General features: G+C 35.8%; 1 long non-coding RNA gene across 1 annotated transcript; it reads right to left on the bottom strand.

Annotated features, from left to right (window-relative positions):
• Nucleotides 1–35,501: 35,501 nt before the first annotated feature.
• LOC118143696 (uncharacterized) lies at nt 35,502–62,174 on the bottom strand. Its single transcript, XR_004728031.3, has 4 exons — nt 61,908–62,174; nt 52,639–52,898; nt 38,207–38,281; nt 35,502–37,757 (listed from the first exon to the last, which is right to left on the bottom strand). It is a non-coding gene; the product is annotated as an uncharacterized LOC118143696 (long non-coding RNA).
• Between the last annotated feature and the right edge of the window lie 9,915 nt (nt 62,175–72,089).

Genomic DNA, 72,089 nt, shown 5'->3' with positions numbered 1-72,089 from the left:
GTCCAGCCTGGGTGACAGAGAGAGACTCCATCTCAAAAAAAAAAAAAAAAGGTCAGATGAATGATCTCATTAAGAGGCACTGGAGTGGGCAGAAAAGACAGTTTTAAACCACCTACAACACCCCTCCGCTACTCCCTGACAGCAGCCACATAGTGCAGAGCGAATCTGTGCTCCTGGTAAAGGGAGAGTGCAGTGACTGTGGGACCTTGCATTAGAACTCAGTGGTGCTCTGTCATAGCAGAGAAACAACATGGGGCAGAGCTCAGCTGGCACCCATGAAGAGCATTTATGCCACCCCTAACCAGAGGCAAATTTTCCTTCCCAGCTGTGAAAACCTGAGTTCTAGCTAGCCCCGTGCTGGTGGTTAAAGCACTGTGGGGTCCTAAATAAACCTGACAGGCATTCCAGGCCACAAGGACTGTAGTTTCTAGACAAGTCCCCATGCTGTCCTGGGCTCAGAGATAGGGAGTTTGGGGCATATGATTTAGTGAGATACCAGCCATGGTGGCCAAGTGTGTGTTTGTATCACCCTGCCTCCAACCCCAGAAAGTACAGCTCACAGTTCCAGTTCCAGGAGAGATTATTTCCCTCTGCTTGAGGATAAGAGAGGGGAAGAGTGAAGAGGACTTTATCTTAAACCTGGATACCAGCTCAGCCTCAGTCACTGTAGAATAAGGCACCAGAGTTCCTAAGAGTCCTAAGGCTTCCATTCCAGGCCCTAGCTACTGGACGACATTTCCAAACACACTATGGGCAAGAAAGAACCTGCTGCCTTGAAGGGAAGGACCTAGTCCTGGCAGAGCTAATAACTGCTGACTAAAGAGCCCTTGGGCCCTGAATAATCAGCAGTGGCACTCGGGTACTGCTTGCTGTGGGCCATCGATGAGACTCAGAGCCATACTGGCTTCAGGTAAGACCCGGAACATTGCCAGCTGTGGTGACTATTGAGAGAGACTCCTTTCTGTTTGAGGGAAGAAGAGGGAAGAGAAAAAGGAACATTGTCTTGCAGCTTGGGTACCAGCTTGACCACAGTGGGGCAGAGCACCAAGCAGGCTCCTGAGGTCCCTGATTCTATGCCTTGGCTCCTGGATGGAATTTCCGGACCTCCTCTGGGCCAGAAGTGAGCCCACAGCCCTGAAGAGAGAAACTCAGAACTAGTAACATTGACCACGAGCTAACTGAAGAGCCTTTGGGCCTTGAGTGTACATCAGCAGTGTCCAGGCAGTACTTGCCCTGGGCCTGGGATGGTGGTGGTTACTAAAATAAGACTCCTCTACTTGAGAATAGAGGAGGGAGGAGTAAGGAAGACTTTGTCTTGCAGCTTTGGTACCAGCTTAGCCACAGTAGAATAGAGCACCAGGTACATCCCTAAGGCTTCTGACTCCAGGCCCTGTTTTCCAGATGCATCTCTGGACACATCTGGGGCCAATGGGAACTCATTGCCCTGAAAGGAAGGATGCGAGTCGGGCTGCATTTGCCACTTGCTGATTGTAGAGCTCTTGGGCTACAAGGAACCATAGGTGGCAGGCACACAGTGGTCACGGCAGGCCTTGGGAGAAACCAGTGTTGTGCAGGCTTCAAGTCTGACCCAGTGAAGTTCCAGTGCTGGTGGCCATGGGCATGCTTGTGTGGGGGGAAAGTAAGGGAAGATAACAATAGTTTCTGCCTGGTAATTCAGGGAATTCTCCGTGATCTTAGCCAAGACCACCAAAGCAGTATTTCTATGAGTCTGCAAGAACCACACAGTGTTACTGGGCTTGGGTTACCCTCTAAAGCAGATATGGCTGCAGCAACCACAAACTTAGATCACAACATACAAGTCTCTTAAAATACCTAGAAAGCCCTCCCAAAAAAGATAGATACATACAAGCCCAGATCATGAAGACTATAATAAATACCTCACTCTTCAGTGTCCAGACACTGATGAACATCCACAAGCATCAAGACCATCCAGGAAAACATAACCTCACCAAACAAACTAAATAAGGCACCAGCGATCATTCCTGAAGAGACAGAGACATGCCACCTTTCAGACACAGAATTCAAAAGAGCTGTTTTGAGGAAGAAACATCAGACTTAAGCTGCACTATAGACCAAATGGATCTAATAGATATTTACAGAACACTTCATCCAGTGGCTGCAGAATACACATTTTTCTCCACAGCACATGGTTAATCAAGTATAGACCATATGTTAGATGACAAAACAAATCTCAAAACATTAAAAAAAATTGAAATAAGCGTCTTCTCTGACCACAATGGAATAAAACTACAAAGCAATAGCAAGAGGAATTTTGGAAACTATATAAACACATTGAAATTAAACAATGTGCTACTGAATGACCAATGGGTCTATGAAGAAATTAAGGAAATTAAAATACTTCGTGAAGCAAGTGAAAATGGAAACACAACATATCAAAACCTTTAGAATACAGAGAAAGCAGCAATAAAAAAAACTTGGCAATATGTGCCTACATCAAAAAAGTAGAATAACTTCAAATAAAGAAACTAATGATGCGTCGTAAAAAACTAGAAAAGCAAGAGCAAACCAAACTCACAATTAGTAGGAGAAAAGAAATAATAAAAGTCATAGCAGAAATACACAAACTTGAACTGAAAAACAAAAAAATCAACAAAATGAAAAGCTGATGTTTTGAAAAGTAAATAAAATCAACACAACTTTAGCCACACTAACTGGGTAACAAAGAGAGAAGAACCCAAATAAATAAAATCAGAGATGAAAAATGATACTTCATAACTATTACTATGGAAATGTAAAGGAGCACTAGCAGCCAGGCATGGTGGCTCATGCCTGTAATTTCAGCATTTTGGGAGGTGGAGTCAGGTGAATCATTTGAGGTCAGGGGTTTGAGACAAGTCTGGCCAACATGATGAAATCCCGTCTCTACTAAAAATTCAAAGAAACTAGCAGGTGTGGTGGCAGGCTGTAATCCCAGCTATTCAGGAGGCTGAGGCAGGAAAATCGCTGAACCCAGGAGGCGGAGGTTGCAGTGAGCAGAGATCGTGCCACTGCACTCCAGCCAGAGAATGAGATTGCACTACTGCACTCCACCCTGACAGGCCCCAGTGTGTGACATTCCCCTCCCTGTGTCCATGTGATCTCATTGTGCAACTCCCACTTATAAGTGAGAACACCCAGTGTTTGGTTTTCTGTTCCTGTGTTAGTTTGCTGAGGATGATGGTTTCCAGCTTCATGCATGTCAGCCTGGGCAACTGAGACTCTGTCTCAAAAAAAAAAAAAGTCACTAGAAGCTACTATGAGCAACTGTATGCCAATAAATTGGAAAATCTAGAAGAAATAGCTAAATTCCCAGCCACATACAACCTACCAAGATTGAACCATGAGGAAATTCAAAACCTGAACAGACCAATAGCAGATAATGAAATGTAAGCCACAATGAAAATTCTTCCAGCAAAGAAAAGCCCTGTAACCAATGTCTTCACTGCTTTTATCAAACATTTAAAGAAGAACTAATACCAAGCCTACTCAAACTATCCTGAAAAAATAGAGAAGGAAGGGATACTATCAAATCCATTCTATAAGGCCAGTATTACCCTGATGTCAAAACCAAAGCTACATCAAAAAAAGAAAACTATAGGCCAATATACCTGATAAATACAGATGCAAAAGTCCTCAACAAAACACTAGCACATTCAATTCAACAACACATTCAAATGATCATTTATTATGACCAGTGGGATTTTAAGGATGCAAGGATAGCTTAAGATATGCAAATCAATCACAGTAATACATCATATTGATGGAATGAAGGATAAAAACCATATTATCATTTCAATTGATGCTGAAAAAGCATTTGATAAAATCTAACCATCTTCATGATAAAACTAAAAATACCTGGGTATAGAAGCAAAAACCGCACCAATCAACCTGTCATCTAGGTTTTAAGTCCTGCATGCATTAGGTATTTGTCCTAATGCTCTTTCTTCCTTTTCCCCAACCCTGACAGGCTCCAGTGTGTGACGTTCCCCTCCCTGTGTCCATGTGTTCTCATTGTGCAACTCCCACTTATAAGTGAGAACACCCAGTGTTTGGTTTTCTGTTCCTGTGTTAGTTTGCTGAGGATGATGGTTTCCAGCTTCATCCATGTCCCTGCAAAGGACATGAACTCATCCTTTTGTATGTGTATAGTATCCCATGGTGTATATACGCCACATTTTCTTTATTCAGTTCTATCATTGATGGGCATTTGAGTTGCTTCCAATTCTTTACTATTGTAAATAATGCTGCAATAAGCATACTTTTGCATGTGTCTTTATAGTAGAATGATTTATAATACTTTGGGTATACATCCGGTAATGAGATTACTGGGTCAAATGGTATTTCTGGTTCTTGATCCTTGAGGAATCATCACACTGTCTTTCACATGGTTGACTAATTTACATTCCCACCAACAGTGTAAAAGCATTCCTATTTCTCCACATCATCTCCAGCATCTGTTGTTTCCTGACTTTTTAGTGATAGCCATTCTAACTGGCATGAGATGGAATTTCATTGTGGTTTTGATTTCCATTTCTCTAATGACCAGTGATGATGAGCTTTTTTCATATGTTTGTTGGCCACATAAACATATTCTTTTGAGAAGTGTCTGTTCACATGCTTCACCCACTTTTTGATGGGGTTTTTTTTTTTTTTTTTGGAAATTTGTTTAAGTTCCTTGTGGATTCTGGGTTTTAGACCTTTGTCAGATGGATAGATTGCAAACATTTTCTCCCATTCTGTAGGTTGCCTGTTTACTCTGATGATATTTTCTCTTGCTGTGCAGAAGCTCTTTAGTTTAGTTAGATTCCATTTGTCAACTTTGGCTTCTGTTGCCATTGCTTTGTCTTCTGCATATTCAGCACATGTAACCCAGAATTTAAAGTAAAAATTTTTAAATATGCCTCACCATTAAAAACTAAAAAAAGTTATGAAAAAGTCAGGATATCAATTACTTTTGGAAAGGAGAGAAGGGTCGTGGCTGGGAAACACCATATAGAGAGACTCTTGAGGTGATTATTCAAAGTTTTACTTCTAGACTGGCATGATGTAAGGGTGTTCACCTAATGATAATTAATAAACTTTACCTTTATTTTGTGAAAAAAGGAAGGAACATACCTCCACACAATAAAAACCATAAATGACAAATCCACAGGTAATATCATTCTGAATGAGGAAAATCTGAAAGTCTCTCCTCTAAGAGCTGGAATAAGTCAAGGATGTCCACCTTTACCACTGTTACTCAACATATTACTGGAAGGCCTAGTTGGAGCAGTAAGACAAGAAGAAGAAATGGAGGGCATTGAATTGGAAAGGAAGAAGTCAAATTATTCTTGTTTGCAGATGCTGTGATGCTATATTTGAAAAAATCTGAAGACTTCACCAAAAAACTATTGGAACTAATAAGCAAACTCAGTAAAGTTGCTGCATACAAAATCAACATAGAAAATCAGTAGCATTTCTATATGCCAACAGTGAACAATCTGAAAAAGAAACCAAGAAAATTATCCCATTTAAAATAGCTAAAAATAAAATTAAATACTTAGGAATCAACTTAACCAAAAACATGAAAGATCTTTACAATGAAAATTATAAAATATTGATGTAAGGAATTGAAAAGGACTCAGAAGAAATGGAAAGATACTTGATGTTCATGGTTGGAAAAATCAACATTGTTAAAATGTACATGCTTAACCAAGTCAATCTAGAGGTTCATTGCATTCACTATTAAAATACCTATGAAATTCATCATAGAAGTAGAAAAAAATCTTAAAATTTATATGGAACCACAAAAGACCTATAATATCCAAAGTTATTCTAAGCAAAAAGGAAAAAACTGGAGGAATCACATTACCTGACTTCCAATTATACTGCTGAGTTATGGTAACCCAAACAGCATAGTACTGGCATAGAAAGAGAAAGAAAGGCAAAAAGAACAGAATAGAGAACTCAGAAATAAATCCATATATCTACAATGTACCCATTTTTTTTTTTTTTTTTTGAGATGGAGTTTTGCTCTTGTTACCCAGGCTGGAGTGCAATGGCATGATCTCAGCTCACCACAACTTCCGCCTCCTGGGTTCAGGCAATTCTCCTGCCTCAGCCTCCTGAGTAGCTGGGATTACAGGCACGCACCACTGTGCCCAGCTAGTTTTTTGTATTTTTAGTAGAGACGGGGTTTCACCATGTTGACCTGGATGGTCTTGATCTCTTGACCTCGTGATCCACCCACCTCGGCCTCCCAAAGTGCTGGGATTACAGGCTTGAGCCACTGAATATACTCATTTTTGACAAAGGTGATAAGAACGTGCATTGAGAAAAAGATGGTCTTGTCAATAAATGGTGAGGGGAAAACTAGATATGTCTATGTAGAAGAATAAAATGAGATGCTTTTCTTTTACCATATACAAAAATCAAACCAAAATGGATTAAAGATTTAAATTTAAGACCTTAAACTATGAAATTACTAAAAGAAAATATTGGCAAAATCTCTCCAGGACATTGCAGAGTTTTTCTTGAGAAATACCCATAAAGACAGTCAACCAAAGCAAAAATGAACAAATAGGATTACATCAAATTAAAAAGCTTCTGCGTATCAAGGAACACAATCAACAAAGGAAAGACACAACCCACAGAATGAGAGAAAATATTTGCACACTATCCATCTGACAAGGAATTAGTGACCATAATCTATAAGGAGCTCAAACAACTTAACAGGAAAACAAATCTAATAATCTGATTTATAAATGGGCAGAAGATTTGAATTTCTCAAAAGAAGATATACAGATGGCAAACCAATATATAAAAGAGTGTTCAACATCATTGATCAGCAGAGAAATGCAAATCTAAACTACAATGAGATATCATCTTACCCCAGTTGAAATGGCTTTCATGCAAAAGACAGGCAATAGCAAACACTGGCAAAGACATGGAGAAAATGAACCCCTCAAGCATTCCCATCAATGCACTGTTGGTGGGAAATTAGTGCACCCACTATGGAGAATATTTTGTAGCTTCCTCAAAAAAACTAAAAATGTGACTACCATATGATCCAGGAATTTTCTTGCTAGGTTTATATCCACCCCGAAAAAAAAAGAGAAATCAGCATATTGAAGAGATATCTGTACTCTTGTGTTTATTGCAGCACTCTATAATATCCAAGATCTGGAAAATGCCTAAGTGTATAATATCCAAGATCTGGAAAATGCAATAGATGAAGGGATAAAGTGGTGCATATACACTAATGAAACAGTATTCTGCCATAAAAAAGAATGAGACTCTGTCATTTATAATAACATTGATGGAACTTCAGGTCATTAAGTGAAACAAGTGAGGCACAGAAAGACAAATGTTGCATGTTCTTACTTATTTGTGGGAGGCAAAATAATAATAAAAATTAACTCATGGGGATAGAGAGTAGAATGATGTTACCAGAGGCTGGGAAGGGTAGTTGGAGGGAGATAGTTAATGGACACAAAATATAGTTAGATAAAATGAATAAGACCTGATATTTGATAGCATAATAGGGTGACTACAGTCAATGATATTTTATTGTACATTTAAAAATAACTAGAAGAGTATGTTTGGATTGTTTGTAATACAAAGAAAGGATAAATGCTTGAGATGATGAATACCTCACTTACTCTGATGTGATTATTATACATTGTATGCCTGTATCAATATATCTCATGTACCTCGTAAATGTATATACAATGTAAATATATACCTATTGTGTACTTAAAAATTTTTTAAAGAATTCTAGTATATGGGGGGCAAGGTATCTAATGTAATTTATGTAAGTACTTCCAATCAATCTCCTTTCCTCTAGATATTTTATACATTAACACACAAATACATATACACATGCTCAGAGATAGTTACATTTCCTTTTACATGTTGTTATTAACGAACAATGAGGAATGCTTTATTACAGTGATTAGAGTGCAGAAAGGGCTTTATAAACAACACACATTCTACTCTTAAAATACTGATATGTTTCTTTGCCTTCCATTCTCCAGTTACCACAATCATGAGCCAAGGTATATGTCACATTGCAATTTTGACACAGGTACTTTTATGCAACATAAAAACAGTTGAATGTCAAACTTAAAGTTACTAAGTAGGGTATGAGGTAGATTTCCTCAGTCATTTCCTTAATCATACATTGTCTCTAATCCTAAGTGAAAAATGACTATTTCTTGGGATCACAGATAGGCTGAGGCTCAGGTGATCTGGGTTAGAAGCCAGGGATAAGGGATGCCAGAATGAAGGTCAATGCAATGAAACGAGCTAATGCCATGGATGTCCACTCATATGTTTTGACATTATTGAATAATTTAAAAATCAATGATTTTATATTGATCCATATTAATCAGACCAAAACAACTGTATCAAATAGGCCTCAACAAAAAGTCTTATTTAGTTGTTATTAATGAGAATAATTATGTTCCATAGGTGTATTGGGTTCAAAATAAAAAGATTTCTCTACTAAAATATTAGACTAATATACAATATTTTGGATATGTTTTAAAATGTATCATGATTACAAATGAGGATTAGAATCATGTTATCCTGAGGATTGCTAATGCAATTAAGCAAAAAGTTATTCATTTCGATGAGGAGAAATCACATGTGGTTAGTTAAGCAGAAAAAAGCATTATTGAAGAGATAACTGGTACCTTCCCAAATCAGCAGGAAGTCAATAGAGCTGGGCTGGGCTGAAAAAAATAGTAGGATGTAAAGGAGGCCAGGCAGCCAAGAACCTAGCCACCAGCTCATCGTGTGCTCAGGCTGGTTAGAAAATTGTCCCTGGTGGCAGGACCACTGGATGTGCCCTGCTGAGCTGTTCAAATTCAATACAGCTGCCAATGTGGTCAGTGAACTCTAGCTATTTTTGTTGCCACCACAGTGTTCCAAAGGATTTGTAAACTATCTGACAGTGCAGAAGTGCAGGCTTGTGCAGGGGAATCTGACTGGCAGAGCAGAGGTCCCAAGCCTAAGCTGAGTCACATGCCTGCATCTGAGCTGCCAAGGGCTTGTGAGAAGACTTATCTGACCCTTTCTGTTTCAGAGAAAGACTTTTCATCAGGCCACTAAAAGAGTCAGACTGCCCAGTCATAGGGAGAGTATTTTGACGCTAATCAGCCAAAAAGCAGAGAATAGCCATCTGACTGTTCTTGTTGTTTTTGATTTTTTTCCTCTCTCAATATTTTTAATTTAAATGATTAAACTCTTCTGAACAGCTATCTAGACTCCTTTCTGAGTTTCTTAGGGATTGGCAATATTCTTTACTACTAATAATTTTGTTTTCCATAACTGTTCTTGCTAAACATTTCAATGTTTCATTTCTGTATCTTATTTAGCTTTGGCTCATGATCAATAATGAAGAATTGAATTGCACCAAGGTAATGCTTTCATGATAAGATGACCTCAACAGCTGGATTTAGCTAAACATGAGGTTATGCAGATGGAAAAACTGATCTAGTATCCAATTATTAAGCAGCCTCCTTTCTATTAGGTATTAGGTATGCTATTTAGTCGTTACTAGTGAATCTTGACAAAGAATGTACTGTTGGTACATAAACAGCAGAAAATTCCCATTTGTTCTAAGAACTTGTTTGCTCTCTCCACAGTATTAGCACTAGCATATCAGTGAATGTAACACACCCTTGTTAGCTTCCTTGATGTATTTCTTAGACAACTGTCTCTTCACATCTAAATGCGTTTGTTCAGCTTTTAGTACAAGCATGCAAGACATATGCCCTTGAGCACACACGCACACACACACACACACACACACACACACAGGCACACATGCAAACACACACTAATCTACTCTTTCTGCTCCCCATCTGTTGGTTACAAATGGAGCTATATGCAGGAAAATTATAAGCAGCAATAGGGATGAGCTCACCTTTTCACAAAAAACAGAGAAAAATTTTATGGATATGTCTATTCAAATAATATGCATTATGTCTATAAATGTTAACCCTTAAAATAAAGTCTTCTGTCTCCTATGTGGCATATAAATCAAGGTAATTACATTTATTATACAAACACCCTGAATCATTATCTTAAGAGCTAAAAGCATTGTGAATTACTGAGATAAAAGCTGCTCAGATCATACAACCAGGTCTTTGCTGCATCAATAATATTTCTGTTTTTTTTCTTTTTTGCATCAATATTATTTCTATCTAAATAGACTCATTCAGCTCTATTTGTTGATTAAGATATCCATTAGTAGAAAAGTATATCTATCGACTATACAAAAGAAGTTGGATTTTTGACACTTTGGAAAGTAGCAACCAAGAGAAGTAAAAATAAATGTACGTTAAAAAAATTGGAAAGGGAAAGGAGAGGAGAGTAGCATGAGCAAATTAAGTCAATTTAAATTCATTAAAGAGTCTTATCTAATACAGATTAAATTTAATAAATCATAATATCATAAGAAAAACCTACCATTTAGAGCTATACCATTTATCTGAAGAATTGTGAATGGAAATATTCAAATATACTTACCTCTTAAAACAGATTTTGGACTGATGTTTTATATATGTGCAGAGAGAGAAAAGAGGTGGCAGACATATAAATGGTGATTAATTTTTATTTTGTAACTTTATGATTTTATTTTATCTACATGTGTACACATTTGTATAAAATTAAAATATGCTAAATAAAATATAAAAATATGCTAGACAAAACCCACAATAAAAAAGCAAAGCCAATCTTAAGGAAATAATTTTAAAGAACAAAAATATTCACAGATAACAAGGTGCACTCATCAAACTTTGGACTGAAATAGAAGAAAAGGAGAACAAAACAAGGGAGTACAATAACGAGGTTAGCTAAGGAAATAATGGTATTAATATATGATTTACTTCTTTGCCATTATGAAAAATAAAGTTATTTGTTTTATTTTTTGAGACGGAGTTTCACTCTTGTTGTCCAGGCTGGAGTGCAATAGGGTGATCTTTGCTCACTGCACCCTCTGCCTCCTGGGTTCAAAGGATTCTCCTGCCATAGCCGTCCAAGCAGCTGGGATTATAGGCACTCACCACCACGCCCAGCTAATTTTTTGTATTTTTAGTAGAGACAGGTTTTCACCATGTTGGCCAGGCTGGAATTGAATTCCTGACCTCAGGTGGTGCACCTGCTTTGGTGTTCCCAAATTGCTGGAATTACAGGCATGAGCCACTGCATCTGGCTGAAAAATGAAGTTTTAAGTGTAGGTTTTATTGACTGCATATCAATTAGACCTAGGATTGGACCATATCACAGAAAATTCCCCAAAGAAGTGATTTAACTAAAGAAGTTTAATTTCCTCAGGCATAAACCAAGTCTGGGAGGGGTGCATAGGACAGGACTAATATGGAGGTCAGTTTCCTCTCCTCTTGCTGTCATTCTGAAAACATGAGTGCATCCTCAAAACGTTGGATGATGGTCTATTTTTTTTGTTTGTTTTTGAGATGGAGTTTCACTCTTGTTGCCCAGGTTAGTGAGCAATAGCATGATCTCGGCTCACTGCAACCTCCACCTCCCAGGTTCAAGCAATTCTCCTGCCTCAGTCTACCGAGTAGCTTGGATTACCGGTATATGCCACCACGTCCGGCTAATTTCTTCATTTTTAGTAGAGACGGGGTTTCTCCATGTTGGTCAGGCTGGTCTTGAACTCCGACCTCAGATGATCCGGCCACCTTGGCCTTTCAAAGTGCTGGGATTATAGGCATGAGCCACCGCACCCAGTATGGTCTATCTTTTAAAGAACATTTTTCTAGTAAGCAGCTTTGCAAGGAAGAAACAGTGTCTGTTATACACAAAGAGTGCACATGTCTACTGACCATCATAAAAGTTTTAGGGTGTGTGTCTCATCCTCTTCTGGCCCTATGGGAATCGGCATTCAGAAAACTAGGACAAGAAAATGCTGATAATTTGACTACTGCTACTACTGTGAGAAATAAAGCCCTTTATTTCTGATCTAGGAATCACACATCATCTGCTACCTTTCTGTGAAAGAGTTTATTTTTTTGCTTGCAAGTAGTGCAAAATCTTAGAAACTTTTTAGTTCTTTACATTCTAATACAACATTTCTATTAATATCATTTTGTCCAGAATTTAGATAAATAACCATATGTCCCAAGGGAGGCTGCAAAATGTTATCTTTCAATTTAGCACAAAAATTAGAGCATTGTTACTAGAAGGAAGGAAAAGTGGACTTCAGGGTAGGGCAGAAGACTTCACTGTTGCAGACTAAAAAATTAGTCCACAATTGGGGAACGATCCAAGATCGCTGATTGCTAACATCTTGGGATTACAGCTCCCCAGTGAAAGCGCAGAGAACGAGAGGACACCACACTTTCAGACAAATTTTGGTTGCTCACGGAGCAGAAGATTCCCAGTGGAGGAGCCACATGGGTCGCCAGCGCGACTCTTGTGGCCGGCGCAGCGGTTTTGCCGGCACCTCGGCGTGGCAGCTCTTGGTGCAGAGTAAATGGGACTGGATCCCCTTCTGACCGAGGTTTGGAGCTCCGGGAAGGCAGAGTCGCCTATTATGGACTCAAGAAGGAAGCCAGATGGGAGATTCCTGGGCAGAAAAGCACCATCAGTCTTAACGCTGCTGTTTTGGCCTGCGCAGTGGGTTTGCTCTTATTTCGGCCCTGGGAATTAACAACTTGGACGTCCACTCAGAGACCTAATTTGAAAGTTGGTAATTACAAAGTCAACAGGTGTATAAATTTACAATGATGGGAAGAAACCAGAGTAAAAAGGCTGAGAATACTCGAAATCAGAACGCCTCTCCCTCTAAAGAGGATCACAGTTCCTCGTCAACAAGGGAACAAGGCTTGATGGAGAATGAGTGCATTCCATTAACAGAATCAGGTTTCAGATGATGGATAATAAGAAACTTCTGTGAGTTAAAAGAACATGTTGTAGCCCAATGTAAAGAAACTAAGAACTTTGAAAAAAGGTTTGATGAAATCCTAATGAGAATAGACAACTTAGAGAGGAATATAAGTGAATTAATGGAAATGAAGAATACAATACAGGAACTCTGAGACGTATACACAGGTTTAAACACTCGAATTGTTCAAGCAGAAGAAAGGATATCAGAGGTCAGAGTCCAACTTAATGAAATAAAACGAGAAGACAAGATTAAAGAAAAAAGGATAAAAAGGAATGAGCAAAGTCTCCAAGAAATGTGGGACTATGTGAAAAGACCAAATTTACGTTTGATAGGTGTACCTGAATGCGATGGAGAGAATGAATCCAAGCTGGAAAATGTTCTTCAGGATATTATCCAGGAAAATTTTCCAAAACTAGCAAAGCAGGACAATATTCAACCCCAGGTAATTCAGAGAACACCACAAAGATATTCCTCAAGAAGAGCAACCCCAAGGCACATAATTGTTAGATTCACCAGGGTTGAAACGAAGGAGAAAATACTAAGGTCAGCCAGAGAGAAAGGTCAGGTTACCCACAAAGGCAAGCCTATCGGACTTACAGCAGATCTCTCAGCAGAAACTATAAGCCAGAAGAGAGTGGGGGCCAATATTCAACATCCTTAAGGAACAGAACTTTCAGCCCAGAATTTCATATCCAGCCAAACTAAGCTTCACAACTGAAGGAAAAATAAAATCTTTTATGAACAAGCAAGTACTCAGAGATTTTATTACCCTAGGCCTGCTTTACAAGAACTTCTGAAAGAAGCATTACACATAGAAAGAAACAACCAGTATTAGCCTTTCTAAAAATATACCAAAAAGTAAAGAGCATCAACATAAATAAGAATTTACATCAACGAATGGATAAAACAGCCAGTTAACATCAAATGGCAGTAACCCTAAATTTAAATCAACTAAATCCCCCAATCAAAAGATACAGCCAAAACCCAACAGTATGTTATATCAAGACCCATTTCACATGCAAGGATACACAAGGACTCAAAACAAAGGGATGGAGAAAGATTTACCAACCAAATGGAGAGCAAAAATAACTAAATAAATAAAAAGCAGGAGTTGCAATTCTCATATCTGATAAAATAGATTTTAAAGCAACAAAGATATAGTGGTAAAAGGATCAATGCAACAACAAGAGCTAATGATCCTAACACCCAGATACATAGAGACTTAGACTCAATGAGACAGAAAATTAATAAGGATATCAAGAACTCGAACTCAGATCTGGAACAAGAAAACTTAATAAATATTTATAGAGCTCTCCACTTTAAATACACAAAATACACATTCTTGTCAATAACACATCACACCTACTCATAGGTTTAAATGAAATATTGATTGGCCATTATTAATACCCATTTTTTTTAGAATAAAGCAACATTTCCATTCTCTCTCCCTCTTTTTCTTCCTCTTTCTTCCTCTCCTTCACTCCCTTTTTTCTTTCCTTCTCTCAAAAAAAGAAAAAAAAAAAGAAATCAACTTGTAGACCTCTAGATCCAGGTCGGCAATGTCTCTCTCGTTGCCTGATTTCCTTCCTTCCATCCTCTCCCTCCCTCCCTCCCTCCCTCCTTTCCTTCCTTCCTGCCTTCCTCTCTTTCTCCCTTCCTACAAAAAAAAAAAATTTGTTCACAATTTAGTGTTATGTGAAAAATAAACTAAAACGTGAATAAATAAACAAACACAGATTTAAAAATGTATAATAAGTGTTTGCTGAGATTATCTCTGGGTGATGAAGGTGCATTAATTTGCTGGGTGCTGCTGTAGCGAAGTACCGTAACCTGGGTGCCTTTTTTTCTTTTTTTTTTAAATAGAGTTTCACTCTTGTTACCCAGGCTGGAGTGCAATGGCGCTATCTCGGCTCACCGCAACCTCCTCCTCCTGGGTTCAAGCAATTCTCCTGCCTCAGCCTCACGAGTATCTGGGACTACAGGCATGCACCACCATGCCCAGCTAATTTTTTTGTATTTTTAGTAGAGATGGGGTTTCACCATGTTGACCAGTATGGTCTCGATCTCTTGACCTTGTGATCAACCCGCCTCGGTTGTCTCACAGCTCTGAAGCTTAGAAGTCTTAGATCAAGATGTTGGCACCATTGGCTCCTTCTGAGAGCTGAGAGAAAAATCTGTTCCAGGCTTCTTCTCTTGACTTGTATGTAGATGGCCATCTTCTTCCTGTGTCTTGTGAAATGATAATAAATCTCAGGACCCCAAAATCACTAAGCCATAGGGAAAAGTCAAGTTGGAAACTGCCTCACACAAACCTACCTTCGATTTTGTTCCTAAATAAGACAGCTACAAAAATAAAAAATGCTCCATACCTCCCTCACAATTTGCCCGCTAGGAAATTCCTTGTGGGCCCCATGGCCCTTACCCTAAAACAGTTCTGTTGAATTTCACCCTGACAATGTAAATTGATAGCTTATCTTCAAAGGTATGGGACAAAGGACAGAACTCAAAGTCATCCCTCTGCTCCCCTGAGACAAATGCATATCTGATTGCTTCTTCTGTCCTATGTTTTTTTTTTATCTTATGTAAAAATACAGATTCACTGAGCTAGAAGAATGTGTAAGTGACTATTCCTCTATCCCAAGAATGCAACCATTTGTTCCTTATCTAACCATACCTTTAAAAAAATGTCTTTGTCTTTCCTTAGTATCCACCTTTTCCCCATTAAATATTGAAGCCCTAAAAATCAGCTTTGGAGAAGGCACATTTTGCCATACATCCTGAACCTTGGCAAAATAAACTTCTAAATTTATTGAGATGTACCTCATATACTTTTTGGTTTACAGTCTCTTAACATAAAATTCTCTTTGGGTACATGCCTCTGTGTCCCAATTTTCCTTTTTCACAAGGACACCAGAAAGCCCATCCTAATAACCTCATCTTACCTTAACTAATTATATCAGTTATTAATCTAGTTTTCAAATAAGGTTACCTTTACAGGTACTAGGGGTTAGGATTTCAACAGATGGATTTTGAGGGACACAAAGCCATAACAGAAGGTATGGATAATTTTTTAATTCAAATTTTTATTTTTTCCAAATGGCGTTGTATTGGTTTTAGGTAATTTTGGTAATTTAAAAAAAAGATAGCCTGGCCCAGTGGCTCATTCCTGGTAATCCTAGACTTTGGGAGGCCGAGGCGGGCAGATCACAAGGTCAAGAGATTGACACCATCCTGGCCAACATAGTGAAACCCCATCTCTACTAAAAATACAAAAATTAGCTGGGCATGGTGGTGCGCACCTGTAGTTCCGGTTACTCGGGAAGCTGAGGCGGAAGACTCCCTTGAACCAGGGAGGCAGGCAGGCGGTGGTTGCAGTGAGCCGGGATCTCGCCACTGTACTCCAGCCTGGCAACAACAGAGCTAGCCTCCGTCTCAAAAAAAAGATGTAAGTTTTAAAAACAAAAGTTCAAATGTCTGATTTACTCATTATGCTTATTAATCCTAATAGCAACCTCAAACTGTGCTTTAATGTCGCCCACATATTTGTTAGTCTTTAGTAAACAATGCTGTTTTGTAGTTGGATCATTAGATTTGTCACAACAGGTTACTACACCTCTCTTCCAGACATTTTTATGATGCATTTTGTTTTGTTTTGCCTGTTCGCTTAAATCTTTAGGGGTCTACATGTTCTGAAAATTACTGCACATACATTCAGCCCATGCATGGGCTTTTATCCTTCAATAGAAGGAGCTTCCAGTCTGGGACTTGTTAACCATTCATTATATTTCTGTCTTCAATGCTGAATTGGTGGGAAATTATATCCACTAGGCTTCATTCCCGATGACACAGAGACACTGAGTGGGAGTTTGTGAGTGATGACTTTTCCAGTAGAATGTGAAGGTAATTGTAACAGTTTGACATAGAAGAACAGAGTGACTGCTTCAGGCATGAGGACATAGGGTACAAACCAAGATAAAAGGAAGACTAGGAAACAAAGGCTACATTCTGAACCAGTTCTTTCCAAGTACTTTACACTAGAGGAGAACTTGTTAATGAATAACCACTATTGAATAGCTGCCATGAAAGCAAACAGAGAGCTATTTTACTATTAGTTACATTTTCATGCAAACATTACTCATTTGTTCCCTAAAAACTAAATATTCCCTATCACCCCTGAAGTGTAGGATAGAAAGGAATACTTAGGTACAACATGAAGAACCAAAAGAAGAGGCAGAAGATATGAAGAAAGCTGACCACAGACGAGGCAGTGAACTCCAAGAAAAAAAGAAAGAAAGAAAAGGAAGAGAAGCCCACATTTGAGGTAAAGAGATGTGTAGTTCATTGAACTAAACCCCAGAATAGAATGTAAGAGTTAGCACGTTAATCAATGTCAGGGAAATAGGAATCCTTATATTAGAAGCACAATTCCCACATAACAATATTTGTTTTAAATCCTGGTTACCCTAAAAGGTTAGAGCTTTATATAAATGTTCCTATTCTTTGTTTATCATCAGCAATATGACGAGAATCTTAAACATTTAAGATTTGAAATCCCAGTTTAACAACTTAATACTGTATGCATTGTTCTATTTCAAGTTTTATTTAGAAACAAATGCTAATTCCTTATTTCTCGGTAGAGCATCTATCATAATTCCAATTTATTTTCTTATCCTTCTATCAGTCTCTAGTTTTGTTTTATTTTTTAATTTCCTGCCACATGTTCTAATCATAGCCTCACACCTAACTTATGAGAGATCACTTGGAAAATCACAGAATTCCACGGGACATGCCATTTTAGTTAATAATACATTAGATACATAAATTCCAATTAACAGTCACATTTATTAAGTTGATATTTTTAACTAGTTTTCAATTATTGAATTTTACCATAATAAATAATTGAGTTTCAGTTTCCTAATGACTCCTCTCAAATTTCAAAGAAGAGTCAAAAAATCAAATAGAACTTTCAGTTTTAGGGGTCCCTGTATGGAATTACACAGTGCTATCTATATTTAAGATGTAGAGCAAGTTGGATGCTTTATATAAACAAGTTTTTCATTCTATTGGCTTCCAAGAGGCATAGCTCACATGAAATCTGAATGCTGTCCTTTATAGTCTAGTCAAGTGTCAATTTGAAGACATGATTCAACGTTAATAACTCAAACCAGGAGGAATTCATTATGTTCCAAGTTTAAAACAAGTATATCTGAGAAACTGGAACATTTTAATCTGAACTCATGAGTAATAATTTTAGTCCAAATGAGATGTTTTAATCTTGAAAAGAGGAGTATAAAGAAGCAACAATTTAAAAAGAAATGCTAATGAAATGGAAATGTTCTGACATGATAGAATCTGTTAGGTAGCATTTCACCTCTCCATTTCTCACCCCGACTTCTTTCCTTTTGATTTAAACCTTGGCATACCTAGCATATCTATTGCCCTGAGCAGATTATTTTTTAACATCCTTCATATTTCTATAACATATTTCTATATTATTTTTAATATCCTTCATATTTCTATTACTATATGCAGTAATAATCTTGCAACAATCACTAATAACCATTTTTAAATTCCTGTTTAATTAAAATCAAACCATTTAAAAGAGAAAAGAATCCCAGCTTTAAAGATATTATTCAGATATTTACTCTGTCATTAAATATGTACTTCCTCCCACAAAAAAGAAAACAAAAAAACATGACAGCTTCATATTTAGTCTGTCACAGTTGTAAATATAATTAAAAGCTCTAACCAGTCACATAAAATGACAGATAGTTATTCATGTTTCTTCACTTTTGCCCTCACTGTGTCTTCATCGTTTATTTAAAATCTGCTGTTTAAATACAAGACTGTAATACTATAGAAGATGAAGACAAGATGTGTACCAGAATGAATCTGAAAATGCTGAACCGTTAAGAGCTTAGTCTGGAAACAAACACAATCACTTCTCTGCCATTCGGCTAGATCAAGTATAGAAAAGAACACATATGGCTAAGTCCATGTTTATATGTATGTGTATGTTGGAAGGTGTAAATATAAAAGAAGGGGAAACTTCAGGAAGATTCCAAAAGGTAATTTCCCAATGAACATTATTTATGTGTTCATATAATGCAAGACATTTATATTTAAAGAGACCACTCGGTTTCCTAGGACTTAAAAATATTTTTTCAGATCAATATTAAAAACACAGACATATTTTTATTTTCAACCCCGAAAAAAAATGATCTGCTGAATTTGTATTAGTTTAGTTGTCAAAATAGATCAGAGGATGCTAATTGATGAGAAACGTATCTCCTCCTCTCTTTTTTCCCTTCCTTTAAAACCAAGAGATGCATATAATTTAACCATGCTTGCTTTGGATAACAAACAGCATGGGGTTGAAATGCATTGAGTGTGCTTTCTAAGGAAGTACAATACTTCACATTTTCAATGCATCACTGAACAGAGGTCAAGTAGGGTAGTACCAGCATAATATAGCACATCAAACTACCCACAGTAAAGTAACTCAATATACTCTGTGTATATTTCTCCCACATTAACAAGTAGGTCGTTAATCTCTTAGTTAACTTAAGCCCAGTTGTAAATTTACAGTATTTTGCTTCCCAACATGTTTCTGCTCGGTTTTCATGATTTTCCCTAATATATGATCACTTGGTAAATAAAAAGGGAAAAGATTTTTTTTTAATTTCCAGATTAACTAAAAGTTATTGTTATACCCCATTGAGAATTCTGAGAAGCTACATAAACTCTATCAAAAATAGTATTTATCTAACAAAAGAATGATTATCCATCTGTCTTCCTCTTAACTTTTTTATAGCTATTTAAATAAAACTAGCAGCTGAGACCATCACCTCGAGGAGAAACAATGATTGTCAGATAATAGAATCTACAACATTCTCAAAATTTACAAAAGTTTGTGAAATTCTTAAAAATTAATAACTTTACAAGAACAAATAGAGATAAATTCTTTAACTGTTAAAATAGCCATTTCATTTAATGTAGGTGATGAATAACCTAACTCCCTCAAGTTTATATATTTTCCTTGCTGTTTAGTACTTCTTATGGAAGCTTTGATGTGTATCTCATTTTAAGTAACATAGAGCAACAGTGACATCACATTTCAATTACAAGTGAGGAAAATGGAAGGAAGACTGTGGCTTATTTGAACTCTTTCATTATTTGGTTATACCATCGTATTTTGACACGAAGGTTGAAGGTTTATGTTTAGAAAACTTTTATTCTATCCCCCTTTAAGCATTTCACACTTGCACATGTATTTGTTTTTCTAAAAATACTTCTAGTAGGCATTTATTTCGTAAACATTTGAGCATTATACATATTTTGGGAGACAGGAAATTAGTAAGATAAGGTTCCTAGTTTTGAAAAGCTTATAGTCTACTGGAGAAATATATATATTGAAGGAGAGGGTGTTTCGTTTTTGATCTTAGATAACACAATTTGGAAGCACTGTGAAAAGTCATATTCTGAACCAATGATATGTAGTTCAAATTGTTTTGATGTATGTTTATCTGTTTTAAGGGTTCACAGAGTAGCCTGACCTGTGACTCTGCAAATAATGAAAGTGATGCTATCTCCAAGAAATAGGAGTCCATTTTCAGAGCAGGTAACTCATCTTCCATGGCTGCTGAGGCTGGGACCTGGGAACCAAAGACGAATGAACAGAGTACACCAGAGATCCTTTCCTAAGATAAATTAATAATTCATTCTTCGGCAAGAATAGAACTGGGACACACTGCTTTGTTTATTCAGAATGCATGCATACATACATACTTCTTGGAAATATAAATTTGTTTTCTCAAAATTTATGTTTTCTCATAATATTTTTAAAGGCAGATTTACTTTCAGTTCATGGGAATTCTTGCTAAGGATATTCAATATCTAGCAACCACAAAATGATAGTAATTGTTTTTTAAAATAAATGTTGATTAAAAAGTCTTCAAGAAGAAATAGAAAAAAGTTCCATCCTAATGATAAAATGAATTCTATACAGTTAAAAAATGGCTTTTCAGAACTGTAAATTACCTAAATGTTTTATCAGCTAAATAAACTATATAACATCTATATAAAAAACAGGCCATTTCAAAGTATATTTCTGAGACAAACTTATTGAAAGTGAAAAAACCTTAATGTATAATAAATAAGTGAAAGATGCAGATTTAAATCAGCGTTACATTAATGGATTTCATGAAAAGTCTATCAACATAAAAATAAACACACAAAAAGATAGAAGAAATAATATATTTAATAATATCCAGGTAGCCTTTTCTTTGTAAAATCTGAGAAAACATTTTAAAAGAAATTTGAATAACATTATTAATTTATTATACATGACCCTTAAAGTCTTCCAGTTTAAACAACAATTAAAATAAAAATACATTTATATAAATATTGTCATTTATAATGAAAATTAGGTAATTTTCATAGTGTATCCATCAGGCAATATTTTAAGTGTGTTATTATATCTTAAATCAATCCGTACAATAAACCTATGAGGTGAAAATTATTATTACCCCCACTCTATATTTAGAGATGTTAATTGTCCAGTGTCACAGGGCTAATAAGTGGCAGAGCTGCATTCTGAATCCAGTTATCACCTCTCCAGAGTCTCTTAAAAAACACAAGATCTCATTAAGAGGTGTGATCATTTAAAAATTAACAGAATTTCTGCTTGGTTGTCAATTTTAAAAATTTGTACTTCTAAAATCATTTTCTTTTTTTTGTTTTCTGAGACGGCGTTTCGCTGTTGTTACCCAGGCTGGAGTGCAATGGCGCGATCTCGGCTCACCGCAACCTCCACCGCCTGGATTCAGGCAATTCTCCTGCCTCAGCCTCCTGAGTAGCTGGGATTACAGGCACGTGCCACCATGCCCAGCTAATTTTTTGTATTTTTAGTAGAGACGGGGTTTCACCATGTTGACCAGGATGGTCTAGATCTCTTGACCTGGTGATCTACCCGCCTCGGCCTCCCAAAGTGCGGGATTACAGGCGTGAGCCACCACTCCCGGCCCTCTAAAATCATTTTCTAAAAAATTACATAAATTTCGTTTTTTCATTGTGCAGCCCTATGGGTTTTAACATATTCATAGATTTGTGGAACCAACATAAAAAATGAGATATGGACAATTCTGTTACTCCCTAAATTCCTTCATGCTGCCTCTTTGTAGTCAATCACTTCTCCCATTCATACCCCTAGCAACTACTGATTTGTTTTTTCTACTTCTATAGTGTGTTCTTTAAAACAGGGGTCCCCAGTCTCCATGCTGCAGATCAACACTGGTCCATGGCCAGTGATGGCTGAGCCACAGAACAGGAGGTGAGTGGCAAGTGAGTGAGCATTACTGACTTACTGACTGAGCTCTGCCTTCTGTCTGATCAGCCATGACATTAGATTTTCATAGGAGTGTGAACCTATTGTGAACTGCGCATGTGATGAATCTAGGTTGCATGCCTCTTAGAGACTCCAATGTCTGATAATCTGAGGTAGAATGGTTTCATCCCAATATAATCCCCCAATCCCTTTGCCCAGTTCCAGGGAAAATCAGTTCCTGCTGCCAAAAAAGTTGGGGACTGCTGCTTTAAGAGGATATCACATAAATGGCATCATACATTATGTAATATTTGAGACTGGCACCTTTCATTTTGCATAAGGTATCTGAGATTTATCCATGTCATTTCATGTATCAATAGTTCATTCCCTTTTATTGCAAGGCTGTATCCTATTATATGGATGTGCAACACTTTGTTTATTCTTTCACCAGTTGAAGAATATTTGGATTGTTTCCTTTCTGGAACAATGATAAATAACATTGTTATTTTTGTGTGATTTTTACTTTTTTTGTGAACAGACCTTTTCACCCATCTAGGATAAGGTTTTTCAGGCTTAGTACTATTGGTGCTTTATACTTGGTAACTATTGTGGGGGCTGTCCTGGGCGTTGTAAGATGTTTCAAAGCATGTCTGGCCTCTATCAACCACATGGCAGAAGCATCCTCAGTTGTGACAACTAAAAATGTCTCAAGATTTTGCCAAATGTCCCCTGGGAGCAAAATTATCCAAAGATATATATTTTTCTAGGATAAATACCTAAAAGTAATATTGCTAGATCACATGCATAGATCTTTAACTTTATTAAAATATACAAAAACTATATTCAAGGGTGGCTGTATCATTTTGCATTCCCATCAGCAAAATGCATCCTCGGCAGCATATCATCGTAATTTTTAGGGTCTTGGGTCTTTGTTTTTGTTTCTGTTTTTTTTTTTTTTTAAACATTAGCCATTCTAAAGGAGTGTAGCCGTACCTCATTACATTTTAAAATTTGCATTTCTCTGATAACTTATGTTGTTGGGCTTCTTTTCATGTACTTGCTTGCTGTCTGTATATATTCTTTATGAAGAGTCTGTTCAGGTCTTTCACTCATTTTATATTTTAATTAATTTTTAAAACTTTATTGATACAAAATAGATGTACTTATTTTAGGGGTACATGTCATATAATGTGTAAGGATCATACCAGGGTAATTGATATTTTCATTATCTTAAATATTTATCTTTTCTTAGTACTAAGAACATTAGAATTATTACCTTCTAGCTATTTGAAAGGTATACTATATTACTGTTAACTATGGTCACCCCTCTGATCTATCAAACACAAAATCTTATTTCTTCTATCTAACTGTATATTTATAATCATTAGTGAAACTTTCTTCATCCCTGCCTTACCCCTTCCATTCCCAGCCTCTAGTATCCACCAGGATTCTATCTTCATGAGAACTACTTTTAAGCTCCCACATAAGAGTGAGAACATGTAATATTGTTCTTTCCATGCTTGGCTTATTTCACTTAGCATAATGATCTCTAGTTCTATCCATGTTCCTGCCAGTGACAGAATTTCATTCTTTTTTATGGCTCAATAGTACTCCATTGGTTACATACAACACATTTTCTTTACCCATTCATCCACTGATGGGCACCTAGGTTGACTCCATATTTTGACTATTGTGAATAGTGCTGCAATAAATGTAGAATTGCAGAATGTAGAAGTGCAGATATCTCTGCTATATTAATTTTTAAAATTTTTATATATATCTAGAAAGTGAAATTTCTGGATCATATGGTAGTTCTATTTTTTTGTTTTCTGAGGACCCTCCATGCTATTTCCCATAGTGTCTGTACTAACTTATATTCCTACCAGCAGTGCACAAGGTTTCCCTTTTCTTCACATCCTTGCCATCATCCATTATTCTCTTTTGATAAAAGCCATTATAACTGGAATTAGGTTATTACGTCATTGGGGTTTTGATTTGCATTTCTCTAATGCTTAGTGATGTTGAGCATTTTAAAAATATACATTTTGGCCATTTGTATATCTTCTCTTGAGAAATGCTTGCTCAGATCTTTTGATAATTTTTTTTTCTATTGAGCTGTTTGAACTCATCTATTCTGCTTATTAACTCCTTATAAGATGGATAGGTTGCAAATATTTTCACCCATTCCATTAGCTGTATCTTTATTGTTTTATTCCTTTGCTGCACAGAAGCCAAATTGATATAATTCCATTTGTTAATATTTATTTTTGTTGCCTGTGCTTTTGAGGTCTTACACAAAAAAATATTTACCTAGACCAGTGTCTTAGAATGCTGTCTCAGATCTGAAACTATTAAACAACTAGAAGAACATCTGGGTTTTTTTTTTCAATTGCTGAGTTTAAAGATTCAATTATTTTAAATACAAATCCTTTGTCAGATATTTGGCTGGGATATTTTTGTCCGAGTCTGTGACTAGTTTTATTAAATATTGATGAAGTCAAATTACCAAATTTTTTTTATGGATCACACTTTTGGTGTCATTTCTAGAAACTATTTGCCTAAGGTTACAAAGATTTCACCTATGTTTTCTCTAAGAATTTTATAGCCATTTTAATTTTGCTGTATATTTTGAAGTAAAGTTTTTACACTGGATGACATATAAGGTAAGGTGGTTTATTTGTTTGTTTTTCATGTTAATTTGTAGTAGCTTCAGCACCAGTTTAAAAAAGTATCCTTCATTTATTGAATTATTACACAGCTTGGTCAAAAATTAATTGATAATATTTGCATGGATCAAAATCTGCATTTTCTGTTTTGTTTCTTCTGCTTCTTTGTCTACATTTCCATTAATGACACAAGGTCTTGAAAATTGTAGTCAGCTGTGAGTCTCAAAATAGGTAGTGAGAGTCCTCCAACTTTGTTTTTCCGTTTGAAAATTGTTTTGTTTTTCTAATACAATTGTTCTTCTATATAAATTTAAAAATGGACTTGATTGTGTCTACAAAATATCTGCTGTGATTTTGTTTGGGATGGCATAAAACTTACAGATCAATTTAGGGAGAATTCACATGTTAACAATAGTAAGTTTTCCAATCCATAAACACAGTATTTCTCCTCATTTATTTAGATTTCTCCTGATTTCTTTCATTAGTGTTTTGTGGTTTTGAGCTTAGAGGTCTTTCACATATTGTTAAAGTTAATTATTTTACTTTTGGAGTTATTGTGAAAGATATTGCTTACATTTCTGTTTTCTTGCTGCTATATAGAAATATGACTAATTTTTTTATGTTGATGGTATAGTCTATAACTTCGCTTAATTAATCTCAGGACTTTTTTGTAGATTTCTTGGTATTTTCTACATAGACAATCATTTTGTCTATGAATAGGAATAAATTTATTCCTTTCTTTCAAGCTGCATGATGCTATTTGTTTCCTTCTTGCCTTATCACATTTTCTAGGGCACTAATATCACGTTGAGTAGGAGAATACAGAACAGACATCCTGGCCTTATTCCTAGTCTTAGGTGAAAAATGTTTAGTCTTTAACCTGTAAGTATGATGATAGATGTAGGTTTTTTGGTAGATTTCTTTATCAGATTGAGAAAGTTTCCTTCTATACCTAATATTCGGGGATTTTAAAAATCATGAACATTTACAAAATTTTACTTATCTCTATTGAGATAATAATATGTCTTTTTCTTGTTTGGTCTATTAGTAGGATGGTTTCAATACTTTATTTTTGAATATTGAATCAACCTTATAATCCTGGGATAATGATCATGATGTGCCATTATTACTATATATTGCTGGATTTATTTGGCTAACATTTTGTTGAAATTTTTTGTTTTCTTAAGGGATAATTGGACTCTACTACTTTCATTTTATTTTACTTTCTGTCTTTGTCTATTTATAATAAGGGTAATAGTTGCCTCATAAAATAGGTTGGGGATTATTTTTATGGTTTTGATTTTTCTGGAAGAGATTATGAGCTTTGGTGTTATTTTAAAATAATTGGTAGAATTTACTAATAAAATCATCTAAGCCTGAGTTTTATTTTTTGAATGCTTTAAAATTATGAATCCAATTTGTCAATAGATAGAGGATAATTCCAGTTATCTATATCTTTTTGAAATAGTGTTTGGAATACTTTTGTAATGTGCATCTGTCAATAAATTGGCCCAGTTTATTTAATTTGTTGATTATGTATTCAGAAAGTGTCCTTTGTGCTTTTGTCTCTTAGAGTTCATTATTATAAAGAATACATGGAGCACTGTGTGGTCACTAAATAAATAATAAGTGAGCACACATACATACCAGAGAAGAAACAGAAAATCCCAAACTCCCATCGGAATAAATCATTTTTAGGAAACATTTACTTTAAGCCTGATAAAGTTCCTATCCAGTAGAACAATTTATAATGACAGTGACATGCTGTGACCTTTAGAAAGCAAACATGTGGGTTGTCATCTTTTAGCTCAAGTCTATGGAGTGGTTTATAGTGTTTTCTTGTGTCAGTTTAATTCCTGTAATGTCTGTAGTGACATTGACCCTTTTGTTTCTGAGGATGTTAATTCAGGTAGTTTCTTTTTTCTCCCCTTACTTTGACTAGAGATCTATCACTTTTACTGATATTTTCCATCAAGCAGCTTTTGTGTTCATAGACTTCTCTGTGATTTTCTGTTTTCAATTTCACCAATTTCTGTTCTTATCTTTATTATTTTCTTCTTTCTGCATGAATTGTGTTTTTGTTTCTTCTTTATTTATAGTTTCTTTTTTTAAAAAAACTTTTATTTTAAGTTCAGGGGTACAAATGCAAGTGTGTTACATAGGTAAACTTGCATCATGGGGGTTTGTTGTACAGATTATTTTGTCACGCAGGTATAAAGCCTAGTACTCATTAGTTATTTTTCCTGATCCTCTCCCTCCTCCCATCTTTCACCCTCTGAAAGACCCCAATGTGTGTTGTTCCACTTTATGTGTCCACGTGTTCCTATCATTTAGCTCACACTTATAAGAGACAGCATGAGGTATTTGGTTTTCCATTCCTGTGTTAGTTTGCTAAGGATAATGGCCTCTATCTCCATCCATGCTTTTGCAAAGAACATGATCTTATTTTTTTATATGGCTGCATAGTAGTCCATGTTGTATATGTACCAATTTTCTTTAATCACTGATGGGCATTTAAGTTGATTCCATGTCTTTGCTATTGTGAATAGTGCTGCAATGAACATATAGTGCATATGACCTATTTCTAGTTTTTAAGGTAAAAATATAGATGATTGATTTGGTTTATTTCTTCTTTCTACCATAGGCATTTATGCTATACATTTCTTTTATCCTCTGTTATATATACATCCCTCAAATTTTAATTTTTATTCATTCCAAATAGTTTTAAATTTCCTTTGAGACATTATTTGATCTAGGGATTTTTGAGAAATATATTATTTATATAAAATATTTGGATTTTTAACAAATATAATTTTTTTCTTACAATTTTAAATTTCTTAAAATTTTTCAATTTCATTATATTCAAGAAATATAATTTCAATTTTTTAAATTCAATAAAGTTTGTCATCTGACTCAGAAGACTGCATTATCTTGGCAAATGTTTTATGTGTGCTTGATATTGTATGTTCTGTTGATGATGGGTGGAGTATTCTATAAATGACAATTATGTTGGTTGGTAGGTTTTTCATGTCTTCTACATCTGTACTGATTTTCTGTCTCCTTGTTCTTTCAATTCCTAAGAAATGAGTGTTGAAGTCTCTAACTGAAGTTGTGAATTTGTCTATTTCTCCTTTTATATTATCAATCAGTATTTCTTCATGTATTTTAAAGGTCTGTTACTAGGTATAGGTACTTTTAATATTATTGAGTCTTCCTGATGAATGAATCCTTTTATAATGCAATATATCCTTTCCTGTATCTGCTAATATTCTTTTTTAAGTCTATTTTATAGGCATTAATATAACTACTTCAGCATATTTTTATTCATGCTTGCATGATATACTTTTTCATTCTAATTTTATACTCTGCCTTTTTATTATATTCCAAACCCTTATTTTCTTAAACAGCATATATTTTGGACTTATTAAAAAATTCAGTATAACATCCTCTTTTAATAAAGTACATTTAGACCATTTATATTAAATGTAACCAACAATATGGTTGAAAGTTAGTCCACCATTTCATATTATTTTTTCAGTTTTTCTGAGTTTTATATAAGATATTAAAAAGCTGCACAAAATTATTTTATAGAATTTGGTGCATTTGGACATATATAACTTTTTTTTGTACAATCTTTTATATTTCTGGTTTCTTTTCATTATTTACATATATTTAGTATTTCATTTTAATTTACCTATTGAATTTTTCACTATATATTTCCTACAATTTTTATGTATTGCTCTAGTGGATTGTTTAGACATACCCACTTTTGCATTCTATTTAGGGTTAATATTTTACTTCAAGTAAAGTTTAGCCTTACAACTGTATATGGCCTTTACCAACCTCCCTTTATGCTGCACTTATAATCCACATAACATTCTGGGTATGCAAGTACTGAAAACCCTCTGGGAATGCTTTTCTCACTCTTAAAAAGGGTCACAAACAGATATCAACTTTGCTGCCTTTGGAGATGTGTGGTAATAGTTTTTAGGACTAGGAGAAGATCTGTCCAAGAGAATAAGTTAACATGCTGACAATGGTAAAAAAAAAACAAAAAAGAAAGAAGGAAAGAAACTATTTTTTTTTCTCTTAAGAATGAGGAAAGCCTTCTAGGTGGTCTCCTGCAGATTTCTTTTTACAATTTATTGGCCAGAATTTGGGGGAAAAAAATAATCTCACCCTCACCCTTTCTTCATTCCTATTTCTTCTTTTGTTTCTAAGCATCTTTAAGGGTTAGTCTAAAGCATTCAAGAGTAAGTCCTCTCAGTCACCCTAGAGCAGGGGACATAAGAGCCTATGGCCCTAATCCTGCCTATCACCTGTTCATGTGCCAGTTTTCAATGGATGTTTCTTCACCACATGAGTAGCTGAGTAGTTACAAAGAGGTGAGTCATTGCAACAGAAACCATCGGGCTCATAAACCCTAAAATATTTACTGTCTGGCTTTTTACAGAAAAAGTTTGCTGACTCTATAGAGCACCTTTGACATAACCAATTCCATCTTAGAAAGGGACTCCATTTTATATTTCTCAGGGTGCTTTGCCAACAAGGATAAAATGTGTTGCTTCAGAAACAGATAAAAAAATAAAGATGGCTTTCAACCAGATAAGGACACAAACAAGCACACTCTTTCACTATCAGTTCTCACCAGAGGATTTTGTGACTGCAAATGAGCAGGCCTTCAGCAGCTCCAAATGTCCATCTTAACTGACACTGTCTTGCAGTCACTCGTGATAAGAATTCAGATCTGCCCCTGAAAGCTCTGTCACGTTAAAGACTCTTCCTTGTAAGACAGAGACTGGATCAAGACCAGACCTTTGTATGTCTTCTTAGCTCCCCCTGGACTGGCTAACTAACCCTTTCTCCTGTTTCTTTTTCCTCTTCATGTTAAATGTTACTTTATTTCTTGTGGAATGTTTAATCTATAACATTTATATATTAATAAAGTATACTATTCTGTATATTTTACAATATTGACTGACTTGTAGCATGGTTGAGTCTGTATGTCTGTGGCTCTGACTACTGAGTGAATGGGAAGCACTAGAATTGTCTCCTTGGGAATGCCACGTAGCTCATGACCTTTGTGATTGAAATAGCAACAATAAAAGCCTAACATTGTGGAAAGACAAATATGCATGGACCTGGTTATCCGTTACGTTGCACTGCTCATGACACTGATCCCTGACCTAGAGAGTCTATTTCCTTGTATCTCACCTTACCCTTAGTCACTGATGTATTATTGCTATATAGAGACCACACCTGCCACTGGTGCTCAACATAAACTTCCTAATTGAGACACAGAAATTGCTCATAGCTCCTGAGGACATTAAAGTGAGCCTTTTGAGTTCCATATTTACAACCACTCCTGTCAGATGCCAGATATCTCTGGTTATCACAGGCAAAGGTGCTTTTGGTCCCCTGAAATCCTTGATAAGGATGAGCTGTGTTCTTATGTGCTCTAAATGTACATGATGACACTAAGTTCTAGGAATAGCAGAAAGTGTCCAAATCTCCCACATTTGTGTTACATTTTGTCACACAAAGCAATTTTTTAAAATTACTGCTTGTTATGGCTAATATTGTGTGTCAACTTGATTGGATTGAAGGATGCAAAGTATTTTTCCTGGGTGTGTCTGTGAGAGTGCTGCCAAAGGAGATTAATATTTGAGTCAGTTAACTGGGAGAGGCAGACTAACCCTCAATCAGCTGCCAGCATGACTAGAATAAAGCAGGCAGAAGTTGGAAGGCACTTGACTTGCTGAGTCTTCTGGCCTTCATCTTTCTTCCATGCTGGATGCTTCCTGCCCTCTAACATCAGATTCCAAGTTCTTCTGCTTTTTACAGGGGCTCTCAGTGTTTTTGCAGGGGGTCTCAGGCCTTTGGCCACAGACCGAAGACTGCACTATTAGCTTCCCTACTTTTGAGGTTTGGGGACTCAAACTGATCCACCACTGGCTTCCTTGCTCCTCAACTTGCAGATTGCCTATTATGAAACTACCTTGTGATTGTGTGAGTCAATTCTCCTTAATAAACTCCCTTTCATATATACATATATCTTATTAATCCTGTCCCTCTAGGGAATCCTAATCAATACAGATTTTGGTACAAGGAATGGTTCTAGAGGAACAGAATTTTAAGGATGGATTTCTTTAGTTGGTTTTAGGGTTTCTGGAGTGGGCTGCTTAATCTGATTAGACACAAAAATGCCAAGGACTCTACTTCTAAGAGCATGGAGAACACTGATAGTCCTTGACATGAACTGTTTGGAGAGCTTTGCAAAATAAATGGATTTGATATCCCTGATTCGCCACTCATGAGAGGTAAGGAGCTTAGTGACCCTATACATAATACCTTTGTGGAGAACTAAGGAATATAAAGAAGTTGGTTGGTTGCTCTGAAGTTTGCTGGACAAAGTAATGAAAAAAAAAAAGGATGAGCTCAGGGATTCTAACAAGTCTTCCAAGATTGTCCGGAGTGGGAGTCTTATCTCCTATAGACAAAGGGCTGAAACTGTAGAAAATTAGACATAAGCTCTTATCATGCAAGTGGATGACCTGTCATTAAAAGTTCATGCTCAGTCTTGCCAGGTGTCTACTGTTAAAGTGAGAGCATAGATTGGGAAAGAATGGGACCTTGCAACTTGGAAAAGGGAAGTGTGGGAGGACCCTGATAAAGTTGGGTACAATGAGCTTGTAAATTCTGATGAGCCTTTTTTGTGAGAGGAAACAGCCTCCCCACACCCAGTGGTGCCAGCATCCCCTCCCCACCCCTACTGCCATCAGCTTTTCCACATTGTCTGAGGAGATCACCCATGCACTGCCTGAGGAAATAGCGATGGCCTCCCCTGAGGCAGTTGCCAGGCAAGGCGATGGTGATTCTCCTCAGAACTCACCCACAACAACTGTTTTCTTCCAAATCTATAACTAGGCTATTTGTCAATTCTCTTCCTAATTCTTGCTCATAAGGTTATCATAGCTTAGGGCAGAAAATCTATTTGAGTGACCATTTCTATATTGGACCCAGAATAACCTTTTATTGTCAAAAAAAAAAGACATTTTTTTGTTTGTTTGCATCTATTATGTCTCTTTCTCTACCTTTAGAATGATTTTATTTTCAGAAGGCTACTTGCCCTTTTAGGAAATAAACTGCTGATAGATCCTCTTCAGCAATCTTCTAAAGACTTTTCTGGACATGTCTGTATTTTAGTCATAATCTAAGTTCAAATTGCAAATCCTTTTATCATAAATCCATTGCTACATTTAATCCTTAATACAACTCTGGAGGAAGATATTATTCTTCCTGCCATATAGATAGGGAAATCCATATTAGAAAAGTTACATAAATTGATCCATTTTAAACAGTGTAAGCCAGATAAAAACCAGACCCCTATCCTGTGTTCTTGCCACCAGACCATGGTGTCAACATCTAGAATAAATAATGATACATTTCTTTAAATTTTTAATCATTTGTTTCTATATTTAAAAATTAAAACCAGTGGAGAAAAACAGGAGTAGCTTCAAACGAGAGGAAACATCAGACAATGATTGCTTTGGAATTGGGAAAAAGCAATTTCATAATTTACCTTTGTGACTTAGCATATTAATTGGCTGATTTATGGTGAAAGGGCTTCGGATTTCATTCTTTTTCTTAAGCATCATCTGGTTGGAGTTGTTTCCTTCTCCCTGGAGGCTTATTGAATCAATGTTCAAGTCTCAAGAGCTTGGACTCACAAGAACATAGCTTTACCTAAGCAAGTGCCTTGGTCTATTACCCTAGCCACTGAATTTCAGACATTTAAAGTAGCATTTAAAGTAATGTGAAGAAGAAAGAACAAAATACAGGCACTACAGGATCTGGCCTCTAAATATGGTCCCTCTAAGACGCAATCAGACCTGGGGGCAGGGCAAAGTTTATTTCATGGTTAAGAAACACTGGTCTTTGGATTGAAGATTTTAATAAAAGCTATGAGTAAACAGAAAAATAGCTGCCAAGTTGGTAATATCTTGAAGTGGCATCGAAAGAGTATCATTTATAATAGCTATAATATTCATACAAAATAACAAAGTCTAGAATTATTTAGAATTTCGTTCTAAATAACTTACTAGATTCACAAATTAATAAACTTTGATTTTCTCCTATTAGTACCACCTTAAATTAAGTAAAAATTTAACTACCATGTACCAACTGATAATTTTTATTTTATTTTAGATAGACTGAACACAGCTTTTTAGGTATTTTACATATTTTCATAAAATAGGTGAATGTCGTTGGTGCTTTTCCAAAATCCATGATTCTGCCTGTGAGCAATGAGCTTGGTTTAGAGCTTTTCAGTGTTTCTTAATCTGAGCTGGATGCTTTAACTTACAGAGTCAAGAGTCTTCTGTTGTTGATTACAGTGTTCAACATGCAAATTACATTCACCTCTTGGAATAGAAATGGCACCTTGCCTCCTCCCTGGGATATTTAATCTGCATAGAATTCTAGGAATCCTTATGCCAGCAAATGCCAGCAAATGGCCTTTCCCCCTTTTACAATAACCTTTAAATTCTCTCTTACCTCTCTCTCTGAGGTCTTTAGTTCAGTTGAGTAGCCATTGACAATGCAAAATCATCAATTTTTCAGTGAATTGACATATTCTCAACTTCAGCTCAAGATTTCATATCGTTTAACCTGTCTTTTTATGATCTCTAAGGCACTTGATAATCCAGCAGTGGTTTAGGGTTATTGACTCACACTGAACAGTATCAGTGATACAGAAGTTTTGCAAAATCTCTTCTGGTCCTGAATATTCCCTCTGAAAAGTGGTATTTGAATATAGTTTTGACATACTTGCTCTCTATGTCATTCTGTAGGGTCAAAATGTAGGTTACAATATCAGAAGATTTGTTTCTATTCATTCATAGTTTATTTTACTCTTATAAAGAAAAATTATACAAATAACAACAAAAAATCAGGATATCTGAATCCTGAGAAAACAAAGTTGGTTACTATGGTTAGCAGTCAGGCTGACTGTACATAATTATAACTAACAATTATTAGTCATAATGGACAATATTTATTTCAAAGACTGAATTTTTATTAAATTTGATATATTATCACTAGCTTGAATTCTCCCCAAGTTTCTTATTTTATTACTAAAGTTACTAAAGGAAGCATTTAAAATATGTTTTAGTACACAATATCATTATCAGAGCAATGCAAATCCAAACCACAATGTGATATCATCTCACTCAGTTAGAGTCACTATTGTTAAACAGACAAAGAATAACAGATGTTGGTGAGGATGTGGAGAAGGTAAATACACTATTGGTAGTCATGCAAATTATTACAGCCTGTATGGAAAACAACATAGAGATTTCTCAAAGAACTGAAAATAGACTGCCACTCAATGCAACAATCCCATTACTAGATATTAACCCAAAAGAAATCAGTATATCAGGCCGGAGGCGGTGGCTCAAGCCTGTAATCCCAGCACTTTGGGAGGCCGAGGAGGGTAGATCACGAGGTCCAGAGATCGAGACCATCCTGGTCAACATGGTGAAATCCCGTCTCTACTAAAAATACAAAAAATTAGCTGGGCATGGTGGTGCGTGTCTGTAATCCCAGCTACTCAGGAGGCTGTGGCAGGAGAATTGCCTGAACCCCGGAGGCGGAGCTTGCGGTGAGCCGAGATCGTGCCATTGCACTCCAGCCTGGGTGACAAGAGCGAAACTCCGTCTCAAAAAAAAAAAAAAAAAAAAAAGAAATCAGTATATCAAAAAGTTACCTGTGCATGTATGTTCATCACAACACTATTCTCAAAAGCAAAGGTTCAGCATCAACGTGTCAATCAATGCATGAATTGATAAAGAAAATGTGGTTTATATACACAATAGAATACTGTTCAGCCATTAAAAAAAAATGAAAACATGCATTTTGTAGCAAAAGGGATGGAACTACAGGTCATTATCCTAAGTGAAACAAGCCAGGCACAGAACGGCAAATATTACATGTTCTCACTCATAAGTGGGTGCTAAGAAATGTGTTCACATAAATGAGGAGGGCGGAATCTCATCTCTTTCTTTCACTTGCTCACTGGTCAATAGTAGTGTGCTGACTTGCTACTAGGCTTAAGGTAGTTCTCCTCTAATGGGTGCTTTGTGTCTATTTCCCTTTCTTAATTGAGTGTATGATATTTTATGAAAACATTAGACTGAAGCAAGTCCACTAGTCTGTTAACTCATCCATAGCTCCAACACATGGCTGGAAATCAATACATATTTTTAAGTGAATAGATCAATAAATAAAAAAGTTTTGGGGGAATTACTTTAGAAGTTAACATCTTTTATTAATTCATCATTTTTTGTTAGATAATTTTCAAAGTTCAATTTTCTGAAGATAATAAAGTGTATAAAATGAACCAACTTTAGAAAGCAGACTTATTTGTTATCAGGCATTGTGTTCAGAGGCATTAAATGAATAACAAAAGAGAGGTGCTTTCTTACTATCATAAAGTTTTCATTCTAATGCAGAAGAGAGTAAAACAAAAATATGCAGATTAAGAAATTAAAAATCATTAATGTCACTAAAAACAACAAATTAGAGACTGGAATAGACAATAATGGGATATAATTACTAGCATAGGGTGATTTTGTAAAGCATCACTGCTTAGGTAACATTCAAGCTGATGACCTGAGATGAAATGATGCTTCAGTGAGAAGAGCTAGAGCAGAATAGTACAACTGCCCCGAGAAAGGAAACTGTTGGTATGTCCAAGATCTGAGAAAAGACCAGTAAGGCTAGGACGCAGTAAATGAAGAGAGAAGGATATACAGTAAAGCTAAAGTGATGAGCAATTTATATAGTGAAGGGCCTATAGCTACGGGGAAGCTCTTAGTGATGTTTGAAATACAAGAGGAAGTCATTGAAAATATTTTGTCAGAAAATTGACATGGCAGTCACTTGGAAGAGGTAAGATTAGAAGTGAGAAGCCCCATCACAGGCTTTTGCTGTCATTCTGATGACAGAGGATGTTGGCCTGGGTTTGGGAGGTGATAACAAGGAAGAATTAATTAAACACATTTGAAATATATTTTATAAGTAGCATAAGCACGATTCCTGACTAAATGTACCGTGGAAGGTAAGGGCAAGTACAGAATTTAGGATGATTTTTAAATGTATAGTTGTTTTTAAAATTGACAAGTAAAAAATTATATATATATTTGTGGTGTCAAACATGATGTTTACACACACACACCTATAATGGTATGGCTAACTTAAGCTATTTAACATATACATTACCTCACATATTTATAATTTTTGTGGTAAGGTGTTTAGTTTTAGTAGATCTTCAGTTTGAACATTGATGCCATTTATTGAGGTGTGAAAAGTGTTTAAGTGGGTGGAAACCTAGGAGACTGGGGCTATGAGGCCTGCAAGTGAAGCTGTCCAGCAGGCAGGTAGACAGGGAGAATACAGTTCAACCAGTAGATTTAAATTGGAGATAATAATCTGTGAGCTAGATACTAAAACAAGGAAAGATGTGTAGGACTGACATCACTTAAAGAGTACATGTTGTATTCTTTTTGTGTAAGCAGTTGACCCAGGACTGAATCATGAAGAACATCAAATTAGGAGTATGGGTGTAAGATGGGAAATCACAAAGCTACAGGGAAGACTGACAGGGCCTGGTGTCAAGGAAACTAAGAGAAAATTTAATTTCAAGAAGGCAAAAACCATCTCAATGATTACCAAGAAGACTAATTATAAGAAGAGTAAACTATCCATTGGATTTGGTAAAGCACAGATTATTATGGCCTTGATATGTGCTTTTGAAGGACTGATAGAGGTAAAAACCAGATTAAAGGTCATTAACGATGATTGGGAAGTAAACAATGTAGTCGTCTTTTACAGCCAACTTTAGTTTTTCTATGGAAACCATCAAAGAATTGGAGCTGAAGACAAATGTGAGATCAGTAGAAGACTTTTATAAAACAGTCTACATTAGAGCATTTTTGTGCTCATTGGCATAATTCAGAAGAGACAGGAAGTCTGATAATACTGGAAAGAAGAAATAAACTAAGGTATAGTCCACAGGAAGACAACAATAAAGTGGGTCTTAAGAACACGTGGCTTGATGGTTCTTTGATGGAAGGGATAGTTATATGGCATTTGTCCATTGTTATAATTGAGAAAATATTGTATGTCATTGATGCAGATGCATCTATAGGTTTACCATTGGTAAAATGAAAGAGTTTAAGTTTAATGTGTTCTACTTTTCAATGAAGACTAAATCTAGGTCATCAAATAGAATAAAACTAGAAGAAGAAATGAGGGGATTTGATAATTGAAGAAGCATTCTTGGGGTGCATAAAAGTAAGGGTATCAGAGAAACAGTTTTTCTGCATAGAATTCAGTATGTATTTAAACTTTGTGACTTTTAATATTTATTGATTTACATTAGAAAAAGCTCTATTGTGTAATTAAAAAAAAATATTCATCTAGCTGCTCAGGCAGATACTTGGAGAAGATAAGTAATGTGTATTTAAACAATGAAGGCTGCTGTAACAAATCACCAAAAACTTGGAGGTTTTAAACAATGCAAATTTATTATTTCATAGATCTAGTAACCAGAAGTTCAAAATCAAGGTGGCAGCAGGGCTACAATCCGTCTGAAGTCTCTAGTGTAGAACTTTTCCTTGTGAAGAGTCCAGTTTTCTGTAGGCCCAGGTGTGCTTTGGCTTGTGGATACTTAACTTCAATCACGACCTCTGTTTTCACTTGGCCTTCCCCTCTGACTTCACAAGGCTTTTTCTGCATATCCAATGTGGTCTTCTCTTCTGTATCTGTGTCTCCTTCTCCTCTGTATCTTATAAGGACAATTGCCATTGAATTTAGGGCCCACCCGGATAATTCTAGATGATTGCATCTCAAGATTCTTAACCTAATTGAGTCTGCCAGGAACCTTTTTGCCAAATAAATTCACATTGACAAGTTCTGGAAGGACATATCTTTTGGAAGACCATCACTCAATAGAGTTCTATGAGAGCTAATATTTTATTTGCCAAACCATTAGATTCAATGTGAATACTTCAGACTGAATGCACATGTATGAAGATATCACAAGATAATGAAGTAACAGAATAAGTGGCTCTATTTTTGAATATTGCTCAGAAGTCAATAGACTAAACTTTGCTTTTCAGGCACTTCATTTTTAATATGGGTTTAATAATAAGGTTTATCTAATTATTATTATATAATTATTAGTAAACCTAATAATAAGTTTTAATAGTAAGGTTTAATAATAAGTTTACCTACTTGAAGGGTAGGCCCTAGCACAAATGATTCTCTGCAGTCTCCTTTGCTTGGAAGATCTCCGGTTCTTTATTTTAGCTGGAATATTTTGATTTGAAAATGATCATGAAACATGAAGGTGTGGTAGAAAACAATAAAATAAGACAAATTTTTTCATTCTGAATCATAATGTGAAAATATGGGAAGGCTTCTACTTAAAATAAATACCCAGTTTCATGGAAAAATAAAGACAAAGAAATATTCATCATCATTAATGGGAATTTGTTTTAAACCTTATGTTCTAGATTTGGTGAATGTTTTTCTCTCAAAGCTCTGACCTAAAGAAAAGGAAAAGACTACTCTTACATAAGTCAGCTAAAATATATTAAATTCAACTAATTGTTAGGCTTTAAAAAGTACAAAAAAAGCCGTATGATAAATAGTTTCAATATCTTGCAATTCCATATTGTGGACAGTTAATAGAGGTCAAGAGGCAGGGAAAGTAAGAAAAGGATGGAGACAAATTATAGAGAAAGAAATACAAATAAATGGATGGAAAGAAAAACAAATTTTTCGGAAGTGAATCTCAGTGAGCTACAGAATCACACCGTTGGTTTATATGCTTATGAGCATCATCAGATCATTATAATCTGCTGTGTTCTTTCAGGGATAAAAAGACACTGCTTGTTCATAGAAAAGAGGAACTGTCAATAAAGAACACTGATTCTCAGCTATTTAAGTCTCTAAGCCTAATTATATGTCTCTGCAGCTATGAAGGTTGAGTGGTGACAGAGGGAGAACTATTTCTGTACTGTTGAGGCAGTAGTAATGAGAAATCCCGCCTAAGGCTATACTGGACTCCAAAGCCAAAGGCTATCTCTCTGCTCTTACTTATCATGTCTCAAGACCAAATCCAGAAAACATTTTCAGTTAGCAAAAGGAATGAATTCAGAAATCACCCCACTATATGTTATAAGAAAGCACATATAAAGGGCATAAGCAAATTAGCAAATTTCTTAATAATAACAATGACAAACATACATTGAATATATACTATGTACCAAATCCTTTTGTAATGCTCATGTGAAAAATTACCCCATTCAACCTTCCACAAAAACACAGTGAGTTAATACTAAGATCCCTTTTCCAAAGGAGAAAACAGAGTTTAAGACACTTTTCCAAGTAACAGAAAATAAAGAATAGAACTAAGATTCAAATTCAAATCTACTTAATACACTATGTTTTCCATGGGAGTATTTTTAATATACTTATCTAGCAGCCAAAACAGCTCATAGTCTAAGATGTTTTGCTACTACAAATAGATGAACTTTAGAGGTTTCCTAAAGTACCACAAAATGCATCATTTTTACAAGTCAAAAGTTATCAGATAGTTGTGTCTGCAGAAGGCTGGGCAGTAGTACTGCCTGTCCTATTTGCACCTTGCCCCAATTACCAGTTTTCTCTACATCAGAGTTTACGTAGCCCTTGTGTACCTGCCTGATTATGCTTAAGCTTGTCTGTAGGGCAGTGCACCGGTAGTGGTGTCTGGGTCACCCACTATATATCTGAAACAGAGATAATTCCCAGTGCCATAGACAGAAATTTACAAATTACAGAACCTAGGTTTGATTTACTATTTTTGTCCTTCAATTACGTTGTTTATTCAAAGCTTAAAGACATATATACAATTTCAGGGTCTTCTACAGTATATTTACATCATTCTGATGATGTAAATCATCTGATGATGTAAATCAACTTTATAATTTTTAAACGAACAAATTTTCTCAACAGTGTCGGCTTTAGTATTATAATTAATGTGCACACATCTGAATATTTTTCTTGCTTATACTATAATACATTGACTAGACCATGGCAAACAATGTCTTATTTAAATGCTTGTCTGTTCCTGCCACTCTTTTCATACTTTAGCCTCATAACATTGATTATAATTACATAAGTGGTTAATATTCATAATCTCATAGCAAAATGAAAAGTGAGGAAGAGAGATTAAGCCACTTGCCTAAGGTCACAAGTCTGGCAAATTCAACAGACGCACTCTGAATGTCTCTAAAATCTCCTCCATGATGCCAGAACCTTTAAATATTCCATAAACAAGCTAAGGCGATACATTTAAATTTACTTCTATGTAGAGCTTGAGCTGTATCTAAACTTAGAGCTCAGGCAACATAGAATCTGGTTCAGTATTATTGTACAACATGAGATAACCATATTGATATTTGATATAAAATGAGATTGCAGAGGAAACATATTTTAATACCTGAGGTGTGTGCTTAATCTTCTTGATGAATATTAAAAGCTCAGCTTGTGAGAGTAATATGAGGTGATGGGGGTTACTCTTAAAGAGATCATCAATAATGTTTATTTGGAAAAAGATGAAGATTTTAGAGGCTTTTCAAGAAACTGGTTCTGGGAAAACCAGCCATAACTTAGGAGTTCTTCTTTTACACAGTATCATTAGAATTTTGTTTTGCTATAGCTCCATGCTCAAACCAAGGCAAGCAGCAGACGTTACGTGAACAAACACCACAACAGTGAAGAGCAAATCCTAGAGATGCCCCCTGCACCGAAAGGATCAAGAGCTCTCTCGTTAAAACTTTGTAAAATACCTAGATTCTCAAGTCTTCCTGTGTCTTACTTCTTAACCAATTGCACTACCAATTCAAAAATGGAACAAAGGATATTCTACATATCAGAACTTTATTTCCTATACATTAAGAAGAACTTATTCCCACCTGAATAGGTAATATCACAATCTCGAGCAAGAGGATGAAACCTATGAATTCTTTCTATCATATATATTTTGATAAGAAACATAAATATCTATGACCTACTTATAGCCAATTTATATCCTGCCCAAGTTGTTTTGTTTTCTAAACTTATCCCTCATATGGCTTAATAATGAAGACCATAAATGTGCCTCCTATTTCACCCCTATGACTTGACATGTATTATAAAATGAACTTCTTATGTAAAATAATATGTAGTGAATGGAAGAAAAATATTGCATAAACTTTTATTATATTATTAAGCTTATTTTTTGCACATCATGGCTAGGTCATCTTAAAATAGTTTGGCTCTGTCTCTTTTCCCACCTTCATACCTATGTATAATCACAGACAAAATCCCATATGTGGATTGTGGTATTCAAAATGCTCCCTTCTTTATATTTCCAATTTATAATGCACTTAAAATATTTTCATTGTTTTACTGCCACGTTGCAGATTTTGTCTCCATATGAGGATATGTTTTGTGAGTCTGGAAATATGTATTTTTTAAAACCAGAGAAACACTGGGGTCTCATTTACTTTCACGTGTCTCCTTTTTTCACTATCAGTCTGCATGTCATTATTTGTGTTCAAGATTAGTTCTAGTGGTTGCTAATTTTACTTTTAATACTTTAAGCAATGTAATGTGATTTATAAGGAAGGCAAACACTGAGGGAAAGTTGCTTAAGCAGTTCCGGGTAGGCTTAACTTCCCTAGTTTCCTTTCATGTTTACTAATACCCATATCTTATCAAACACGCTCCTGGGTAAATTGCTAGACTGAGGTTTTACTAAGTTTCTGGGCAAGAATCCATGTCAAATGAAATGCTGCATTCCTTTGTGATGGATTTCTGCATGCAACACTAGTGAAATGTTGGAAGGGCCTGTTGAACTGATAGACCAGGTTCTTTATATTCAAGGTAAAATCTCCCTGGGTTCATCACACACAGTGGAACTCTTGATTTGGTTTGAACTTGCTTTTGAGCCAAATACTAGTCTCACACATATACAAGAAAGACAAACACTACCAAGGGATTTATTTTCCACAAGAAGCTGTGCATTACCAGCCAAAGAAAACAAACACCAAGAAAAAAAAGGCTCTCGTGATGCAATTAGAATTTACTCAACATTCTACTTCTCCTTCTATCTTAAAGAACAATGAACAAAAGTTTGGTGGTCAAAGTTCAACCTATGACTAAAAGGATTTTCTGTGGAATTTCTTGAATTCTCTTACCACACTTCAGAACAATAAGGTAAAACTCCTTATTTGCCTGAAAGAAAAGGGTTCCTGCATGAGGTCAATAAACCTTCTGTTATTCGTTTTCTTTACATCCTTCCCAAGAGGCAAAGAGCAAAATAATTAAATGTCTTTGGTAGTGAGTTTTTAAAAAAAGTTCATTTGAAATAGCCTCAAATATTTTGTAATATCTGTCATAATTTGTTATTCATTTATTTGTAAATGAATTTAATTATAGTAATATTTATTAGAAAAGCAAGTTTAGTCTGAAATAAAATTCATTACTGTTTTACATTAAATTAGAATAGGAGTTGGTTGTCCTAGGTGTAGACTTAGGTTATGCAGTATACAATTCCATTGCAATTTCTGTAAGCAATAATGTGAATAGCTTTCTCTGAAATTATGTAACTACCATAGGACTGCAGAAAATAAATAACATAGCAGAAATGCCACTTTCATTAAACCAAAAATCGAAAAAAAGAAAGTTTCAATTCGATATATATGTATCATGGTATCACTTCCCTCCCATCAGAATAAAAGGCCTATTTCATTCATATCAATGTATTATTTTCAATTTTCAATTTAGAACTCTATTGAACTAAGGATAATTTGAGTCTCTAATCAATTTTTGTAAGATAATATGAATTTCTTTTATTGACACTAATGCAAAGAACAACACCTGTGCTATTTTGGATGCTGGTTGTTCTTATAAAATATTTTGTTGAGTTAAAGGCAAGTTATTCAGAAACATGTGGATTAAATTTTTTTCTTCAAATACACAAGGGTTTAAAGAAATACAAGTTTAAATATTTGCTAAAATGCTTGACAAATTTTTTGAAAAGTTATCTGGCTTAAAATATGGCTGGGTTTGCCCATCCCTTTAAAAGACCAGCTGTGGATGTATCATTAACAGAAAAAACACAAAGAAATTCAGCTGTGCCTGTAACCTCTAGGCGTGTCATATGTAGATACTTATACCGTGGGAGGTCACTTTATGTGGGTTTGCACTGACAAAAAAAGAAAGGTGTTCAAACTCCGGTAGCAAAGATATAAACTTGTATCAGTAGGAGAGATATTTACAGAACACAGCACATTCTTTTCAAAGCATACATTTTTGGAATAGCAACAATGAAGAATTTCATCTCCATGGAGAACCCATTTGCACGCCTTGTGGGGCTGGCAAATGTTCCAAATCTGCCACTATGAAATAATTGGCAGCAAGGATGGGAAAAAGAAAAATCTCATTTTAATGGTAGATTTAAATGTCAGGAGTCCACAGACTGCTTCCTCCTTAGGGGAAATGTAAACAGTGGGAAATCTTCCGTTGAATAGGAATTTTCAATGACTGGGATCAAAAGCAAGCCTCACAATGTTGCCCAACAGGCAGAACTGGCTGTGGGAATAGACAGATCATGGGTGGTTGCTTAGGGGTTGAGTCTTAAAGAGCTATTGCTTGACTGTTGATCAGTCAACCATCATTTGGTGTGTCCTAAATGCTGCTTCTGAAAAGTTCACAGCGTAAGCCCTTACAAGATGACCTTTTAAAACTTTCCAGTGAATGACTTACCAGGAAATAAAACAGGATGGCACATGAGTGGGCATTCTCCATAGCAAACCTTGCCCACTTAGCAGTTTTTCCAAGATATGGCCCAGATACAGATTGGTAGAGCTACTGATTGGCCCTTTACTGTCAAAGCAAGTGGAAAATCCACCTTTGTCAATGAGGACTCAGAGAAATCTCAGAAGTAAAAGTAGATTGAAGTGCTGAAGTGTGAAAGGTTAAGGGTCATTAGAAAAAAACATAACCGCAAAATGATGCCTTCTATTGGAAGGTTTATGATTGCAAAGAACTTTCAAATTCCTTAACAGTTTTGATCCACATAGTAGCTCTAGATTCCTAACTGAATTGAATAGCAACAATAAGAGTATCAGTACAAGATATTTATGTGATTTGCTATGATGCTGGCTTACTGACTCTGCCTCTATTTAAATTGTAGTAGTCATTTCTCATCCCCAAGGTTTATTTGTTTGCTTACAGCAAAGATTATGGTATCAATTTTAGCTAAATAATAATTAGTTTGAGAGATTTTATGTTTCTAACTTCAGAGGAAGATATGTTTCTTTTTCTTGTATATGCCATAAATTTATTACCCTTAGAAAAATGACTATTTTTACACAGCTCGCCAGCCATATTCTGCTTGATGTCTGATTGGTGAACATATCATATGGCCATTCCTAGCTGCAGAAGAATCTGATAAACAAGTGTTAAAGTGGATTAAGAATATTGCAGTCAGTCAACCCATAGTGTTTGTCACAAACCAGATTCTCAATCTCACAGCAGGAAAGCAATTATGTTCCCATCTAGACTAGTGATGACCAAAAAGAGGGTTCCAAGGCCACCTAACTTCGTGAGATGGCTGAAAATTTAACTTCTAAAACTATTCTTTGATCAGCCAAATTAGAAAGATTAGGAAAATTAATTAAAAAAAAAAGAAACTCATGGCAATCACATAGTTTTTACTATTTCCATGAAGAATGTCATTGGCATTTTGATATGGATTGTAAAAATGTCTATAGCACCCAAAACATCTACAGAGTCATCATCTTTAATAAATCCACATACTTCCAGCTCAATAAGGACAGAGGAAGAGTCAGAGAGTGAGGAATGATGAAGGAAATCACTTTATTGGAAGGACAGAACCTAATTCTCCCTGGAACTGGGGCAGTGGCTTATAGAAAAATGAGGCTTCTAAGTTCCAGGAATAGCTGAAATAGGGTCATATTGGTGATCCTTCTGATTTCCCATTTTGAACTCCTAGAATTCCCTGAGAAACTCAGAGAGCCCTCTACTTAGGAGCCTTAGGAGATGAAGGTATAGATAGCTTGGGTAAAGTAGATAGGTAACATACTTTAGATATTTGTCCCTGCCCAAATCTAATGTTGAATTGCAATCCCTGATGCGGGAGATGAGGCCTGGTAGAAAGTTGTTTTGTTCATGGGGACAGATCCCTCGAGGACTGGTGTCATCTTTGCAATATTGAGTGAGTTTTCTTGAGATCTAGTCATTTAAAAGTCTGTGGTATGTCTCCTCCTATTTTCCCTTAGTCCCACTCCTGCAATGTGAGACAGTCTGCGAGCCCTACACCTTCCACTATGATTAGAAGCTTCCTTTGTCCTCCCCAGAGCACATGCCAGCACCATTCTTCCAGTACAGCCTGCAGAATCAAGAGCCAATTAAACCTCCTTTCTTATAAATTTCCAATCTCAGGTATTTCTTTATGGCACTGTAAGAACACACTGATGCAGAACATCGATACAAAGAGAAGGGTATTGCTATAAAGATAACTGATGATATGGAAAAGCAGCTTTGGAACTGGGTAACAGGCGGAAGCTGGAAGAGATTGAAGGGCTTGGAAGCCAGGAAGATGAGGGAAAAGTTTGGAACTTCTTAGAGTCTGTTTAAATGGTTGGGATCAAAATACTGATAGTGATATGGACAATAAAGTTCAGGCTGACAAGGTCTCAGATGGAAATGAGGAACTTACTGGGAACTGGAACAAAAGTCATGTGTGTTACACCCTAGCTAAGAACTTGGTTGCATTGTGCCCTGCCCTAGGGATATGTGGAAGTTTGAACTTCAGAGTGATGACTGAGGGTATCTGGAGGAAGAAATTTTTAAGCAGCAAAGTATTCAAGAGTTGGTCTGGCAGCTTCCAAACACCTATACTCAGATGTGGAAACAAAGACATTACTTTAAGTTGGAACTTATATTTAAAAAGAAAGCAAAGCATCATAAAGGTTTGAAAAAAAAAGCAGCCTAGCATGTAGCAAAAAAGTAAAAGGTTTTCAGTAGAGAAATTCAAGCAGGCTGTGGAGCAACCACTTGCTAGAGAAATTTCCATAACTAAAAGGGAGCCAAGTGCTAATATCCAAGACAATGGGAGAAGAGCCCCAAAGGGATTTCGGAGAACTTCATGGCAGCTCCTCCTAACACAGGCCCTAGGTCTAAGAGGACCCAATGATTTTGAGGGCCAGGCCAGGGCCCTGATGCCCTGAGAAGCCTTGGCATACTGCTTTCCACATCCTGGCCACTCCAGCTCCTGCCAGGGCTCAAAGGGGCTCAGGTACAGTTTGAACTGCCACTTTAGAGAATGTAAGCTGTAAGACTTGGAAGCTTCCACCTTATGTTAATTCTGTAGGTGCACAGAACGTTAAGAGTAAAGAATAGTTGGCATTTGCCATTTAAATTTCACAGGATGTATGAGAAAGCCTGGGTGCCAGGCAATAGCCTTTTGCAGGGGCAGAGCCGTCCCAGAGAACTTCTACTAGGGTAAGTGCCAAGGGGAAATGTGGGTTTGGAGCCCCCACACAGAGTCCTCAATGGGCCACTGCCTAGTGGAGCTGAGAGAAGGTGGCCATTGTTCTTCTGACCCAAATGGTAGATCCACTGGCAGCTTGCACTGTGTTCCTGGAAAAGCCAGAGGAATTCAATTTCAACCAATGAGAGCAGCACTGGGGGGTGAACCCTGCAAAGCCACAGACATGGAGTTCCCCAAGGCTTTGGGAGTCCACTCCTTGCAGCAGTGTGCCATGGATGCAGGACATGGAGTCAGAGGAGATTATTTTGGAGCTTTAAGGTTTAATGACTGCCCTGCTGCACTTTAAACTTGCATGGGGCCAGTAGCCAATTCTTTTGGCAGATTTCTTTGGGATGACAATATTTCCCTTTGCCTATGCCCCCATTATATCTTGGAAATAAATAACTTGTTTTTGATTTCATAGGCTCATAGGTGGAAGGGACTTGCCTTGTCACACATGAGACTTTGGACTTTGGAATTTTTTTTTTTTTTTTTTTTAATTTTTTATTGGATTATAGGTTTTGGGGTACATGAGCAGAGCATGCAAGACAGTTGCGTAGGTACACACATGGCAGTGTGCTTTGCTTTTCTTCTCCCCTTCACCCACATTTGGCATTTCTCCCCAGGCTATCCCTCCCCACCTCCCCCTCCCACTGGCCCTCCCCTTTTCCCCCCAATAGATTGGATTGGAAAAATGTGGCACATATACACCATGGAATATTATGCAACAATCAGAAATGATGAGTTCGTGTCGTTTGTAGGGACATGGATGAATCTGGAAAACATCATCCTCAGCAAACTGACACAAGAACAGAAAATGAAACACCGCATATTCTCACTCATAGGTGGGTGATGAAAAATGAGAACACATGGACACAGAAAGGGGAGTACTAAACACTGGACTTTGGAATTTTTTGTTAATGTTGGAATAAGACTTTGAGTGACTGTTGGAAAGACATGATTGTATTTTACAATGTGAGAAGAACATGAGATTTGGGAGGGGGCCAGGGTGGAAAGATATAATTTGGATATTTGTCACTGCCCAAATCTCATGTTAAACTGTAATCCCCATTGCTGGAGATTGAGGCCTGTTGGGGAGCTGCTTTGATCAGGGGCCAGATCCCTCATGGCTTGGTGCTGTCTTTGTGATAGTGCGTGAGTTGTCTTAAGATCCATTCATTTAAAAGTGTGTGGCTCCTCCCTCCCACTCTCTTGCTTCCTCTCACGATGTAAGATACCCTGTTACCCTTTTCCTTTCAACATGATTGTAAGCTTCTTGAGGGCTTCCCAGAAGCAGATGCTAGCACCATGCTTCCTTTACAGCCTGCATAACCATGAGCCAATTCAACCTCTTTTCTTTTAAATTATCCAGTCTTGGGTATTTCTTTATAGCGATGCAAGAACAGCCTAATACAATAGGATTGCATCTGATGTGTCTCTGCTTCCACAACATCTAGCTGTTATACTGGACCGAGCATAGAAAGTCAACACCAAGATAAAAGTATGCCAAATTGCAGGGTTTATTGCCGGCGACCACAGAGGACTCACCTCTCTCCAACCCGTGGCAGAGAAAGAAGGGTGACAAGACCTTTTTATACCCATAAAACCACCTTGGGAGTGGGGGTGAGGGGCGGGGATGGGGGTGAGGGGTTTCCGGACATTCCGAGGGCCAGGGGACTATTTGACATTCTGATTGTTACTTAAGTGGTTCACAAAAGCTAAGATTCGTCTACACATTGTCTGGGTAGGGTGGGGATCATAGTCCTTAATTACTCATTCACATTTGGGTTATAGATAGCAGTTTCAACAGAAAGCTGAGGTATGGTTGAGGTATGCGGTTTTATGGGCTTTTTACCATGTCACATAGCAAAGCATGCTGAATAACTGAATAAAAGCTTCCTTACCTAAGCTCTGATGTTAACACTCTGTGCCCTGTCCTTGAATCCCAGTTTCCTCACTAGTTTGTTTCCAGAATAAAAATAATCGGTATAAACTCACTTTGAATTTTCAAAATACTACATATACATTATGAATGTGTCAGAAATGACATGCAGAAGGATTATATATATATATATATATATATATATTAAGATGATTACATAACTATGTTCATTGCTGCTTCTCAAATATACACAGAAATAGTATTTAATAGGCTAAAATACTGATAGTCTTCTTAAGAATTTTCTATATGATAAAAGTGTAAAATGTACTTCTATGTTCTCTATCAGGCTTAGTAAGACTAGTTTTATTTTTCATTAAAAACTGTGACTTTATATTTTCTTAATCAGCATTTGGACAAATAAAGGTAGCTCATCAATGGCATACACCAAGATAAGAGCTCACAAATTTTCCAATAGGAAATAGAAAAACAGTTCTTATTTTTATAGAGATTGATAAGATTTCAGCTATAATTCTTAATATGGAGACTCTTTGCAAGCATTTGTCTTTTTGTTTAGGCATCTGAGAATTTATTCTGTTTTGGAGAGACTTCCAGCGTGTGTCTGGGTGAGAGGAAACCGTCCTTATCCAAATAAGTAAGCCAAAGGAGACAGACACAACTTCTTTCCATGTGTGACAAACTAAGGCTCCAGCCTGTGTCCTAGACTTGGCTGATAATATCCTCACTGGAGACTTTGGATCATAAGCATTTCATACTGAGATGTAGAAAGAGTTGCAAAACCTTTCATAGCACTGAGTGCTCAACAGCAATGGTGGCCTTAGCAATGTTAGAGAGTACCCAGTGGCATAAATGCCACCTCTGCTGCTACAGATAGTATGTCAATTAGATTATTCCTGCACAGGCCCTGGCTGTTCTCCCTTTTGTCTAGCCTCCCTCTGTGCTGATCTGTTTGCTAAAATTGATTGGCAATTGTTTTTGTGAATTCTGTGAGCTATTTGATATCCATCCACTGTATTCTTTTTTTCTCAAGTTGATGGGTATTAATTTTAATTCTGTGCAACAAGACTCCTCCCTGATTTATATACAGATCCCTGTCTAAACATTTCTAATTGCTGGTACCTTAATGGCACATATAAAACAAATTCTTACCTTGCAAGTGATTATCTCCCATTACTTACTGTCTACTCTATGATTATTTTAAATCATTAAGAGGCTTTTGAGTAGGTTAGCAATGAGAGCTGTAATTATCTTCCAACGGTTAAAAAAAGCATAGATTCTATATCATTCACTGAATAATCACAGTACTGTGGTAAAATCGTGTATTATAAGTTAGATATTTGCTGTTATAAATTTCACTTTAAAATAGTCAAACATATATATTTTATATATATATAATATATATGTAACAGAGTTCATGGTGTAACATATATATATTTTATAAATATATGCATAAAAATATATATTTATATTTTATAAATATATATTATTTATATATTTATAAAATATATATAACATATATATTTAACAAAAAATATATATATTTATATTTTATAAAATATATATGTTACACCATGAACTCTCAGAAAGAAAAGGGATATCATTCAAACTGAAAATAAATGAACAAATGCAGTAGGAATATTTAGCATTTCTAAATATCTTTTTATATTACATTACTTTTTAAAACATATGTTTCAAAAGAAAACATATATGCAGCCAACAAGCATATGAAGAAAAGCTCAATATCACTGATCATTACAGAAATGGCAAATTAAAACCTCTATGAGATACCATCTCACACCAGTCAGAATGGCTATTCTTAAAAAGTCAAAAAATAACAGATACTATCAAAGATACAAAGAAAAGGAAACTCTTACATACACTGTTGGTGGGAGCATAAATTAATTTAACCATTGTGGAAAGCAGTATTGAGATTCCTCAAAGAGCTAAAAGCAGAACTACCATTCAACTTAGCAATCCAATTACTGAGTTTATACCCATAGGAATATAAATCATTCTGTCATAAAGATATGTACATGTGAATGTTCATCACAGCCTTATTCGCAATAGCAAAGACATGAAATCCACCTAAATGCCCATCAATGACAGAGTGGATAAAGAAAATGTGGTACATATACACCATGGAATAATATGCAGCCATAAAAAGAGATTATATCTTTTATGGAACATGGACGGATATGGAGGCTATCATCCTTAGCAAACTAACGGAGGAACAGGAAACCAAATACCACATGTTCTCACTTGTAAATAGGAGCTAAATCATAAGAACTTATCAACACAAAGAAGAAAACAACAAACACTGGGTACTACTTGAGGGTGGAAGGTAGGAGGAGGGAGAGGAACAAAAAAGTAACTATTAGGTACTGGGTTTCATATCTGGGTAATGAAATAATCTGTACAACAAACTCTCATAACTGGAGTTTACCTATGTAACAAACCGTCACATATGTCCCTGAACCTAAAATAAAAGTTATAAAAATGATCATATTTTGCAGATGTTATGACTACTTGAATTTTTAAAAACGTGGAACATTATTGAAAAATTGAGATATTTTTGTAATTTGGAAACTTTATTTTTTCTCTTGATTTTTTTCAAACTATGAAATACTTATGCAACAGAATATAATTTAATCATTAAGAAGTAGTTTAGTGAAAATAATAATAAAAAGGCAACATACAAACAAAAACTACTGTGGTCAGCAAATGTGTCCTTCAGTTCCCACTTCTCATTTATCAATTATTTTCTGTGGTTAAACCAGCTCACACCTTTGAATCTGGTTGCTTATCTGATAAAAACTCACAAATTCTAACAAAATTATTCTCAGGCTTGTACACATTAGCTGAGGTTGTATTCTTTTGTGTGGGTTGCCAACTCTTAATTGTTGCAGAAATGTTGTTATTGGTATTGCTATTGAAACCAGATTTCACCTAATCATGCATTTAACACATTTTTTAAAAACGTATTTTTTTAATGTTTTAATGTTTTAAAAATAGTAGGAAAATTGCTCTCTTTATTCTAATACAAAGTAGTTATTTATCATTTTATTTTCATTTCTTGAATATAGTTATTGCCTATTGCTCTTTGGAAGTCATCTGTTCTTAAGTTAAGAGTATGTTGGCTTCTTTCTTCATCAGCCAGAATAGACATTTTATGTTGACACTATAAATGGTATGACATAACTCACAAATCATTTGTTCTTCTTAGATTTCAAGTTTGTCAACAGAGAAAATGCATTTCAGTTAAGTCCAGGAAAAATATATCAGTGAGCTATAATGAAACTGTCACTAAAAATCAGGGGATCCATTTTAAGTGCCAATTTTGACCCTGTTTACTTGAGAGATTTATTATATTTTTCTGAGTGGGTTATGTTTATTTAATTCATAAAGGTAAGTGGTTAGATTTAATGGTTTTCTTGTCAATTTGCAAGTTTTATAAATATATATTTATATAGCAGATGTTTAGCAAAACAACTACTGTATTGTCTTTTATTGAAGGGCATAAATTGGGATTGATGAGATAGAGCATCTATAAGAATATAACGACATAGATGTGATTCTACTAGAAAGTGGTGATCATTAGTTAGGATAAGCTAGAGTACAAATGTAGTGTGGATTGTGAAGAGTGAGACAGTTCTACCTGGCCTCAAATAAGTTTCTTCCCTTCATATTCCCTTACTGCACTGCTGTTTGAAACTCTCACAATAAAAGTCATGATAGTAAGCACACTTAGGGCACCTTTTACCAAGAATGGACTTTGTTAAAATGCAGATTTCAAATTCTACATAAAGATGAGGACAAGAATTTGGGGTTTCTGATATCACATATGGCCATTCATTAACATTATTATTTGTGTAAAAATATTAAATATTATAATTTCCAGCAATCTGTGGCTAGAAAATGTATCACAGAGATGAAAGAGGTGAAGTACCTATTTTCAGGAAATATATAGTCTCAGCTACACACAGAAAAGGATGTCTAGATAGTATTACAGAGCAATATGATAACATGGCAAATTATTTCAGTGTTCAGTGCTTGAACTTTTGAAACCTACTAAAAATATGCACATTACCTCTAAAAAGAAAGAAAAGAAACTTCATAATGATGTGTCTGTAACTCTCATCTAATCATCAATAAAAGACAAAAAAAACCATTTTTTACCTCCTTGACTATTAGTAACTCAGTAAAACTGGCTGCTGCTGAAGGTCTTGGACCTTGTATCATAGCTCACAGTGAAGTCAGGTTTTTGAATTCCTATTATCTGATTCTGTCCTTGGGGGCTTGCTGCAGGAGTTGCCTCAGGAGAAGTGGCAGAGAAAATGACCTCTGAGGAAAGGTCTCGCTTAGCTCAGAAAATCTCCACCCTGCTACAATGAGTCAGGATTCCTGGGTGGATCTTTGGCAAATCAATCCAGGGCCATCTGTCAAAAAGAAATGAAAAAGTAACCTGTCTCTTTTCGAGATTATTATGTCTTAGCTACAGCAAGAGGAGAAAAATTGGACAAAACAAAGTATATCAAATGAAGAATTAAGAAGTAGATGTTGAAATAGCTTAACTTTTTAGTTTAGGAATGCCAAACTAATATTTCAGTCCATAGTTAATGTATTTGTCAATCACATGAACTTTAACTTTTACTTAAAATAATGAATATGCATAATTCTAAAAGTCAAACTGCTCTCTAAAGCATAAGGTAAAATACTCCAGTCCATTAATGTCTCCACTTCCATCTCATTGCCCACCTCCATGAATACTATTCTCCAAATCCAATTACTGTAACTTCAACTCTTTTAACTGTTTCATCTGGTCTTATATCCATTCATCTAAGTAATATGCTATAGCGGGCACTTGTGAGGCATCATTTCCTTGGCCCACTTAATAGACAGTTTTACATGTATTTGCCAGTGTCCAATATATAGCTACTCTTTACACAAAAAGTCATTCAGCAATGAGTTTGCACAATAATGAAATGCAGAATTTTATGTCCCCTAAGAAACCTTCTGATACTGAGATGAATATAGGGATATAGATGCACAGCTTCCTCATCCTTTGGTGGATTACTCTAAGACATGTCCTGCATGATACCTTAATGGGATATCACCAGAGGGATAGTCTCTGAGTTGTTCACAGTAGTAACCAACTTGGTAACACAGTAATTACTGTCAGTTAACACTTTCCTGTCTTACTTTTCCCAAAACCTCACTTTTATTTTCTGAGATTGCCTTTCCTATCAACTATATATTCCTAGGTCCTTGTCTCCAGTTTGGCTTTCACAGGGAACCAAAACCAGGACAGCTTGTTACACAAAGTCTGGAAAGCAGCCCTTCACATTGGGATTCTGGAACTGGGTCACTCACGAGTCAGATTTCAATAAGAAAAACATATTTGGTAAGTAGGGTGGTGACAATTGCCGGTATGCTTCAGCATCACATTTCCAGAGACTCCAAGATGTATTGCAATGGAAGGAGACAGAGATGGAAGCAGCAGCACTGATTATAACAATGCTTCTCCAAGTGTAGTCCCTAGACAAGCAGCATTAGAACCACTGGGGAACCTGGTAGAAACACAAATTCTTTTTGTCTTCTTAGACTTGTGAAACTGAAATTTGAGGGATGGGGCCCAGAATCTGCTATTTAAGAAGACTTCTAGGTGACTCAAATATATGTTAGGTTTGAGATCCACTATTATACCAGAATCACTTTAAAATTTTGACAATAGTAAAGGACTGGTGAAAATCAGGTGCAGATACTGGGACTGCCTTGGCAAAGAATGAAGGTAGAAAATACTGAGGGTAGCCAGAGAGAAAGGTCAGGTTACCCACAAAGAGAAGCCTATCAGACTCACAGCAGATCTCTCAGCAGAAACCCTACAATCCAGAAGAGAATGGGGGCCAATATTCAACATCCTTAAAGAAAAGAACTTTCAACCCAGAATTTCATATCCAGCCAAACTAAGCTTCACAAGCGAAGGAAAAATAAAATCTTTTGTGAACAAGCAAGTACTCAGAGAACCCATTACCACCAGGCCTGCTTTACAAGAGCTTCTGAAAGAAGCATTACACATAGAAAGGAACAAACAGTATTAGCCTTTCTAAAAATATACCAAAAAGTAAAGAGCATCAACATAATGAAGAATTTACATCAACTAATGGGTAAAATAGCCAGCTAACATCAAATGGCAGTAATCCTAAATTTAAATTGACTAAGTCCCCCAATCAAAAGATACAGCCAAAACCCAACGGTATGTTGCATCCCGACCGATCTTACATGCAACGATACATAAAGACTCAAAACAAAGGGATGGAGAAAGATTTGCCAACCAAATGGAGAGCAAAAATAAATAAATAAACAAAAAGTAGAGGTTGCAATTCTTGCCTCAGATGGAATGGATTTTAAAGCAACAAAGATCAAAAGAGGACACAATGGTAAAAGGATCAATGCAACAAGAAGAGCTAATGATCCTGGATGTGTATGCACCCAATACAGGATACATAAGACTTGTAAAGAGACTTGGACTCCCACACAGTAGTAGAGGGAGATTTCAACATCAAAATTAGATAGATCAAAGAGAAACAAAATTAATAAGGATATCCAGGACTTGAACTCAGATCCGGAACAAGTAAACTTAATAAACATTTATAGAACTCTCCACTTTAAACACACAAGATATGCACTTTTATCAATACCACATCACACCTACTGCAGGTTTACATGAAATATTGGTTGGCCATTATAAGCACAATTGATGGTATAAGGGAGGTATTTAATACCCATTTCTAGACTGCATTCTAGCCTGGGCAATTAAGTAACACTCCTGTTCTCTCTACCCCTTCCTCTTCCCCTTTTTTTTTCTTCTTCATTCCTTTTTCTTTCTTTCTTTCTCTTTCTTTTTTCTTGAAAAAAGAAAAAGAATGAAGGTAAGTGTCTAAAGTCTCCAAAAATTGAAGATGTGAGAAAATTGGATAAAAATTGGGCCCAGAGCACAACTCAGGGCCATCTGTTAAAAAGAAACAAAAAAGTAACATTTTTTTTTTGAGATAAAAATTTGAGTTAAAAAAATTGGGTCTCATACCTAATGAACTTATTATATAAGACCAGGAATTATCCATATTTTCTAGATCCTGGGAAATAACTATGTTCCCTAGGTGGCCCAGAGGTTACTTCTTTCCCTTAGGCAATTAGAAATGAATGCACTAGTGAGCAGGTATCAGCATCATTGAGATGCTCAATGTAGTTGTTGAGTGTAGTATAGGATTGAAGGTAAGAGAAACTATCCTGGAATTAGACTTATTATCAATAGACCTGATATGTTCCCGTAATAGGCAAAAACAAGTGATGATACATACCCATTAGAGACAAAGTAGATGCAATTACCATTATGGCAAGAAAGAGGTGGCAGTCTTGGTGCTTTAATTTGCAAAGATCTGTATGATGTCTAATATATCATATTATTTTCAGTTGTAAGAGAGATAGGCTTCCAACTAAGATATTGTTTGACTTGTGTAACCAGATGGTTTAAAAAATTGAAGTTTAAAAACTTTTGTAACCATGAAAATATTTTTTAAAATGCAAAAGGCTTTCTACCACCAAGATTAAAAAATCATAATCTCTTGCTGAATTTCTAGCTTTGAGCCAAGTGACAAACTCAGCCCTGTTGTTTTAAAAGGAGGCTTTCTCTGAAGAAGGACTCCAACTGTCTCACTGCAAACACATACAACATTATCCAAACCTTCCTCCAAAGGAACTAGAGTAAAGATATCTTGGGATGTAGATACCTAGGTCTTTTGAGGATTGTGGCCTACACGGTTTGAGCTGAAACATCACCATGCCTCCTCAGTTAGAGAACTATAAAGGACAGATGATAAATAAAGTGTTGGGGGCCAAGATTAATTCATAGTGGTTTCAGTGGGATAGTGGACCCAACATTTTTCCCAGTGCAAAGTATACAATTGGGAGGATTATACTAAGCAACAGGCAAAACTCCTACATTGCATTTCTAGTTTGTGGAGTAAGAGCTACTATAATAGTAAAAATACTGAACTGAAAGCATATAAAATATTCCTCCTCCTTGTTCCCATTTGACATAGCAAACGAGAAGCAAAACTACATGCAGGAGGAATGACAGAGTTTGGCACCACCCTCAGAGAATTAACCAGGATGGCTGTCCTCACTGTATTAATGAACATTCCACCTATTTTTTCACAAAAGATGTCAAATGGATATAAAAAAAGATAATGGATTACCCTAAATTTAATAAAGTATTAGCCCCAATTACAGTTGCTGTGCCCTATGTAACATCTCTAAATTGTATTGATACAGAATTTTGCCCTTGGTGTGACATTTGATCTAATAAATCAGCAAAAATAAGAAATAGTTTACATTTATACAGGAAAATTAATAGTCATATTGTTGTCTATGTCTAAAAGTTATGTTGATTGTCCTTCTCTCTGTCACTATGTAGTCTAGAAAACTTAACTATTTATGTTTTGCAGAAAATCATGCTGATAAACTATATTGATGACATTAGGCTAATTTAACATAGTAGACAAGAAATTCCAAGGATTCTGAGTATGCTGACAAGATAATGGCAGAGTGTTGGAGAGATAATCCCTACAGCAATCTAGCGCCTGCCACATCAATTTGTTTTTTTAGGGATAAAATTATCTGGAGCATGCCAAGTAAATCAAAGTTATTGGATCTTGAATCTTCTACCACTACGAAAGAGGCACAGTGCTTTTTGGACCTCTTTGGATTTAAGGGAAGTATATTCTATAATTGAACGTGGCTCTCTGACCTATTTATTATATGACTGTTAAAACTACCTATTTTGAGTGAAACTCTGAGTAAGAGAGAGCTCTGGGGCAGGTCCAGCCTGCAGTGTTCCCTCCCACTTGGAAATCCTAACAAAACCAAAGATATCCTTGATAGCTAAAGATAGGTAAGTAGGAATTACACAAGAAATCACTGGCATAATGCTTTAGGAAATGTCAGTTTGGATCCCTAGAATCTGGAGGGAGAATAGGCCTTCTGTCCCAAAGAACTATCCAGCATTTGAAAATTAGCTACTTGTATGCTATTCAGCTCTGTCTGATGTCAAGTAACCATGAAAACAAAACACTGCATCATTATCTGGATATTATCCTATCTACCAACTTACAAGGAGTACAAATCCATTTTATAATGGAAATAATATACTTGATATTAAGCCCAAGCTTGCTGGTCCAGAGGGTATAAGAAAATTATGTGAATTGATTGTTCACTGCCTCAAATCATCTACCTTTGCTGCATTTTTTGCCTCTCACTTAACTTATAACAATGACCTTTTGGGGATGGGTTCCTTTAGTCAACTGTCAAAACAGGAAAACTCTCAAGTCTGGTTATTGTAAGAATCAGGCTCATATGCTGGACTGCTGCAACACTACAACTCCAAATGTGTGGGTCCCTAGAAGACAGTGCCTGTTGTCTCCAAAGGACAAAGCTAAAGGAAATGCTGTCAACTGGCAGAAACACATATGCTCATCAACTTGGTATGAAAACATAAATATGTATACAGACTTCTAAGCAGTATTTAATCAATTGGCAGGTCTAACTGGAGCCTGGAAATAACAAGATGGAAAATCAGAGCCAAAGTGGTCTCAGGAAGAGGCATAAAGATAGACTTATGAAGGTGAGCAGAAAGTCTGTGGATCTTTGTTTCTCATATCAGTGCATACTAGAGAGGACTATCAGCAAACGAGGTATTCAGCAACAAGGGAGACATATGACTCATCTATCAGGTCTGTGCCAGTCTCAGTTAACCATATGCAGTGAGTCCAAAATCAGAAGCAGGAATGGTACTATGCACTGTCTAATAATATGGGCTTCTTCTCATCAAGTATGATCCAGCTAAAAGCTGCCAAATAGTAACGTGTCATTGACAGTATAAACTTACCTTTATCCAAAAATGAAACAACGATAATATTCTTAAAACAGAAATCACTTTGGAAAAATAATTGACTAGAATGCCAACTGCAAGTGACTTTTGAAATGAAGTTTGTTCCAACTGGAGAAAATTGAAGGCTTCCTATACATGTGAACAAGTAAGTCTTGGCAGTATTACTTGGCAGTATTACTGCTGGATATTTTTCTAGATCAACGCTTTATGGTTGGCCTCTGCGGGCCTTCTAACTTTTCCTTGATGACTGTCAGATGATTTCTGACACAGGCAAATCCAAACTATCAAAGAATGATTTCACCCTGGTTTACAAAGCTGCAGACCTCTAGCTGTAATCTCATGTGAAAGTTGGCACTGAACTTGGAAGTTTTATATACAAGAAGGTTAATGAGAAATTTGAAACTCCAACAAATCTTGTTTGGAGAGCTGGTAGTGACAACACCCAATTTTGCATTACTACAATATACAAGCTGGCTTGTAGACCTTCTGCATTTGGTAGAGTAACTAATGCCAATCTGAATGCACATGGGTATTCTCAAACGTTTCCATCAGGAGGCAAAGTGATCCTGTCAGCTTAAACTGATGGGACAAATTTCCATGCAGAAGTTTATAAGGTTGGGTTAAGATTTGAACTAGAAGCTTAATGGATATTGAGTGAAGCATTGCATTTGACCCTGCAAGTTAAGAGAAATGAGCCCACAGTATGTTGGCCTTAAAATTCTGTAAAATTTCAAATGAGTAAAGTTTTTAGTCTGTAAAATAACTGTAGTTCTCTCCATAATGAAGTATTGAGATGGCAAGTCAATTCTAGAAGACATACTTGAAAGCACACATGGCAACTGTAATATTTGTGACACGTTTCACTTCAGTTCCTCAGTGTTATTTTACATGTATCCAAATGACAGTGTAGAATCATGTTGTAAAGGAAATGACCCAATTTGACACTTTGTACTTCATGTACTTCAGTTTTCATGATCTTTAAATATATTGCTGTTTTTACTGTAATTGAATTTAATTTTGTATCAAAATAAAATAAGTACCATCAAATTAGGGTACAGTTGCCCATAATATAATGCAAATATGTCTTATTCTGGCCAAGATGTAGCAACAAGTACCAAAATTGCCTGTGGCCTGAAATAACTAAATACTAGAAATAAATAATAAAAATGATACTGATCAGTCCATATGTGTAAGGAAACTTAGCCAAAGCCAAAAAATAAGAATTACTTGATGGTATTCAAGGGAACAATCTCTGAGAATTTCAAAGGGCTGGGAATATTTCTGTTCCAGGTGGCCAGAGAACAAAACCTCATAAAACCCATAGGGCATAGGATAAGTACCTGGATGAATTTTACCTCAGAAGTAGGGAGAATTAGCTGCATGCTAAACACTGTTGCAATTCTGATGAAAAATATGAAATAAAAACAAAACCCAGAAAGTTCAAACTGTTTTAATATAATATGATCATGGTACAGAGCAACACTAAAAAATTAACACCTAACAATGTAAAATTGCCAGTGTCTAGTATCCAATAAGAAAACTATTAGGCATTCAAAAAAAACCAAGGAAAATTGATTTTTTTTTAAAACTGATCCAGTAAATGAAACAGATGAAAGAGTAAGTATAGAAAAATAGAAGGATAAAATAACAGTTATAATTGTATTCTATGCATTCAGGAATCTAGACAATATGTTGAAGCTGTTAAATTGATACATATAAGATACATTTGATACCTAAATTCAATTTCTAGAGGTAAAATTACAATGTCTGAAATAAACAATACACTGGACCTGCTTAATGGAATATTGGGACATATTAGACATACACAGAAAAAGTTTAGTGAACTTGAAGGCACAGCAGTAGAAACTATCCCAAATGAAACACAAAGAGAAAAGTGAATTTAAAAAAATAAAACAAATAAAAACAGTGCATAGGCGAAAATAAAACAAATAAAAACACTGCATTGGCAACAATTTGAAATATCCTAACATACATGTAATTAACATTCCCAAAGCAGAGAAGAGAGGGGGAGAGGCAGAAAAAAAATGTAGGAATACTTATAAAAACATTTATTTCCAATTTTAATAAATGCTATAAACCTGCAGATCCAGGAGGCTCAACAAATCCCAGTCACAATAAACATGAAGATCTACACCAAGTCACGTAATAATGAAATTGCTTAATACCAGTGATGAAGAGAAAAACTTATAAGCATCAGAGGAAAAATACACACACACACACACACACACACACACACACACACACGTCAAAGACCAAAAATTTGGATTGCAGCAGATATCCTATTGGAATCAATGCAAGCCAGCAAACAGTGGAACAATATTTTTAATGCACTGAAAGAAAAATACTGCCAAATAGAATTCTAGACTCTTTTCAAAAATTAAGACAAAATTAATGGAAAAATGGACATCAAAGGTAAAAGAAATTATTACCAGAAAACCTAACCTAAAAGAAATGTCAAAATAACTTTTCTGGGCAGAAAGAAAATACTAGATGAAAATCTGGATCCACACTAAGGAATAGGAAATAATGGTAATTAACCAGAGAAATGAAATTGACTGTTTTCTTAATATTTAAATATTTTTTAAATAAAATGGATAAAGGACAAATAATGGAGTATAGGGTTGATAACATAGGAAAACGTACAATGTATGGTGATAATAGTACAAAGGTTAGGATGGGAGACACGAATTCACCCTTAGAGTCTTGGAAGGAGCATAACCTTGCTTAATTTTATACCTCTAGCCTCCAGAACTCTGAAATAATAAATTTCTGTTGTTTTAGGTCACTAAGTTTGTGGTAATATGTTATGGTAGCCTCAGGAAACATGGAATGCTTGTTTCAAAGTAGTGTTTAATTTTTTCCATATACATCTCTATTTTGTCCGGTTTCTATAATCATTTCGCTTATGATATTTTTATTATTGAAAAGTTCATTTACAAACTTTTATTCTACTTACATTTATTTAATTCTCTTGTTCTTCACAATTATGCTTAGATTACTTAAAATCTTAAATTGGATATTAGACAAAGTTCATCATCTCAAGGTATTTCCCTGTCAATTATTTTTCAGCATCTGCATGTTAGGCAAGTATCACAAAAGTAAGAATTGGGGTTTTGTTTTACTGCTGTGCTTCATATACATACATTAATGGACACTGTGCTTGTGCATTTGTTCTTACATTGAACTCATTATCTTTGGATTTTAAACAGCTAATGGAAAGAGAAATTGTGTGTTTGCATTATATTTAATTCTGACAACTCTGAAGACATGACTATTTTAATTAAACTAACAATATTCTTATTTACCAAAGCTTACTGAAGTAACATGAACTTGAAAAATATTTAGGTTATGTGATGGTTATTATTGTGTCAGTTTGATTGGATTGAAAGATGCAAAGTATTGTTTCTGGGTGTATCTGTGAGGGTGTTGCCAGAGGAGATTAACACAAGAGTCAATAGACTGGTAGAGGAAGACCTACCCTCAATGCAGGTGAACACCATCCAATTGGCTGCCAGTGTGGCTAGAACAAAACAAGTGAAAGAAGGTAGGATAAGCTGGCTTGCTGAGTCTTCTGACTTTCATCTTTCTCCTGTGCTGGATGCTTCCTGCTCGTGAACATCAGACACCAAGTTCCTTGGCCTTTGGACTGTTGGACTTACACTAGTGGTTTGCCTGGGGCTCTGAGACCATCAGCCACAGATTGAACTGTCAGCTTCTCTATGTTTGAGCCTTTGGGACTCAGACTGAGCCACTATTGGCTTCCTGGCCCTTCAGTTGCAGGTGGCCTATTGTGACTTCACCTTGTGATTGTGTGAGTCACTTCTCCTTAATAAAGTCCCTTTCATGTATACATGTCCTTCTGGAGGACGCTGACTGATACAGATTAGTTTGCACTTTTCTTTCTTTTTAAAATCTATTTTGGACTTTATTAAATGAGAAATACATTTCTATAATTGGATCACCATTCATTTGGAGTGTTTTACAGCAGCTAGCATCATGCTAATACAAATCTGGCCCTATCACAATGGGTACCAAACCCTTAAGTGATGTGTCTTCTTTTTTTTTGGTACTTTTAAATTTTTATATTTTTCAACTTTTATTTTTTAGGTTCGGGGGTTTATAAGTGACATTTATGAGGATTCTATTATGCTAAGTGTAGCATGCTAGGGTGATTTCATTTTACCTATGGGGGATTGTGGAATGCTGTACATTCAGAAATTCTGAGTGTGAGCAAGGCAATCTTAAAAACTGTTCTGGAAATTAACACAATTCTTGGAAAATTCACATTGCTCTTTATCTCCAAGTAAAATCAGAGACCAGCAATCAAAAAATAGTTTACCCTGCAATAAAAAGCACAAAAGCAGATGATTCAAAAGCAAATGAAACTTGAAGTATCTGGGGAAATCAGACTAGAAACTAGATGCTCAGCTGGGCTTTGATATGACAGGCTTTTCTTCGCTTCAAGAATGATTTAGAGTCACTTTACTCAAGCCTGAGAGGATCTCAAACACAAATGATAGAGATTAAGGATAGGTAGATAAAAGAAAAAGCAGAATCTAGCTTTAGGTAGTTTGCATTACCTCATATTTTGTTCTAAATTACTATCTAATATTTAAATAAGTGGTTTAGGTCAGGCATGGTTACTCAGTCCTATAATCCCAGCACTCTGCGAGGCTGAGGCAGGTGGATTTTGAGGTCAGGAGATTGAGACCATCCTGGCCAACATGGTGAAACCCTATCTCTACTAAAAATACAAAAAATCAGCTGGGTTTGGTGGTGTGTCCCAGCTACTCAGGAGGGTGAGGCAGGAGAATTGCTTGAACCGGGAGGTAGACTTGCAGTGAACCGAGATTGCACCACTACACTCCAGTCCAGTGACAGAACGAGACTGCATTTCCAAAAAAAAAAAGTGGTTTAATAGTCTACCAAATGTTTTGCTTTGCTATGCTAACACAAAATTCCATTTGTCTGGGAAACGTCTAAATGAGATGGAAAGATTTGAAACATGAAACAAAACTCAAGGCATCTGCCTAAATTTGTTGACTGAAAACCAAAATCTAGATCAATACATCTACAAGGTAATATAGCCCCTGGAGCACTGGCTTTACAAATTCAAGTCTGTTTTTGGTAAATATCATAACCAACTCAAAGTAGTTTATAAACGAAGAAATACAAAATGCAGTCGTTATCCTCTGGATTAAAAAAAAATCTAGGAACACAGGGAATTGAGTTTTATTCTTTTAGCACTGCATTACTTTGATACATTGCATATTAATGTGATTTTGATAAAGAATTTCAGGAGAGAAAAAATTACAGGCCAATTCTTTAACCTGGCATTCATTTGCCTCATGAAAAATTCATGAAATTATAATATACAAGTAAATTCTAAGTAACTCTTAGATTAATTTAAGTTGATTAATTCTAGATTCTCTCAGTTCTAAAGTCTTTTCACATGAAATATTTCTTACATACATTTTATATTCTCTTCCATATTAAGCTAAATTACTTTATGTAAATCCACATGTGTTCGAAGGTAGATTGAGGCCATATATTTTAATTCAGGGGATGATTTTTTGTACTTCGTCTTGTGTAAAGATATTTTCTGATATGCCAGGTAAAGGATACATGATGAGAATATTTCAATTATGTCCACTTCTCCCTATTGAATTTTATCTTCACATTCCATTTATTAGCACAGGCATTGAATGGAAATGAATTTAAGAAAATAATTAAATGTTTTCTTTTATATTAGCTTTTCATATCACACTTCCTTCTTGTTGACAATAGTCTTCAGATGCAAATGTGCATGTATAATCCAGAAATTAGCTATCATCACTACCTCTAAAGGTTTAGATCAAGTTGTTTACATTTCTTTCTCCACATTTCTGAGAAATCCCAGGAGGACTTTACATCATCGTGGTCCCTTCTGGCTCTATTTTCTTGCCTCTGCTTAACTTGCTTAGGTTATAGATTATTTTGTTTTTCCCCATATATAGTTTCTATTTGGTCTCATGTGGACCCAGATGTGGAACTGGGACCATTTTTTAAATGTTCACAAAGATAACATTTCCCATTTAATGTTTGCAATTACTTTTGCACCAACCAATGATTGTGCATAGCCTTATGCAGGATTCAGCTGAGGGGAGGAGGCAGGTGTCACATCTTTCAAACACTAACATCTTTGTAATGAAAATGTTACAATGAAAATTGATCATCCTACCTCTCAGCAAGGGGGGACTTGTTTTTTTCACCATTCTTTCTGTCTGTAAAATGCCCTTTAACCAGTTTCTGTCTCCCCTTTCTCACATATCTCTTCTCCGCATTCTTCAGCCCTTCTCAGCTAACTGAGTAAAATATTTGGATCCAGGAAATGGCTTGATTTGAGACGTTCTAAGTTTGGGAGTTTTGTAACGTCATTAGATTGGCATAAACATAAATGATGACAGAAGAAAATTCAGCACTTCAATATGCGAGCGAGTGGAGTTAGCAAAGGAGACAGAAAAAGTAAACATGGATGTGAAATGAAACCTAGTAAAGTATGAAATCACAAAATTCAGTGGAAGAAAATAATGCAAAAAAGAAGGAAGTGATAACTGTATGAAATGGTGGCAGTGGATTGCACAAGAAGAGAACTGAGAACTGACAATAGGTATGAAAACAAGGTCATTGATAATCTTGTCACAACCAGTTTTAGTAAAATGTTTTAAATAAAATTTTAAGATTAGACTTAGGAGAAATTTGGAGGTGAGAAACTGGAGATAAACAGTATAGACCACCTCCACTTTGGGAGGGCAAGGTGGGTGGATCATGAGGTCAGGAGATTGAGACCATCCTAGCTAACATGGTGAAACCCCGTCTCTACCATAAGTACAAAAAATTAGCTGGGCATGGTGGCACATGCCTGTAATCCCAGCTGCTTAGGAGGCTGAGGCAGGCGAATCCCTTGAACCAGGAAGTCGGAGGTTGCAGAGAGCCAAGATCGCACCACCGCACTCCATCCTGGCCACAGAACGAGACTCTGTCTCTCAAAACAAACCAAAAAAAGTATAGATCATCCTTTAGAGAGGTCGGCTGTAATAAAGTTTTTCAATAGAAAAAGTTTAACTAAAGGATGATATAGGGTTTGGGAGACCCTATGAGTTGGTAATAATTTCAGGATGATTGTAGGCTGATGGTAATGGTAGATCAGAGAAGGAAAACGTATGATGCAAATGAATTAGATGAGAAAAAGATGTGAGCTATAGCTCAGACTCAGTGGAGGGGTTTGTTTTAGATGGAAGCAGTGAAAGATAATCTGTTTTGACCAGAATGAAAGGCAAAAGATAGTGATCGATATAGAGAAGTCTATTTTTCTAAGTGAAAAAATAGAAAAATTTTCATTTTGAGATTGGAGATGGGAGATGAAATAATTCTTAAATAGCTTGCTCTGGTAGAAATTGTTAGCTACAAAGGTTTATCTGAATGTTATCCTCAACAGTGTTAGTCATTTAAAATGATTTTTCAAAATTGTATCTCATTGTCAATTAAATTTGCATGGTTTTGATAAGGTGCAAGTAAACTCTTTTTATAAATTACAAATCATCATTTAACAAAATAAATATGGACCACTAGAAGTAGGAAAGGACTAATTTGAACCAAGATATTATTAAGAAATCTGTATTTGTTTTAAGTTCTTTGCATTATTGGTAACTGTGTCTGTGTGCTTTGGAATAAGGTCCAAGATTTGAAAACGACTTTGGAGCTCTCTCAAGAAATCCCTTATCCAAGAAATACAGGATAAATAGCCATGTGGAGATTATCAACATCAGGAGTATAACTGTACAACCAGAGCTGATGAATAAATGTTTAGGTATTCCTAGTTTTCTTTTTCAATAATATAAATACATTTTTAATAATGTATATGTTCTTCCATCTCTACTCCATATACTTCCAGAACTAATTTAAAGATATTTAGCTACACAGCAAAATGTCAAACTCATAACTAGTTTATCCATCTAATTTTTAGTGGAAATAGAATTAATTTTCCTCTAATTTGTTGTTGGTATTCTTGCTCTATTTAAATACTGAGACAGAGGTCAGTGGAAGGTAGGGGGAGGGAATTAAAACTGAATAAATTTACAGGTTTCTTTCTACTCTATCACTATTTACTGGTTCAATAATGGATTTCCATGGTGTTTAAAAATCAATTCCCTGAGGACAGGTTATAAAATTTAGATTGAGTGAGCACTATCAGAGGTCAAATTTCTAGTAGGTGGTTAGCTGAGGTATATATTGGCAAAATAAAGTCTGTAAATATGAAATTAAGTATGCTTTGCCAGAGATAATATTGCTGAAAGTAGCTTTGCCAAAATATTTCTGGAGTTAAAGGTATGTTCTCATTAAAGATGTGGTTACTTAGGTTTATAAACACTGCGATTCAAAATTTCAAGGTTCAACTGTAGTTTATCTACTCCATACCTACCTCTATAATAAGATTAAATTTAACCTGTTCATTGGGTTAGAGGGATTTAAATGACATAACTCTAGGAATATTGTCAACTTTTTAGACATGCATTATTAATGAATCGATTCTTCTTTAATAAACCTGAACTAAGACAATTTTCCATGGCAGTTTTCTCTTTAAAGCAAAATACATATATGCACACTATGTACATATACGTATATGTATATAGAGATAGATATAGATGTAGATAGTTACAGATATATATATATATATAGATGTGGTCCCAATCCCCAAAGTATTCTCAGAGCTTTTCCTTGGGAGTTCATGCTCTTGATTAACAAAATTTTTAAATTTAATATCTAGCTATATTTGCAACCTTCAAGTCTCAATGAACTCCTTTCCATTTTGACTCTCATGCTGAGTCAATTGTTAAGCTCTATCAATTAATCTTTTCTTTCTCTAAATATTTATGTTTATTTGTTTCTACCTATTTTCTTATCCCATCTTGGTTTAGATCATTTCCTCCTTCCTCTTGGATTATAGAAATTGTCTCCTGTAGCACTCCTTTCTCCCCTCTTTGTCACACAGACAAACTTATTCTCCCAAATTGATGGTTAAGTGAGTCATATGGCTGCAGGCATTGAAATGTAAGCAGAAGTAATGTTCATTACTTCAGCTAACATCATCTATGTGCTTTGTCACAATGTGTGGGCTCTCAGTATTTGACAAATTCATCTTTAAATATAAAACTTCATTTTGATCAGTGGTAACTCATTTTGACTATCTCGTCGACAGCATGTCTTTCTTTTTTTTTCCTCCCAAGCAATTCTCAAGGTAAATTATTTTTCTTCTTTATTTTTACATATTAGAGTTAATCTTATCCCAGATGATATCTGAGGTTGAAGGTGAAAGGCAAAAAACCATAGTGCTTTCAGAATGTGATTTCCCAGATATATAATAGCAGCTCTGAGACAAAATCAGATTTCAATGTTTGTCTACAGATAGAGTAACAGAGTTTTCAGCATCACATCTTAGAAGTAGAGAATAAATAGCATGCATGACACATATTTAGATGTTTCAAATACACTTATTAGGTCAATAATTAGCTGATTTTTTTTTCTTACGGATTCATACAAAAGTGGACCAATTCTACTCTAAATGCTTTCCTGTCATATTTGTGAATAAGGCCATCAAAACCAGTCTCTCTGTTCTTTGGTAGCCACTAATACTGTTTCAGAAGGAGATGGGTTTATTTCCTTTTGGAGTGAAGTAAGTTCACTCCACCACCTTCCATCACTTCTCTGTCTTGTCTTCCTCACAATCCTACTCTCCTTTAAAAAAGGGGACTCTAAATCCTTGTTTGTTCCAGACAGTCTTGGAACATTTTTGTAGAGACAGGGTCTCCCTATGTCGCCCAAGCTGTTCTCAAACTCCAGAGCTTAAGCGATCCTCTGCCTCATCCTATAACTTTTGATATGTATTTCTTTGTTAAATTTTAATATCTCTGGGAGATAATATAAAATTTATTTTCACTCTATTTTGTAAAAGGAAGTTGAGGTCTCAGAAAATTTAAATGACTTCTCGAGTAATGCAAATGGCATTTTTTCTCTGCTATCTTCCTCCTGAAAACATAAAACCCCAGTCTAATTATTAAATAACGTGAGACAAACCCCAACTGAGGGACATCCTACAGAATATCAGACCAGTACACTTCATAACTGTCAAGGTAATCAGAAACAAAGGAAGTCTGAGAAACTGTCATAGCCAAGAGGAGCCTATGGAGACGTGATGACTGACTATCATACGCTATCCTAAATGGGATCCCAAAACAGAAAAAGCACATTAGGCAAAAACTAATAAAATATAAGCTTTAATAATAATGAAGCAATGTTGGTCCATTAATTGTCACAAATGTGCCATAAGAATGTAAGATTTAGTAATAGAGCAAACTTGGTGTAGGGCACATGGGAACTCTACATTGTCATCACAATTATTCTATTAAGTGTTAAACTGTTCTAAAACTAAAAGTTTATTTTAAACAATAAAAAGATTGGTTACATTCAATTCAAAATTTAAATACAATATATATATAAATTCTACATTTTTATGCTATATTATATTGTTTTATTTCTGTCACTACTGAAAAGGAATTTGTTATTGTCATTGCTAAGTTTTATTGTGAGTGGAGAAACAGGAATGAAATGAATGATTACAAAGATTAATTCAATTATGCATAAATTGGTTCTTCACTCAATTACCATTAGTTTCAAAATTAGGATTTATCTTCATTAAAACAATTAATATAACTATGCATTTGATTATCATAGGTTAACATTAGTTGAGTTTCAACTTTTTCAGCCACTGAACAGTTTAGATAAATTATTTCTGGTGTTCTTCATAACAAAAATATAAGTTATGTACTAGTATCATTTTTGTAATACAGATGAGAAAAATGAGACAGGAGAGGTTACTTAACTTGCTCAAATCTATGCAATTAATTAGTAGTACAGCCATGTTTAACAGAAACAAGAATTGGTCCTCCAGCATCACATGGTATGTCCTCATTTAGTTACTGTGAGATTATAGATTGAGCTTTCAGTAAATAATTGTTAGGGAAAAGAATTATTAAATCAATGAGATAGTAAATTCTTTAAATGAAAAAAAGAATCACCAAATCTACAAGTTTAGAACAATTGCTCTTCAGGTACAGCTGAACAGCTGTGTTTGTGTAATAGTATGTGAGTATCATAACCTTACTACACATTTATTTCTGGTCATTAAAAACAGTGTGTAATATGGCATGTGTAATTGCTCATTAATAATGTGGTTAATGTAGTGAATTAAAAATACCTTAAACAACTTTAAAATTAGAGCAATATATTTTCATGACTTTAATTAACAATGAACTATATTTAATTTTGTACTCTTTCTCTCTATGAATACACATACACACACACACACATACACACAGATGGAGAGTGAGTGAGAAACTTTACTTTGATTCTGATGTGCATGGAAAGCATATATTTTGTTCTTTACCCAATTGGTATGAGGAATTGGTATTATCATCATTTTTAGATGTGTCCACTTAGGTTTTCAAGATCAAATCATTAGAAACATACATGGAATGTTCACCTACATTGTACCCTGACCGTTTTATGCAGATTTTTAAAATTAAAAAAAAAAACTGAGAGAGATCCAAGATGGCTGATCACTAACAGCTCAGGATTGTAGCTCCCAGTGAAAGCTCAGAGAACGAGAGGACTCACACTTTCAGACGAATTTTCGTCACTCACGGACCAGCAGATTTCTAGTGGAGGAGCCCCACGGGTTGCCAGTGTGACTCTTGTGGCTGGCGCAGCAGTTTTGCTGGCGCCTTGGCGCGGCAGCTCTTCATGCAGAGTAAACGGGACTGGTTCCCTTACTGACCGGTGTTTGGAGCTCCGGGAAGGCAGAGCCACTTGTTGCTCACTCAAGAAGGAAGCCAGACCAGAGATTCCCGGGCAGAAGAGCACCATCAGTCTTACTGCTGCTATTTTGGCCGGCGCAGTGGGTTGCTTGAATCCCAGCACTGGGAATCAATAAATTGGACGTCGACTCAGAAACCTAATTAGAAAGGCGGTAATTGTAAAGATGACAGATGGATAAATTTATAATAAAGGGAAAAAACCAGTCTAAGAAGGCCAAGCATACCCGAAATCAGAACCCCTCTCCCTCTACAGGGGATTGCAGTTCCTCATCAGCAACGGAACAAGCCCTGATGGAAAAGGACTGTGTTCCATTATCTGAAGTAGGCTTCAGAAGGTGGATGATAAGAAACTTCTGGGAATTAAAAGAACTTGTTCTAATCCAATGTAAAGAAACTAAGAACTTTGAAAAAAGGTTTGACGAAATGCTGAAAAGAATAGACAATATAGAGAGGAATATAAATGAACTAACGGAGTTGAAAAATACAACATGAGAACTTAGTGAAATATGCACAAGTTTATATAGCAGAATGGATCAAGCAGAAGAAAGGATATCAGAGGTCTAAGACCAACTTAATGAAATAAAACGACAAGACAAGAATAGAGAAAAAAGGATGAAAAGGAATGAGTAAAGTCTCCAAGAAATATGCGACTATGTGAAAAGACCCAATCTACGTTTGATTGGTGTACCTGAATGTGATGGAGAGAATGAATCCAAGCTGGAAAATACTTTTCAGGATATTATCCAGAAAAATTTTCCCAATCTAGCAAAGCAGGACACTATTCAACCCCAGGTAATTCAGAGAACACCACAAAGATATTCCTCAAGAAGAGCAACCCCAAGGCACATAATCATTAGATTCACCAGGATCGAAACAAAGGAGAAAATACTAAGGGCAGCCAGAGGGAAAGGCCAGGTTACCCATAAAGGGAAGCCTATTAGACTTACAGCAGATCTCTCAGCAGAAACCCTACAAGCCAGAAGAGAGTGGGGGCCAATATTCAACATACTTAAAGAACAGAACTTTCAGCCTAGAATCTCATATCCTGCCAAACTAAGCTTCACAACTGAAGGAAAAATAAAATCTTTTATGAACAAGCAAGTACTCAGAGATTTTATTACCACCAGGCCTGCTTTACAAGAACTTCTGAAAGAAGCATTATACATAGAAAGGAACAACCAGTATGAGCCTTTCTAAAAATACACCAAAAAGTAAAGAGCATCAACATAAATAAGAATTTACATCAACGAATGGATAAAATAGCCGGTTAACATCAAATGGCAGTAACCCTAAATTTAAATCGACTAAATCCCCCAATCAAAAGATACAGCCAAAACCTAACGGTATATCCAAAGATACACAAAGACTCAAAACAAAGGTTTGGAGAAAAATTTACCAACCAAATGGAGAGCAAAAATAAATAAATAAACAAAAAGCAGGAGTTGCAATTCTCACATTTGATAAAATAGATTTCAAAGCAACAAAGATACAGTGGTAAAAGGATCAGTGCAACAATAAGAGATCTTAATACCCAGATACATAAGACCCATAACGAGATTTAGACTCAGTGAGACAGAAAATTAATAAGGATATCCAGGACTTCAACTCAGATCCAGAACAAGTAAACTCAATAAATATTTATAGAGTTCTCCATTTTAAATACACAAAATATTGATCGGCCATTATTAATACCCATTTTTAGAATGAAGCAATATTCCTGTTCTCTCTCCCTCTTTTTCTTCCTCTTT

Source organism: Callithrix jacchus, chromosome 11 (assembly GCF_049354715.1).
Source record: "Callithrix jacchus isolate 240 chromosome 11, calJac240_pri, whole genome shotgun sequence".
Lineage (NCBI taxonomy): Eukaryota > Metazoa > Chordata > Mammalia > Primates > Cebidae > Callithrix > Callithrix jacchus.
Note: the sequence above shows the minus strand (reverse complement) of the source record. Positions and strands in the feature narration are given on the sequence as shown.